This window comes from Garra rufa, chromosome 6 (assembly GCF_049309525.1).
Source record: "Garra rufa chromosome 6, GarRuf1.0, whole genome shotgun sequence".
NCBI classification, from domain to species: domain Eukaryota; kingdom Metazoa; phylum Chordata; class Actinopteri; order Cypriniformes; family Cyprinidae; genus Garra; species Garra rufa.
In genome coordinates, this window is record NC_133366.1 from 6868307 (window position 1) to 6926966 (window position 58660).

At 33.9% G+C, this 58660-nt stretch overlaps 4 protein-coding genes, 1 long non-coding RNA gene and 1 pseudogene across 6 annotated transcripts; 2 read left to right on the forward strand and 4 right to left on the reverse strand.

The window, feature by feature from the left end:
• Positions 1–2860: 2860 nt before the first annotated feature.
• LOC141335989 (microfibril-associated glycoprotein 4-like) lies at positions 2861–4554 on the forward strand. Its single transcript, XM_073841501.1, has 4 exons — positions 2861–3063; positions 3144–3240; positions 4051–4218; positions 4298–4554. Exons 1-4 carry the CDS (start codon positions 2893–2895, stop codon positions 4552–4554), a joined length of 693 nt encoding a protein of 230 aa, XP_073697602.1. The 5' UTR covers positions 2861–2892.
• A 523-nt stretch (positions 4555–5077) lies between these two features.
• Positions 5078–10513, reverse strand: LOC141335992 (uncharacterized). The gene is made up of 3 exons (XR_012355663.1): positions 10374–10513; positions 5774–6047; positions 5078–5670 (listed from the first exon to the last, which is right to left on the reverse strand). It is a non-coding gene; the product is annotated as an uncharacterized lncRNA (long non-coding RNA).
• A 5012-nt stretch (positions 10514–15525) lies between these two features.
• LOC141336801 (techylectin-5B-like) lies at positions 15526–22179 on the forward strand (annotated as a pseudogene).
• A 1520-nt stretch (positions 22180–23699) lies between these two features.
• LOC141335990 (caspase b) lies at positions 23700–25932 on the reverse strand. Its single transcript, XM_073841503.1, has 3 exons — positions 25815–25932; positions 24371–24647; positions 23700–24280 (listed from the first exon to the last, which is right to left on the reverse strand). The coding sequence occupies exons 2-3, from the start codon at positions 24636–24638 to the stop codon at positions 24117–24119; spliced, it is 432 nt and encodes a 143-aa protein (XP_073697604.1). The 5' UTR covers positions 24639–24647; positions 25815–25932; the 3' UTR covers positions 23700–24116.
• A 1456-nt stretch (positions 25933–27388) lies between these two features.
• nxnl1 (nucleoredoxin like 1) lies at positions 27389–32695 on the reverse strand. Of its 2 annotated transcripts, none has more exons than XM_073841500.1 (3): positions 32442–32695; positions 30817–31147; positions 27389–29303 (listed from the first exon to the last, which is right to left on the reverse strand). In XM_073841500.1, exons 2-3 carry the CDS (start codon positions 31140–31142, stop codon positions 28946–28948), a joined length of 684 nt encoding a protein of 227 aa, XP_073697601.1. In that variant the 5' UTR covers positions 31143–31147; positions 32442–32695; the 3' UTR covers positions 27389–28945. The 2 variants fall into 2 exon arrangements, with proteins under 2 accessions (XP_073697601.1, XP_073697600.1); XM_073841499.1 differs by having other exon boundaries at positions 30817–31150; positions 32442–32693.
• Positions 32696–33954: 1259 nt separating this feature from the next.
• colgalt1b (collagen beta(1-O)galactosyltransferase 1b) lies at positions 33955–47791 on the reverse strand. The gene is made up of 11 exons (XM_073841490.1): positions 47686–47791; positions 46280–46397; positions 44803–44937; positions 42576–42780; positions 42377–42496; positions 42214–42290; positions 40064–40170; positions 39757–39889; positions 38069–38196; positions 37786–37992; positions 33955–35055 (listed from the first exon to the last, which is right to left on the reverse strand). Exons 2-11 carry the CDS (start codon positions 46337–46339, stop codon positions 34788–34790), a joined length of 1440 nt encoding a protein of 479 aa, XP_073697591.1. The 5' UTR covers positions 46340–46397; positions 47686–47791; the 3' UTR covers positions 33955–34787.
• Between the last annotated feature and the right edge of the window lie 10869 nt (positions 47792–58660).

The window sequence follows — 58660 nt, forward strand, 5'->3', positions numbered from 1 at the left end:
AGTAACACACCTCGAAATGTCATGTCATGCTTTAGTTCACAGTGGTGGTTACGTAAAATTAAAGTGTATTATTATAACACTTTTGGTAAGGAAAGAAACACTGAATGAAAAGAGTTAATCAGTCATTACATGACAATTATGTCATTACTACATAACCAACAATCTTCTTTTTTTTTTTGCCAAACCAAACATATTTTACAAACACATGGTAAGGCAGCCAAAGAGAAGTTTAAAAAGTCAAAGGTCAAGGTACAAAAGAAAGTTAACAGAACATTATTGCTAGTAAATGACTGTAATTTTACAGCACATTTTTATGCCAAGAAGGACAGTGGGTCAGATGAGCAGATAATGGAATACACTGATTAAAATGATTTTGTGGTAAGTAAATAATACAGAAAAACAAATGTAATTTCTACATTAAATAATTTAGTTTAGACAAATTTAAAATAAAAAGGCTAAATTCAATAAAAACTTATACATATTATTTTACTTGGAATTGTTTGTTATTATTACAAAGATTGTTTAAGTAAATATCAAAGTCATAATCCTGTTGTTCCCATCATGCACTTGGGCATTAATAATTAATTAGGTTAATTTTTGTTTGTGGTTGCTTTTGTTGTTAGGTTAAGTAACTTTCTCTTTTGTAACATTTAGAGTTTATTTTCTACTCACAATGACCCGTTCATACTCAAAAACTTTTCACTGATCGTTACCGTCATTATGTATCATGTGCCAGGTATTGAGGTCTTTGAGTTCATTTACTTAGTAACTACATTGAGTCAACAATATATGTTAGCCACATGCTTTAGTGACTTTTTTTCAGTGCTATGGAGTTTGAGTGAAGTTTGCAAATTGTGGGTAAGCGAATTGTACTTGAGGACTGCAGAATGAACTTTAAACCATTAAGTAGAAATTACTCATTGAACATTACACATTAAGTTTACTTATTTATTTTGCTCATTTTACTTAACTCCATACCTTGCCATACTTGCAAAATAAAATTTACTTTTTTTTTTTTTTTTTTTTTTTTTTCAGTGTACTTTGTTGTCACAATGTGGACAATGACCATCATATGTGATATGCAAAGTATCTGGGCAGATATGCATGCTTTATTTTAATTTGAGTGAACTTCTTTATTTTCAAGAAGTTAGGGAATCTGAATCTTCTACCTCCAGTCCAGTTAATCAATGATGAGGGAAGATGTTTGGTTCTGGTGTCCTCCGGAGTGAGGTTGCATAATCGGGTTATTGATTATGAATGTGTGTGACCTATTTTAGTCACTATGATACAACAACTGAGAAACCTGAATTGTGAAACTGCCTCTGGGGAATGTCCGTAAAGTGGAAATTATAAACAAGCCTCAGAGGAGGGAATGCGGAATCTTTTCACTAATCATGATTTAAAATAATAAAAAAGGATTATGTCTATTCATAAGAAAAAAAAAAATTCTACCATTATCTACTATTATATTTAGCTGAGTTTGTGTGAGAGAGAGAATACAGTGTGCTTAGAACAGAGTGACCTTTTTAAAACTTAAAAAAAAAAAAAACACTCAAATATGGAACAGAAGCTTGTCCCTGAATACAGGCAAATATAGAAAAATCATTTGAAACAGCTTCAATGCGTATATATACATTATATGAGTGTAAAACACCTAAAAAGCTCCAAGACTTAAGATACATTTATTCTAGCCAGAAGGTTTCCATATTTGCAACACTGTTTATGATTCAGCTTGTAATTTATTAGATGTTGTCATGTTTTTGGAAAAACCATCCATCTATATTTACCTTGAAAGCAAGCAAAATATTTTATATTTTGTTATTGGTATAGTCATCGGCGATCTTCCCATGAGTTTAATTTGTCAGATCAAGGCTGAACCCATATTCTGCGTGCTTAGGAAAATTAGATTGGAACATGATATATCTCATTTCATTGTGTATAATTGTCATTAGCTATTGCCGTTGTATTTGCTTTTGTATAGTTAGACTTTTACGGTAAATTACAAGACTTTCAGCTTTATGTGTGAAAATTGCATCCGACAATGCCTTATTGTCTGTTCTGACAAATCAATTTTTTCATCTGCTTTTTTTTTTAAACAATTTTATTCTTCTGCTGATCAGCCATTGTTATGTTTTCATTTTTATCTCATTTATCAGTGTTTGCCATCTGCAATACAAATGCAAAAATGTCGCCATTGTATTTTGAATCACATAGAATTAGAACACAAATTCACATTAAACTACAATCTACACAGAAAACATGAATTTTATGTTTTTGTTAAGTAAACCATTTAAAAAAATCATGGTTATTGGGTGTGTGCTATTGAAAACTAATACAAACTTGATTATCATGAAATCTAACATACATAAACAACAGTCTTATGCTTTAGCTGTAACTATCTCACCAGATTTACTGAACAGGGAAAAAAATATATGAATAATGATTTTGTGTGCGTCACCGCATGTTAAACCTGCATGAATCCAGGCTGATGTATTTTTTCATTTGTACTCTATATGTGGGGCTTTATTATGTACATTTGTACTAAAACACAGAGGAGGAGCTTGGGAATCCAACAGATATATATACAGGAGTTTATCAGTGTTTCATCCACAAACATTCAAGGCACAACACAAATGGTGAGTTGCTGTTTTGTTCTTCGTTCACCTGACAGAACATTCAGACATTTATACTGAAAAATAGACCTTTGAAAATGTTTATATTACTTTTTTAGATAAATCGAATCTGTAATTTAAGAAGAGATTGAGAAGATGGAGGTAAGTTCATTTAAAACTCTACATTTAATAAGTCTACGTTTCTGTGTAACGCTCATCTCTTTCCTTGTGTCTCGTGTAGATGTTGGTCTTTTTGGTGGCTTTACTTCCAGTTGTACAGATGAGCAAATGCACACATGGTGAAGAAATGTCAGTCGACTGTTCTGCCATTTATAAATCAGGACAAACTTTAAGTGGGATTTATACCATTTATCCAACATCGGACATTCCTGTCAGGGCTAACTGTCACATGATCTCATGTGGGAACGATACAGACAACGGAGGATGGACGGTACGAAGGTGACTTTAGATCATTAAACACACATCAGAACATTCATTATGAATCAGATATTCTATATAAACCCATCACAGGTGATTCAGAGGAGAATGGACGGCAGTGTGAGTTTCTATCGGCCGTGGAAAGAGTACAAGAGAGGATTTGGGAATGTGGAGGGTGAATACTGGCTGGGTAAGATCTGACAGCGTGCACTGTAAAAAAAAATCCGTAAAATTTACGGTAAAAAACTGGCAGCTGTGGTTGCCAGAATTTTACCGTAAAAAATACGGTAGCAATGTTTTACATTTTAAGGTTTTCACTTAAATTTACAGGTAAATACCGTAATTTCATACTAAAAACCGTAACTCATATAATGGTAATGTACCAAATTTTTGAAGCACTGAAATCTGTTTTGTATCTTTGTATTACAATGATAACCACCAAAAGCAGGTGGTGATGACAACATCACATGAAGAACCAAAGTCCATCGCACGGTGGTTTTAAATAATAACATATACAGAAGGTGCACAGTGTCATTCACACAAACACTAAACACCATCATGGTAACACACATAATACTGAAATAATGCAAAAAACATTAATTTAACAACATTAGATGTAACATACAACCCTAATGTACAAAACTGCCAAGAAAAAAATTAAGATGACGTTATTTCAACAACAAAAAACATCAAATAAAAAAAATAAATTCAGAGAATTCTGGGAATGTCAATTTACGGTTATTCACAGTAAATTTTACGTTCTTTTTCACTTCCAAAAACGGTATACTACCGTAAAATTAAATGCAATGTCCAACACAGTTTTTCACCGTATATAGAAGGGGAACTTATCGTTAACCATTTCACTGGTTTTTACCGTAGCATTTTTACAGTTTTTTACTGTTAAATTCACTGTCATTTTTTACAGTGTGTGTCCGTTTGTGTGGATGTTCATGTCCGGTGTTTGGTTGAACGTGTTCTTCATGTGTGTGTTTGTAAACAGGGCTGGAAAACCTCTACCAGTTGACACGTAAGAACAAGTACATGCTGAGAGTGGATATGGAGGACTTTGGAGGAAAAAAAGTTTTTGCTCTGTACTCGTCCTTCTCTGTGGATTGTGAAATGGATGGATATCAGCTGCACGTCTCAGGATTCACTGATGGAGGAGCAGGTAGGACACTTTCATTTATATTCATGAAAACACATTTCCACTGAGTTATTGTTCTCAGTGATGCTTCTCTTCTTTGCAGGCGATGCTTTATCTGCTCACAGTGAGCAGAAGTTTACCACCTTTGACAAGGACCAAGATATCTGGGGAAATAACTGTGCCAAACATTATCTCGGAGGATTTTGGTACTACACCTGTCACAATACAAACCCCAACGGTCTGTATTTGTGGGCAGATGATACTCCCCATACCTCTGTTGGTATTGTTTGGTCAACCTGGAGCAGTATGAAATATTACAGTATGAAATCCATAACCATGAAGATCAAACAAGTGATTTAAACCTTTGCAGAAATATCACAAAATTTCTCAGAAGCAAACAAATCAAATCAAATCTAGTCTGTTCTGCTGTGTTGTTAAATCTTTCTACAAGTTGGTTTTTGAGTCGTTTCTGTTCATTTACTAATGAAATTAATCAATTCATACATTTTAAAATAAATCTATTGCAATTAACTCTTTGTATCTGTGCATATTATATATATTTTAAACCATCAGCTTTGTGCAAACCACAAGTTTAATTAACATTTTTAAAATATCCTTGAAATTAAGTTGAATTTCCTTTCCTAGATTTTTTTTTTTTGTGAGGAAAAAAAAACCCTGAATCTGACCAATCAGAGCAGACTGAAAAAAAAAAAAAGCGGGAAAATTACTCACTGCTCTTGACTAAATCACTTTAGTAGTCCTAATAAGGATTTATCAAAATGTAATTCATGTTGTCTTGAAAGAGTAAAGGGTGCTGTATGCAAGTTGTAATAAAGAATGTATATTATATAACCATTGGTATTTCATTGAAAAGAGGACCATGTTCTTGTTTCCTTATAAGAAGTATTTTATTTATTTTTTAGATAAAGACATTTTATGTACCACATCAGTTTCAAATCATTAATATTACCAGTTTAACAGATGTTTTCTCCATGAATATAAAACAAATTTGGACATTTTAGAGAAATGCTTAATTAATTACATTCCAACTAAACCTATTCGATTTTGGTTGACTAGATCTACTGTAGATTTAGTTGACTAAAACTAAGTCTAAAACAATTCAGATGACTAAAATATGACTAAAATTAAATGGCATTTTAGTCCAAAGACTATGACTCAATCTAAATCAAAACTGACAGTGCTGTAAACATAATATGCATAACATAATGTTACTTCAGTACATACTCCAGTTTAATTTAGCTTCACTCCAGCCCTTAAAATCATTCTTATTAGATAGATAGATCCTTGAGTATTAGCTGAAGTTCACTGGGCCGTTAAACACACCACCATGAAGAACAGGGGCCTTTACGGTTCCTCCACTGGCGGAGCTTATGGTCACTGTAACTCCTGCAGTTGAAACAGTTGCAGCAGCTGCACCGGATGAAGCTCCGCCTCCAGCAGAAACATCCTCTGGAACTGATGGAGACATAGAGATAAACTCAAAATGCATAACAGTTCAGATCAAAAATTCATAGATACAGATAAAAAAATAAAAAAAAAAGTGTAAAAAAAAAAAAACCTTTTGAAAGTTCTCCCTGCAGCGTATTAGCCAGATCATTTTGATCCATTTTGTGTAGCACGCTGACTGCAATTCTCCCGGCGTTTGAAAGGTACTGCTGCGCCATGAGATCCACAACATCATGGTCATTAGCTTTTTCCAGCTTTCCAACAGGAATAGACTTATGTTGTGCTCCACCATTTTTCAGGTGCCATTTGAATAACTCAAAATCTGATTTCCGTAGGTTAGAAAGTGCATGAAGAATCGCGAGTTTGGTTGCTTCCATTTCATTTCACTATAAAGAGAAAAAATATAGCATTACAACATGATCAGCCTCATTGCCAGCCAAAAGACTCGGCTGGGTGAGCTATATATCCTGCACAGTGTAAATAGTTTTGGTGGTCTTAGCAGAGAAATCAGCATGTTGTCATTTCATTTATAAACCTTATTTGCAACTGTAAATATAGGGTTGCCACCTTCAGTGTGGCAGAATAAGGGACTCCCATTCACACTGATGATTTTAACACCTCACAACTTTATTCATTCCTAAATAACTCCTCCAGGATCTGTTTGCTTTAAGTAGTCATTCTGTCTGGAACCATTTATCAATTTTTAGATTTTTAATTTTTTAATATTTGTAAAATTTTATTTAAATTAGCTTAATACATAATTGAATAATAATTGAACAAATACACTTTTTGTTAGGATAGGACAATATTTGGAATCTGAGTGTTATTTATTTGTATATGTAAGGTAATATCGCTGCTTTATTTGTTTAGCATAATATCAAGTGTTGAATTACAGTGGAAATCGATTAGCAACGATTAGCAGGCTGACAAGCATTAGCTGTACTGTTATTACCTGTATATGCAGATTTTTATTATTATTATTTCTTTTTCATATTGGCATTTTAATTAAAAGATGACTCAAGATGGCGATTCAACACATGCCTCCCATGAGGAATGCCATGAGAGAAGAACTTTTCTAAGGAAGGAATTTTCTAATTATCTCCTAGTTTTCCATAAACTAGACCATATTATTTCAAGTAACATGGTTTAAGACAGAACTGTATTTTTTTCATATTTTTCTAGAAATGTGTATCTATTTTTTTTCTGAATCTATTATTTCGAACCCATTTAAACCAAAACAAATGCACTGCACCCTATACTTTTGAATGTAAGTGATTGAACTGTACTATTATTGTACATTTTTTTTTAACTGAGAGTACTGAACCAATCTACAGAATCTACAGAATCTACAGAATCAAACTGTTCTGAGTTTAATCTTGAATTTACTGACCTGAGTTTTTTGCATGCAAGTGTTGAACCAAATCTTTTTGAATTGAATTTTACTAAAGTGACTGTTTATCGCATGACATCTATTTAATAAATTTCCTGAGTTATTTATTATAAATACCAAAGAGTATTTTCTTATGTTTTTAATCAAGTATTCTAAGTATGGGTTAGTGTGCATGACAGGTCTTGATTGTAATACTAGAGAAGCCCACCAGATTAAGACATTTATTGTTTTATTTCTGCATATTTGATAATAGTGCATCAGGGTGAATTGCTAATCATTTTCTCATTTCCTTTTTGAACTGATGTGTATTTTTGCCTACTACAAATCAGATTCAAGATTCATAACATGTGTAAAGATGTATAGCAGCTTAATCACTAAACCATCTTGGTGCATGGACCCCGATAAATATCCCTTACGAAAATTAACCATGGTTTTACTATAGTAAAACTGTAGTTTACCATGACCATAGTAACCGTGTTTTTTTTGGTGCGGTTTTTTTGGTTTTAAAAAAACATGGTTCTGATACCATGGTTTTACTACGGTTATATTGTAGTAATACTATAGTAACCCTTGTCAAAAAATCCTATAGGATTCCAATAGGAATTCTCTATGGGATTCAAATCAGAATTTCTATCATATTTTGGAACCGTTCCTAAAGGATTCCATATTAGGAATTGTTTTATAGGATTTTCTTATACAAGACATAATAATCCTGTAGCTTAATTTCTACAGGATTTTAATGGGTTTTATTTCAAAGCATCTTTCAAGAATTTGATAGGATATAAGATTTTGATAGGAATAGTATTAGGATTCTTTTTTTTTTCAGATTCTTTAAATTAAACAGGATCCCATTAAAATCTTGTAGAAATTATCCTACAGAATATTTATGTCTTTTCCCATGAGAAAATCCTATAAGACAATTCCTATTCCAATAACAATCCAGTACAAGTTTCTTATCAGAATCCTTTAGGATTCTTTGATAAGCAACATACAATGAACAACGTCTACATCAGGGTGATGTCAACAGTAAACTGAAAGTACTTTTTCTTAGCAAAACAAGAACAGTGGAAAAGTGCACCTTCAGATATAAGTTTCCATAAAGACATGAATCCAATTAGATGCCATAAAAAATCCTTTAGGACTGATCCTACAGAATATTTGTGTCTTATAAGAATATTCCTATAGAAATGGTTCCAAAATATGATAGAAATTCCAAAAAGAATCCTGTACAAAATTCTTATTGGAATCCTTTAGGACATAAATATTCTGTCGGATGGTTTCTATGGGATTTTATGGGATCAAATTGGATGCCTGTTCATGTCCTTTTTCCCCCTTTTTTGTAATCTAAAGTGCACTTTTCCACTGTTTTATTTTACTAACAAATAGTAGTTGCAGTTCGTCGTTTACATTACCTTGATGCAGCACACAGCTTTAGTGCAAACACACACACACAGAGAGAGAGAGAGAGAGAGAGAGAGAGAGAGAGAGAGAGAGAGAGAGAGAGAGAGAGAAAATGTAACACTTGTCCTTCAATGCAAATACTACACTGGAGCAGTTCTAGACTTGAGTAAGGCCGCGATCACACCGAACTCGTCTTTTAGTTCTAAAGACCCGAGGCGCACAGCACTGCCTTTTTTTGGTGACTTTGAATGACGTTGGGCGTTTTTCCTTTGATTTTGTTGATTTTTTTCAACTTCAGGCGCTCAGAGCGCTCCTGCAAAAATGCTACGTGGCACTGGCAGTGTGAAAAACCATACTATGGGAAAAACGGCCAACATCTTTCGCGTTCTTTTCCATTGTCCAATCGAACTTTTTAGAACTAAAAGACGCGTTCGGTGTGATCGGGGCCTAAGGGAGGTGAATATTACGGAGCCCCTTGCGTCACCTGTAGAAGAAAAATAATTAATCCGTGGGGACGGTTTTGCAATTCGTTCCCTCAGTTTATAAACCGTTCTCACGAATTCTTAAACTGTTCCCTCAGTTTAACAATTCGTGTCCACGGATTAACAAACCGTGCCCACGAATTTCCAATCCGTGCGCTCAGATTTTGTAAACCGTACCCTCGGATTTTGAATCCGTACCCACAAATTCATAATCCGTGCGCACGCCTTCGCAATCCGTTCCCACAGTTTGTAAACTGCTCTCACGGATTTGTGGCCCCGCCCCCAAATTCAACCAGGACACCTGTTTATATGCTGGATGCATTGTTTTGCATTTATTAAACTTTATTTCTCAGTAGGCTATATGAGACTATGCAACACTGACAAAACAGAGTTTTTAGCTTTATTTTATATTAATCACCAATAGATTAGCTGCCAAAACATCATGTGTTTTAACCTATTGGTTATTAATAATAAACGATAAAAAGAAGCCTGTTTTGTAAGTGCGGTCATGGTACCAAAATAAAAGAATAAGTGAAGAGCGCTGTTCAAACGGCTTTGTTTTATATAATATTTTTCAAAATATAAAATTACCTGAATTTAAAAAAAAAAAAACGAGTTTTGGAGAGGAGAAGGTAAAAAGCAATACAAAACAAATAATGTACAGGTGATGTTACCATTCCTTTGCTCTCAAACTAAATGCAATGTAATAATAGGCCTTATTAAATAATAACATTAATAGTGCAGCATGCATCTAACTCTGGGTGAAAAGCTTATCATAATCACAAATCCGTGAGAGCAGTTTACAAACTGTGGGAACGGATTGCAAAAGCGTGCGCACGGATTATGAATTTGTGGGTACGGATTCAAAATCCGAGGGTACGGTTTACAAAATCTGAGCGCACGGATTGGAAATTCGTGGGCACGGTTTGTTAATCCGTGGGCACGAATTGTTAAACTGAGGGAACAGTTTAAGAATTCGTGAGAACGGTTTATAAACTGAGGGAACGAATTGCAAAACCGTCCCCACGGATTAATTATTTTTCTTCTACAGGTGACGTAAGGGGCTCCGTAGAATATAACCAGAAGTTGGAAAGAAAAATAACTCTTTACTGTGACAAATAAATGACATAACCAAAAAAAGAACACATTGTAATCACACATTAGTGGATGGAGTTAGTGTAAATAGCCTCTGCCAACAACGCTATTTGCACTTAAAGTATAAGTTAGTGACGCTACAAAGCCGTAAAGCACAACATTAATTAAAACAGCTACAATAGCAGAATAGTCACTACTCCAATGTTTTATACTATGAAAATTAGTAGCATAAACATATAACGTTATGACTATCATTAATAATATCAGTTATACAGATTCATAGCTTTTGACACATAAGTTAGCTGCTGTGCTAATCAGAATCAAACGAGACTTCAACAACTCACCAAGATCACCCAAAATTGTTGGTTTAGAAGACAGATCAGATAAATGTTACTATTTCATCAATTTTGGCGTCTTTGAAATCAAACAAAGTTAAACACCGTTAGTCACTCGCTGCTTTTCCTCTTCAAATAATGCGCGGGCTTCTTCTTCTTCTTCTTTAGGTTTATTGGCGGTTGGCATCCAACATGGTGCATTACCGCCACCAACTGTTGTGGGTGTGTAGTATCAGTGGGGACTTAGACGTATTGTATGGAAGCAAATTAGTCTCATTAATAATTCACGCAAAAGACACGATGTACACATGCGTGTCCCAATTCACGTGCACGAAAAAAAAAAATATTCACAAAAAACCAGTTCACGTGCAAAAAAAAAAACATAAATTCATAAAATACGTTTCACAAATTGCAAAACACAATTCACAGATTTACAACTGTGTACAACAATTTTGAATGTTTAAAAATCACGAGTGTATCCCGGACTGTGAATGTACGAATAGCCTTTTTTGCGTGTGTATTTTTTAGACTTGCGTGTGTGTTTTTGAGACTTTCCTGGCAGCGAACTCCTCCCACGCGGGTTACTCGTACACTTTAGCCAATCAGATTTGAGCCTGTCGATCGACCAATCATAACCCGCTGTGGGCGTGCCTACCGTACGTTACATCATCAGTGCGAGTCCATAGTTCCAGAATCCAGATAAGATTCAGCTGTTGATCATCTCATTTAAGGTAACTCTAGCCTAGTAATGGTGTATTGTTTTATTTTGCATGCTCAAAAAAACTAAAAGTAAAGTCGGTCGTTTAGACACACTCGTTAACGTGACCAGTGTAAGCCAGCGGCTGCTTTGAAAACAGAAAGTGTTGCCAAAGATGCTGTTTTGTGCTAGCCACAATGTCCTGTTTATTGGCCAAAATGAAGAAAGACTTTTGTTCATTGCCATGTTTTTGTTTAACAACGCTGGGTCTAGCTCCCACTTAGCACTGACCCTGCCTTTATTAATATAGCTTTATGTAATGATGAATAGACCTCACGAGAACTCAGTGTATGAAAAACGGTGTGTTTGTGTTTAACTAAAACACACTAATCATTTTCCTTGCCTTTTTCAGGATTTAACACTTTGGAGCAACATCTGGATGACAGATACATACCTCTTCATTCACATCTTTATCTCTTTTATGTACTTTACCTTTATGCATTTTTTTATGTAATCAACATTCATTTACTTTTTTAAAATATTATATTATTATGATTAACCATGTTTAATTTTATGTTGAGCAGTGATGTAAAAATCTTTGAAATTACAATACACAAGATGATGTTGGTTAGCAGATGTTAGGTTAGCAAAATTGGGTTAAGTTATTGTATTTGCTTCAGTATTACCAGTTGTGGAATTTGCTGGTCAGTCAAACAGACTGATCATAAAAAGGAATGCACCAAAGATTTTTCAGTAAACTTCATTCAAGTTCCGACTTGTATTGAATGTTTTAATTCTGACATAAAACCAGAACATTCACCAATGCACAACAAAGCTTTATGCCTTAACAAATACAAATTCATAGGGTACCATTCTAAAAGAAATGTAGTAATAATGCATGACTTAAATCAGTTGAAACTGTCAATGGATGGGTTGCAGCATGACTGTTTTGAAAGAGTTACAGTTCCAAATGAAACTTCTAGATTCACATCACCTCATAATTTGTGGCAGAGGTTGAATTAGGAGCAGCTACTTGTACATCATAAGCATCACAATTCTGAAATAAATAGTATCTGCAGGCTGCAACGTAAACAAACTTAAATTAAATGTACATGGTTTACAATGTGTATGTTATTACATCGTCATCAGCTGAATGCGTGCCATCGTAGGATAGGATTTGAGACACAAGACAAGTTTTGCTCTTACAGCTCTTTCCTGTTTTCAATAAAAAACAAAACCACAAGAGACTGCTTGAAAAATATCCAGATAGATAATTTTCATTTTCTATTTATTTACATGTCCCATCTGTAAAAACCTTATTTTATGCTTTACATTGAGTTTATAATTTTGATTTCTTTATGCGGTATGGTACAGTATCCACGTGAATGATTCTTTATTAAATAAACATAACAATCGATAAATATTAAAACATAATACACTCTGAGCAGCTGCTGGCTTACACTGGTCACGTTAACAAGTGTCTAAATGACCGCTTTTTAAGTAAGCATGCAGTATAAAACAAAATGAGACGATCAACAGCTGAATCGTATCTGGATTCTGGAACTATGGACTCGCACTGATGATGTAACGTAAGATAGGCACGCCCACAGCGGGTTATGATTGGTCGATCGACAGGCTCAAATCTGATTGGCTAAAGTGTACGAGTGACCCGCGTGGGAGGAGTTCGCTGCCAGGAAAGTCTCAAAAACACACACGCAAGTGTAAAAAATACACACGCAAAAAAGGCTATTCGTACATTCACAGTCCGGGATACACTCGTGATTTTTAAACATTCAAAATTGTTGTACACAGTTGTAAATCTGTGAATTGTGTTTTGCAATTTGTGAAACGTATTTTATGAATTTATATTCTTATTTTTTGCACGTGAATTGGTTTTTGTGAACATATATATATTTTTCGTGCACGTGAATTGGGACACGCATGTGTACATCGTGTCTTTTGCGTGAATTATTAATGAGACTAATTTGCTTCCATAGTATTGTGTTAAATAATAATAATAATAAAAAAAAAAATACTTAAACTTTTAAATTCTCTCATATAATCTAGTTGACTTTAGAAATGTCATAACATGCTTCCATACTGATGGTTTAACTGCAGAAAAGGAAAGCAAATCTTCTACTGCTAGTCCAGCGTATCCTAACGCTTTGATGTTATCTAGCAGGACTTCCCTCTCAGCATTATACGCTGGGCAGTCTATTAAAACATGCATTACGGTTTCTGCTTGATTGCATGATGAACATTGACCATTATTATGTTTCCCTATAATGTTGAGATTATAATTAAGGTTAGTGTGCCCTATTCTCAGCCTTGTGATTATTGTTTCCCCCCTCCTACTCCAGTTACCCTGTCTTTTAGATGGAACTTGTTGCTGAATCTTATGAAGGAACCTCCCCTTTGAGTTTGTATGCCATTGTTTTTGCCATAAATTGTTTACTTTAGCTTTAATTATAGTCTTAATTTCATTTCTACTTAATGGCACATCTAGCTGAATTGAATTCAAACTAAGGGCTTTTTTGGCCAGGGAGTCCACAACTTCATTGCCATCCACTTCTACATGTGCTGGAACCCAAATAAAACACACAGATGTATCCCTATGACTCAGTCTATATAGGCTCTGAAAAATTTCATACACTAAGTCCAGTCTACATGAAGATTGGAGGTTTAAAATACTGACCAATGCTGCCATAGAATCTGAACAGACAACAAACTTATTTGGCTTAAACTCTTCTATCTGTATTAATGCTAATAAAATAGCTAAAAGTTCCACAGAATAAACTGCTAAATGATCTGGAGTTCTTTGTTTAATTGAAATTTCAAACTCTGGGATATAAACTGCTGCTCCTGTCCTTCCTGTATGTGGGTCCTTTGAGCCATCTGTATATATTTGCACCATATCATCATACTTATCCCTTAAATATTGTTGCACCATATTATTCATCCCACCACACTCTCTACTGTATTTTGATATTTTAGAAATCTCAAAGTCTACTGCTGGCATGGGGAAAAACCAAGGGGGGATAGCTGATAACACTACTGTGCATCTATGGGAAATCTTTGTCAGGCCCAACTTCTCAGCTTGATTATCTCCTACCCAACCAAAACTATCAAACTGTTTACGCCCATGTTCCCAACATTTGTTCAACACTACTTTGGTTGGATGTTCCTGCCTATGTCCCTGCAGTGTAGTCCAGTAAGTCATTCTCAACTGTAATCGCCGTAGTGATAAAGGCATTTCACCAACCTCCACCTGCAATGCTGGAACTGGTGATGTTTTAAAAGCCCCACAACATAAACGTAAAGCCTGTGCCTGAATAAGATCAAGTTTCTGCAAATGGGATTTTGCAGTTGACCCATAAGTAATGCACGCATAGTCTAAGGTTGACCTAATTAAAGCAGTATAGATATGCTTAAGAGATTTCATGCTTGCACCCCAGTTGTTTCCTATAAGACATCTCATAATATGAATTGCCTTTTTGCATTTAGTTATGACGTTCTGAATATGTACTCCATAAGTTAGTTTATGATCCATCCACACTCCCAAAAATCTAATACATAAAGCTTGCTTAACTGGCTGTCCATAAAGAGTAATCTGTATCTTAGGGTTTATTCGTTTTTTAGAAAAACAAATTACCTGAGTTTTGTCAACAGAAAACCGGAAACCCCACTTATTACCCCATTCCTCCACAGTATTGACTGCTACCTGTATCTTCTTTTGTAAAAAAGTTCCATTACGTCCTCTTGCCCATAATGCCCCATCATCTGCATATAATGACCTGCCAAGGCTAGTATCAACCTCTGAAAAAACATCATTGATCATAAGGTTAAAAAGGATAGGACTACAGACACTACCTTGAGGGGTTCCATTTTCTATAGAGTAATTACTAGAGTGAGATGCCCCAACCCTTACTTCTATACTCCTGTCTCTCAGAAAATCCATCACCCAATTATACATCCTTCCACCTATGCCCATGGAATCTAATTTGATGAGAAGACCATCTTTCCAAAGCATATCATATGCCTTCTCCACATCAAAACATACTGCAATCACTTGATCCTTATTGGCCTGAGCCTTCCTGATTTCACTTTCTAAGCATACAACTGAGTCCATGGTAGTTCTTCCTTTCCTGAACCCACTTTGATAATTAGTAAACAGGTTTCTGCTTTCAACTACATATGTTAATCTGTCTGTCACCATACGTTCCATAATTTTACACATATTTGACGTTAGGGCAATAGGTCTATAACTAGTTACTTCACATTTATCTTTCCCAGGTTTTCCAATGGGTATAATGACTGAATGTTTCCAAGCCAGTGGTAAGGTCCCTAATTCCCATATCCTATTATAAAGTTCTAATATGATCTTTTGAGCATCAAAGGTTAAGCTCTCAACCATCTTATAACATATTTCATCCTTTCCAGGGGATGTTGCTTTGACCCCAGCCAATGGGCGCGCTTCTTCTTCTTCTTCTTCAAGTTTATTGGCGGTTGGCATCCAACACCGCCACCAACTGTTGTGGGTGTGCATATGTATTGCAGAAGCAGCCGTATCCAGATCATCCAGAGAGATTTGAATCTGTCCAACAAGTGCTGTCTAGAGAGATCCTGTCTGGTCGTTGTTACTGGGAGGCCGAATGGACAGGTCAAGAGGGGACGGTTGGGGTGACGTACAAAAACATAATGAGGAAAACTGATGATCTTTCCATAGTAGAGGCAGAGGGTCAGCTTGGAAATAATAATGTGTCGTGGAACGTTACCTGTGCAACTTTTCCATATGTTTCTCACGCTGAAGAAGACATTAATATAAAGGCTTCATCCTCTTGTTCATTTAAAAGAGTGGGTGTGTACGTGGACACGACGGCTGGTGTTTTGTCCTTCTACAGTGTCTCTGACACACTCACACACTTGTACACCTACATCACGTCTTTTAAAGATCCTCTCTATGCAGCCTTCAGAGTGGACAGTGATTCCAGTATGTCCTTTTGTCAAATATAACCTGAAAGCCTTTTTATCTTACCGTTTATGTTTATCTTGAACTTTTATTGACAGCTTGTTTTACGCCAAGTGACTGGTACATCATTTCAGATTTGATGCATGAAATGCAACGGTTTCACATGTTGTCATAGCAACCAAACCACATGTTCAGAAATTATTAGAATGAAGATTCTATAGATCTGAAAATAAATAACTAAAGCAACTGAACTAAAACAGACTCTTTTATCCAAAGCGACTTACAAATAAAGACAATGGAAGCCATTAGAATCAACAACAGAGCAATAACATGCAAGTGCTATGACTCAGCCTAACGCAGTACAAGGTCTAAAGAAATAAACATAATTAGATTAAATAATTAGGTTAAAAATCATTGTAGTAAACAAACACCATCAGGAAGAAACTATGGCATATTTTAATTAAACGTAATTCATTATAATACATGGGATTATGTCTATTTATAAGAGAAAATTATTTTGCCATCACCTATTATGTATTTAGCTGTGTGTGCGAGAATAATTAGAACAGAGTGAACTATTTAAAACTTTAAAAAATTCATATATAGAAAATGATCTTATCCTTTAAAACAGAAGCCAGAAATTAAGTGCATGAAATGTTGTTGATTATCCTTCAGAAGTTTATATTTGTTAAAGACCTTCGTCTAAAAACACAAAGGTACATATGGATCTTTTGAACAGCTATAAGGTGCATATATGTGAGTTCAAACAAAAACTCCAGAGCTGTCTTCGCAAACATAACATATCTTTGTTACCTAAGTCTACCTGGCTTTGAAACAATCAAGACTTAAGATAAATTAATTCCAACCCTGACAATTTCAACAACAAATGCCTAGTGTGGGTCTGGGAAGAGCAAGAAGCCATGGCTGACTGGCGAACCAAGGAGCACAAACAGTTGGCTGGCATTGTAAAAATACCCTAAAAGCTCCTTCCGATTCAAGAATGAAATGAATATGGGGTTTGAATCCAGAAACAGCAGCTAGTCATTAAATATCGCAACAATCTTTGTTAGCTGCATTTAGGCCTTGATGCAGAAAACTAAGTCAATTAGTTGCAGTGGATGTGTCTGAATTACAATGATGATCTTGTTGCTGTTTTATAAGACTGAAGGGCTTTATTTTGCGATAATCAAATGGATATACATTATCTGGCTTATTACACAGCTGCTTGCCACAAAAGTAAATAATTCGACACAAAACACTGATCTGAGTTAGAGACAGCGTAGTGATACATAGTCATGCCAAAATTTATTGACATCTTCAACATTTCTGACATTATCACAGTATATTTGCTATTATTTATATTATTTAGGAAATATTAAGAAAATATGACAATAACTCAGAGTTGAACTGAGAACAAATTCATCTTGATAATGTCCGATAACTTTGATAGAAAGGTATGTAACAAACATGGTCAGGTCAAAGTGTCAAATCAAAATTGTAGTTCCAAATATGTGACCCTGGACCACAAAACCAGTCTTAAGTCGCTGGGGTATATTTGTAGCAATAGCCAAAAATACATTGCATGGGTCAAAATTATTGATTTTTCTTTTATGCCAAAAATCATTAAGAAATTAAGTAAAGTTCATGTTCCATGAATATTTTTTGTAAAATTCCTACCGTAAACATATCAAAATGTAATTTTTGATTTGTAATATGCATTGCCAAGAACCTAATTTGGACAACTTTAAAGGTGATTTTCTCAGTCTTTTTGATTTTTTTGCATCCTCCGATTTCTGATTTCAAATAGATGTATCTCAGCCAAATATTGTCCTATCCTAACAAACCATACATATGGCTTTCATATGATGTATAAATCTCAGTTTTGTCAAATTTAACCTTATGACTGGTTTTGTGGTCCAGGGTCACATATGTAAATAAAAATAAAGTGTATTATTATAACACTTTTGGTAAGGAAAGAAACACTGAATGAAAAGAGTTAATCAGTCATTACAACATAATTTTTTTTTTTTTTTTTTGCCATACCAAACATTTTTTACAACACATGGTAAGGCAGCCAAAGAAAACGTTTAAAAAGTCAAGGGTCAAGGTCCAAACGAAAGATAACAGAACAGAACATTATTGCCAGTAAATGACTGTTAATTGTCATTTTAGTCAGATGAGCAGATAATGGAATACACTGATATAAATGATTTTGTGGTAAAGTAAATATTACAGAAAATATTATTTATTTGTTATTATTACAAAGATTGTTTAAGTAAATATCAAAGTCATAATCCTGTTGTTCCCATCATGCACTTGGGCATTAATAATTAATAAGGGTTCAATTTTATTTATTTTTTAATTTTTTTTATGATTGCTTTTATTGTTTGGTTAAGTAACTTTCTGTTTTGTAACATTTAGAGTTTATTTTCTACTCACAATGACCCGTTCATACTCAAAAACTTCACTGATCGTTACCATTATTATGTGTCATGTTCCAAGTACTGAGGTCTTTGTGTTCATTTACTTATACATAATTGCTTATGTGAACCACATGCTTTAATTACATTTTTTTTTTTCAGTGCTATAGGGATTGAGTGAAGTTTGCAAACTAAGTTAATTGTACTTGAGGACTGCAGGGTAAACTTGAAACAATTAAACTACTCATTGAACAGAACACATTCAATTTACTTATTTATTTTGCTCATATTACTTAATTCCATACCTTGCCATACTTGCAAAATAAGTAAATTTACTCTTTTTTTCAATATACTCTGTTGTCACAATGTGGACAATGACCATCATATGTGATTCACAAAGTATCTGGGTAGATATGCATGCTTTATTTCAATTTGAGTGAACTTCTTTATTTTCAAGAAGAAATCTGAATCTGAATCTTCTACCTCCAGTCCAGTTAATCAATGATGAGGGAAGATGTTTGGTGCTGGTGTCCTCCGGAGTGAGGTTGCATAATTGGGTCATCGATTATGATCCTCTGTGAACTATTATAGTCACAATGATACAACAACTGAGAAACCTGAATTGTGAAACTGCCTCTGGGGAATGTCCGTAAAGTGGAAATTATAAACAAGCCGCAGAGGAGGGAATGCGGAAAAACAGAAAAACATCTCTATACATCATCCCTTCTGGACATCCTCTGCCTATGTTTTAGGCCTCCCATGACCCCTAAGGTCACCCTATGGCGCCATGAAGCCCTCAATCCTTCGGTCACTCCCTACAACCTCGGAGGCCCCCTTTCAGAGGAGGCTGATCAAAGAATTCCCGGTTGTTTTTCACTATCCCTAGCATGCATTCCAAAATGCATATCACATAAGCATGCAAAATCACCCCTATGAATTTTTTCACCCACAGTCTATTCATAAGAGAAAATTATTATTCTACCATTATCTACTATTATGTATTTAGCTGTGTTTGTGTGAGAGAGAGAATACAGTGTGCTTAGAACAGAGTGACCTTTTTAAAAGCTTGTCCCTAAATACAGGCAAATATAGAAAACTCATTTGAAACCGCTTCAATATGTATGTACAATATATGAATGCAAAACCCATAAAAAGCTCCAAGACTTGAGAGAAATGCATTCTAACCAAAAAAAGTTTCCATATATGCAACACTGTTTATGATTCAGCTTGTAATTCATTAGATGTTGTCATGTTTCTGGATAAATCATCCATCTATATTTACCTTGAAAGCAAGAGAAATAAGATATATTTTGATATGATATATTCATCTGCAATCTTCCCATGCGTTTTGTTGTCAGATCAAGGCTGAACCTGAGGAAAATTAAATTGGAGCATGTGATATTTCATTGTGTGTAAATGTCAATAGCTATTTCTGGAAGTTTGGTTCTTAAATTACAGGACACATGACTTCCAGCTTAATGTGTGTAAATGACCTCCTTACAATGCCCTATTGTCTGTTCTGAGAAATCAGTTCTTTTCATTTCTTTTTCTTTTTTTTAAACAATCATTTAAACCACTGGTCTCAAACTCAATTCCTGAAGGGCCACAGCTCTGCACAGTTTAGCTCCAACCCTATTCAAACACACCTGATCCAGCTAATCAAGGTCTTCAGGATTACTAGAAACTTTCAAGCAGGTTTGAGTTGGAGCTGGTTGGAGATAAACTGTGCAGAGCTGCGGTCCTCCAGGAATTGATTTTGAGACCTCTGATTTTAAACTTCATGAAGTGTAGGGTCATTATCAAAATTTGGCAGCAACCGAAACCTTGATTTAAACAGCCAAGACTCTAACTAGGATCATTCCCACAGTGGCTCATTCAGTAGCACCAAACTCAAACACACTTGTCTGATCTTTCAGTGTTTTCCAAAGACTTGTTCTCAGCTAGATCACGTGGCTGTTTATGTGACTGTTGTTCACCTCCACGTGCTTCTCCTTCATTGTCTCATATGTAAGAATTTCTACTCTTCTGCTGATCAGCCATTGTTATGTTTTCATTTTTATCGAATTTATCAGGTTTTGCCATCTGCAATACAACCTCAAATTACTTGTTTTCATTCATCTGTTTGCATCTGATACTTTTACATCCTGAGTTCATTTTACACCCTTGATTGTGTTGTTCTGTTACATCATTTGATATTGGGTGTGTGCTATTGAAAACTAATACAAACTTGATTGTCATGAAATCTAACATACATAAACAACAGTCTTAAACTTTAGCTGTAACTATCTAACCAGATTTACTGAACAGGGAAAAAAAATATATGAATAATGATTTTGTGAGCGTCACTGCATGTTAAACCTGCATTAATCCAGACTGATGTATTTTTTTTATTTGTACTCTATATGTGGGGCGTTTCATGTACATTTGTACTAAAACAAAGAGGAGGGGCTTGGGAATCTGACAGATATATATATATATATATGCAGGAGTTGATCAGTTTTTCATCCACAAACATTCAAGGCACAACACAAATGGTGAGTTGCTCTTTTATTCTTCGTTCACCTCACAGAACATTCAGACATTTATACTGAAAAATAGACCTTTGAAAATGTTTATATTACTTTTTTAGATTCATCGAATTTTGTGATTTACGAAGAAGAGATTGAGAAGATGGCAGTAAGTTTATCAATAACTCTACATTGAATAAGTCTACGTTTTCAGCATTTCTGTGTAACGCTCATCTCTTTCCTTGTGTCTCGTGTAGATGTTGGTCTTTTTGGTGGCTTTTCTTCCGGTTGTGCTGACCAGCGAATGCAGACATGATGATGAAATGTCAGTCGACTGTTCTGCCATTTATAAATCAGGACAAACTTTAGGTGGGATTTATACCATTTATCCAACATCGGACATTCCTGTCAGGGTTAACTGTCACATGATCTCATGTGGGAGCGATACAGACAACGGAGGATGGACGGTACGAAGGTGACTTTAGATCATTAAACACACATCAGAACATTTATTGTGAATCATATATTCTATATAAACCCATCACAGGTGATTCAGAGGAGAATGGACGGCAGTGTGAGTTTCTATCGGCCGTGGAAAGAGTACAAGAGAGGATTTGGGAATGTGGAGGGCGAACACTGGCTGGGTAAGATCTGACAGCGTGTGTCCGTTTGTGTGGATGTTCATGTCCAGTGTTTGGTTGAACGTGTTCTTCATGTGTGTGTTTGTAAACAGGGCTGGAAAACCTCTACCAGTTGACACGTAAGAACAAGTACATGCTGAGAGTGGATATGGAGGACTTTGGAGGAAACAAAGTTTTCGCTCTGTACTCGTCCTTCTCTGTGGATTGTGAAATGGATGGATATCAGCTGCACGTCTCAGGATTCACTGATGGAGGAGCTGGTAGGACACTTTCATTTATATTCATGAAAACACATTTCCACTGAGTTATTGTCTTCAGCCATGCTGCTCTACTTTGCAGGCGATGCTTTATCTGCTCACAGTGAGCAGAAGTTTACCACCTTTGACAAGGACCAAGATATCTGGGAAAATAATTGTGCCAAACATTATCTCGGAGGATTTTGGTACTCCAACTGTCACCATACAAACCCCAACGGTCTGTATTTGTGGAAAGACGATAGTCCCTATACCTCTGTTGGTATTGTTTGGTCAACCTGGAGCACCATGAAATCCATAACCATGAAGATCAAACAAGCGCTTTAAACCTTTGCAGAAATATCACAAAATGTCTCAGAAGCAAACAACAAATCAAATCAAGTGTCTTTTCCTTCTTCTGTTGTGTTGCTAAATCTTTATATCAGGTGGATTTTTGTCTTCTGTTAATTTACTAATGAAATGAATCAACTTATACATTTTCAAATAAATCCATTGCAATGAATTTGTGTCTGTGCAGATTATATATTTTAAACCATCAGCTTTGAACAAACCACAAGTTTAATCATTTAACATTTTTACAAATTTTCTTGAAATGAAGTCAGCTGTATACAAAGCATTTAAATGTATTGATGCCCGCCATGTATTTCAGTCCAAAAAGTACATTTATCACAACTGTAGAGTGAATAAATGCTCTAGGGTTTTAATTACAATAGTCATACTTTATATTCTCCTAATTATACAATAAACATGACTGCTTCTAGAATGTCTCACGCATCAATTACAGATCAAATGTTTGTCAAAATTAATAATAATAATAAAAAATCTTATTTATACTAGAGAAAACTCTAGCAGTTACTTAAACCTCGTAGTGTAAAGTAATGTGTATCCAAGGACTTTAAATTACTTTAAATGACATTATTGTTGTATTCACAAAGTTGCTTGTAAAGCTGCAGACAGTGCGTCCTTGTTTTCCCACTTCTACAGGAAACCTGTTTTTTCCTGTAGATAAAAAAAATGTCCTTCAACTAGTTTCAGTCTGCGCTACATACATTCTTCCCCAAGGAACGACATATGTACAAGAAGAAGGAAGGGAAAAAATATAAATATAAAAATTTGGATCAACTTGTCAACCAAACATCTTCTTGATGTGTGTGTTTGTGTGGATGTTCGTGTCCAGTGTTTGGCTGAATGTGTATGAACAGGGTTGGAAAATATCTACCAACTAACATGTAAAAAGATGAAGGACATGCTAAGAGTGCATGGAGGACTTCCTTCATTTATACTCATGAAAGCACATGAGAAGCTCCTCTTCTTTGCAGGTGACTCTTTATCTGCTCACAATAAGCAAAAGTTCTCCACTTTTGACAAGGACCAAGATACCAGTGGAAATAACTGCACTCCTAAAAATAAAGGTTCCAAAGGGTGTTTTTGCAGTGATGCCAAAAAAACAAAAACAAAAAACATTATTGTTCCCGAAATAACCTTTGATTGATCATTTAAAAATGTAAAAAGAACCTTGAGTCGAATTATCAATGCAAACAAAAAGCCTTTATTTTGAAGAGTGTGAAAAAAAAAAAAACATTCGCTGGTCTTGTGTTGACAAATTAATTATTTTTGTGAGGAAAAAAAACGAATCTGACCAATCAGAGCAGGCTTTCAGAAAAAAAAATCAACAAAAGAAAGAGGGAAAATCACTCACTGCTCTGGACTGAATCACTTTAGTAGTCCTAATAAGGATTTATCAAAATGTAATTCATGTTGTCTTGAAAGAGTAAAGGATGCTGTATGCAAGTTGTAATAAAGAATGTATATTATATAACCATTGGTATTTCATTGAAAAGAGGACCATGTTCTTGTTTCCTTATAAGAAGTATTTTATTTATTTTTTAGATGAAGACATTTTATGTACCACAGCAGTTTCAAATCATTAATATTACCAGTTTAATGGATGTTTTCTCCAGGAATATATAACGAATTTGGACATTTTAGAGAACTGCTTAATTAATTACATTCGATTTTGGTTGACTAGATCTACTGCAGATTTAGTCGACTAAAACGAAGTCTAAAAAAATTCAGATGACTAAAATATGACTAAAATTAAATGGCATTTTAGTCCAAAGACTATGACTCAATCTAAATCAAAACTGACAGTGCTGTAAACATAATATGCATAACATAATGTTACTTCAGTACATACTCCAGTTTAATTTAGCTTCACTCCAGCCCTTAAAATCATTCTTATTAGATAGATAGATCCTTGAGTATTAGCTGAAGTTCACTGGGCCGTTAAACACACCACCATGAAGAACAGGGGCCTTTACGGTTCCTCCATTGGCGGAGCTTATGGTCACTGTAACTCCTGCAGTTGAAACAGTTGCAGCTGCTGCACCGGATGAAGCTCCGCCTCCAGCAGAAACATCCTCTGGAACTGATGGAGACATAGAGATAAACTCAAAATGCATAACAGTTCAGATCAAAAATTCATAGATACAGATAAAAAAAAAAGTGTAAAAAAAACCTTTTGGAAGTTCTCCCTGCAGCGTATTAGCCAGATCATTTTGATTCATTTTGTGTAGCACGCTGACTGCAATTCTCCCGGCGTTTGAAAGGTCGTACTGCTGCACCATGAGATCCGCAACATTGTGGCGATTAGCGTTCTCCAGCTTTCCAACAGGAATAGACTTATGTTGTGCTCCACCATTTGACAGGTGCCATTTGAATAACTCAAAATCTGATTGCCGTAGGTTAGAAAGTGCATCATGAATCGCGAGTTTGGTTGCTTCCATTTCGTTTCACTATAAAGAGAAAAAAATATAGCATTACAACAATGTCAGTCTCATTGCCAGCCAAAAGACTCGGCTGGGTGAGCGGATATATCCTGCACAGTGTAAATAGTTTTGGTGGTCCTAGCAGGGAAATCAGCTTGTTGTCATTTCATTTATAAACCTTATTTGCAACTGTAAATATTGGGTTGCCATCTTCAGTGTGGCAGAATAAGGGACTCCCATTCACACTGATGATTTTAACACCTCACAACTTTATTTATTCCTAAAGAACTCCTCCAGGATCTGTTTGCTTTAAGTAGTCATTCTGTCTGGAACCATTTATCACTTTTTAGATTTTTAATTTTTAAATATTTGTAATTTTTTTATTTAGATTAGCTGAATACATAATTGAATAATAATTGAACAAATACGCTCTTCATTGATGTATGGTTTGTTAGGATAGGACAATATTTGGAATCTGAGTGTTATTTATTTGTATATGTAAGGTAATATCGCTACTTTATTTGTTTAGCATAATATCAAGTGTTGAATTACAGTGGAAATCGATTAGCACCGATTAGCAGGCTGACAAGCATTAGCTGTACTGTTATTACCTGTATATGCAGATTTTTATTCTTATTTCTTTTTCATATTGGCATTTTAATTAAAAGATGACTCAAGATGGCGATTCAACACATGCCTCCCATGAGGAATGCCATGAGAGAAGAACTTTTCTAAGGAAAAGTTTTCTCATTTCCTTTTAAACTGATGTGTATTTTTGCATACATTAATTCAGATTCCAGGTTCATATTATATGCAAAGATATGCCGCAGCTTAATCACCGAACCATCTGAGCTATTGGTGCATGGACCCCGATGACTATAACTGCCTTTGAGTTTGTTTGTTTTATTTGTAAAAACGAGCCCTAAAGAGTGAGGTAAAATCCTTTGCACATATTTAAACAACTTACACCTGATTTACAGATCAAACAAATATTTGTCAAAACAAAGAACGCGTTTTGTGTGTTGGTTTCAAACGTGTAGCCTAGTGTTAAAGCCAAAAGACTATCTGTCATTTGTAACCAACATCGCTGTGAAAACACACACACTTTGTGTAATTAGACTTAAACGAAATTACTGAGACCTTGTGACAACTAACTTTTATCCAAAAACTTGTTAAATGAAGTAATGTACTTACGAAGTTGAAGGTAAAGCTGCAGTCTTCCCTTCCTGTTTGCCCACTTCGGTCGGTTTCGCTTTTGCACTTTTTTTTTCCTTCCTGTTGATGGAAACATTGCCCTCAGCTCAGTCTATGTAATGCGTTTGTCCAATTTCTTCAATCAAATAAACAACATCTGTCCATGAAGGAAGAAAAATACCTGTTTTTAATAAATCTTTTGGGTGCATTAAGAATATACACTTCTTTTAACTTTTTTTTTACTTAATATATTTGTTACACAGATGTTTATTGTGTCTTGAAAGTTCTGTACAGTGATATTGGTTATATGGTGAGTTTTTTTAATTATTATATATATATATATATATATATATATATATATATATATATATATATATATGCTTTAAACAACAGACACAAACAAATACAACATATATTATAAAGTCAGGGAAACTTAAAACAAATCAAATGAAATAAAATAAAAAGAAATGCATGACCTTCACATTACTCAAAGATTTTGAAGACAGAACATAAACGGACAGTTTTGATTGCTTTTCTATTAGTACTGCGAAGATTAGTACAGAAATAGTTTTCCAATTCTTTATAAAACACTGTAAAACAGGGTTTTTTGTTAGTATATTTGCATTTATGAAAGTGAAACTTATGAATAGATTAATAACGAATGCTTCATTATTCATATTATCATAATCAAAATGTTCAAAAACAACATTTTCAAAATGCAAATTAAAATTAGAGAGTATCTTTTTTTTGATAAACACAGATATGGTGAGTTGTAGAAATAGGTTTAAAAGTTGATGACGTACATTTTTATAATTAAGAGATTTGTAATATTTTTAAAGAGTTAACATGTAACACCTAGGACAAGTGAAACACGTTAGTGAGGACTATGGGAGTTGCCATTTAATTGGCAGTTTTAAAGTTCTTGAGTATTTTGATGGAGTTCTGTAGAGCACATTCCTGTTCACTATAAGCTCATGAGAGCAAACGTGACGTCACAACATGAGATAACTAATTATGATTATGATACTTTTGGACCAACTTAAAAATGTATTTAGTTTTCTTTTGTTTCTGCCTTTCCTTTTCAAATGGGCAAAAACATTTGCATTTATCTGACTCTAGAGCAGGACATCAGCGAATCGGTTCACGTCATGGCACCTTAGGCCGCACCCAATGTCGCTTAAAGGCTGACAGCCGTGTTATTTGCCTTTTGACAAACAGGTTAAACCAGAATCCAACATTTTCCATCAGACCACCGAAATCTTTAAATCAAATGACATTATTGTTCCTCTTTTTTCATTGTGTGAAGTAAATGACACAGATGTATATTAGTGATATGAATGACACTGCTTCCCTGAACAGGATCATTTTGTGTCTGAATTGTTCGAGCAAATATCAATAAGCGTAATAACTACCTGACTGCATTTGCTGGCTTTGTCTCCATATTCACTAGTGCCAGTATCAGCACCTAAAATAAAATATAGTTACACTCTGGTATAAATTATCATCTAAAATCTCTAATGCATCAACTGACAAAAAAAAAAAAAAAAAAAGTGAATAGACTTAAGACTTCTCAAGACTTTTGGCTTTTTGTTTATTGGTAATGCAAATGTTAATAAAAGCATGCATGTAAAAAAAATAACATTTATGGATACATTTTTGTAACACCAGTCATCTAAAGATCCTCATTGTTACACTGTATAATCATACAAGTACACATATGACCTGGAAATATACAAATCATAATTTCTTTGAAAAACTATTTTCTAACTAATTTATTTGAAGTGTCAATCATTTAAGCAGCAACTATAGTTAAGTTTTGTTTTTTGTTTTCTTAATGAGAATGTCTATTTAAAAAGGCCTCACGAGGACTTGCGGCTATTTTAAAAAACTAAAAATCCAGGTATTTATTAGTTCACCACTTTAACAGTTGTTTTTTTTCCCCCATTCTTTGAATATCTACATAGATACACATTTACGTGTGAAACAGTAGCTTTATTAGTTATGCCAAGCTCTAAAATATGTATATTTTTAAAATCATTATCCTTAATACTTGACCAGTAAATCATGAACATCTGGAAATTCATTGGTCAAAAAGAGCAGGAAAACTGAAGAACAATCAGGTCTTATAACTTTTAGAATACTGAAATTCAGTTACTTTAATTATAATCATTTGGGGCCAGTTTTACTAACAGCTTGTGTCAGTGCAAACCATGTATACAAACCATATAATCACCTCACATATTAATTTTTTGGCATGCCAGAAAAACACATTATTTGAACATAATTTGCCAAGCCATGTTATTTTTTATTTGCTTCAGTAAATAAAAGACAACTTGGAATCACAACTGCACTGTAAAAAAAAAAAACTATTTGTTGAATCAACTTAAAATAATTTGCCTTATAATAGTAAATAATGGTTTTAGTCAACTCAAAATGTTAAGTTGTGCTAAGTGACAATTTAGATATTTGAGATGATTCAACTTAAAATTTTATTTATTTATTTTTACACATGTTTTGTTACGTCAGCTCAAGTTGTTTCTAAGTACAACTTAAAATTTCAAGTTGACTAAACTTATTTGAGCTGACTAAACTTCTAATTTTCAGGAAGCGGGGAAACAAATTAGTTTAAGTTTACTCAAGAATTTGTAATTTTTTTTTACAGTGTAGGAATCACACAATATCGGGTCTATCTAAATTTTTAAAAAACCTTTTTGAACAATTTTTTGGCCTCTTTCATTTGCGACTACACTAATTTGCCCTCCGCTTGGTACAGTATATTGCGTTGGTCGATATGTAAATGAGATGTTGCATCTATATTCTTTCATTTGTGCATTGTTAGATAACCTACTGAAATTTCCTCTCCCACTGTTTTGGAATTGTGCTCTTGCGATAATTTGCCCTGTTTAGTAAAACTGGCCTTTAGTTTCTTATTTTTACGTTTCTGCAATAAAAATGTTTGTTTTTCCAGGGAAAAAAACCCTATTGGTCTTCAAATATTGCCTTGGAGTCAAAAAGTTTAAGAACTACTGCTGTAGAACATTTGTCTTTCTGATCAGCGACGGTTACTCAATGCTTACACGTGGCTTTAGTCCATTTTGCTAATAGTTATTAGAGCATCATATGTCCTAACCTCAGCCCCAACCTCCTCCTCCATCATTTCCATCTTCTTCTCCATCCTCGTCATCCTCGTCATCCTCCACACTCACCCCGTCCTTCTTCCTTTTCTTTTTCTTCTTCTTCTTCTTGTCCTCCACTTTATATTTGATGCGTCGGATGGGGTCGGTAATGCTGCGCATTTTGCCCTCGTCAAACTCCTCGTTCATCATGAAGTTTCTGTCGATAAGCTCTGCTCCTTCCTGCCAGTTGCGGTAGCAATCTGGCCCCATTTTACAGATTTCCGCCACAGCGTCGGGCGTGAGAACGGAGCAGTCCGGTCGCAAAACCACTACTCTTGGCAAATCCTGCACCTCGAACATCTCGCTCAGCTCCCTGCCAACAACATATGACAAATATGTCTTAAACTACAGAGCTCCTTCATTCAATATGCTGCATCTAATGGTTACACACAGGTTTAGAAACCCACAAGATCAGTGATTCTTAACCTTCTGGACTCTAACCCAGCCAACAGGGAATCCCTGCTGAAAAAAAAAAAAAAGGCTAAAACCAGCCTAGGATGGTCAGGATGGGAGACCAGCTGAAACCAGCTACTTCAAGCTTAAACCAGCTAAGACAAGTCAACCAGCCTAGGCTAGTTTTAGCTGTTTTTTTCAGCAGCGATGTTCTCAGATGTTCCAGTAATGTTAAAATAATGCTGTTTCCACGTTATCTGGTCTCTTATAATCTGCTCAAAACATTAGAATTAATAAATGGTTCCTAAAACGTGTAGTTTGGAGGGTCATCTAATGCCTTTGAAATGTTATAAATTGTTAAGAACGTTCAACAGTCTCATGTTTGCACAATTATCAAAAGAAATGTTCCCTCAACATTTACATAACCAATAACAAAAAGGTTAAAACGTTAAAAAAAAAAGATTAAAAATATTAACAAGTATGTTAATGTTTGAATTAAAGCTGAGATAAATCATAAGTATTAAATTAAAACATTTAAAGACATTCTTGTTTACCACTAAAGTGACTAGAAACCAAATAAATCTAAACTAAAACTGAAATAAAATGAAAATAAAGCAAAGCTAAATATTAATATTAAAAAATAAAGCACATTTACAAAAGCACGCAATTACTAAAATCTTCACTTAGATTAAAATGAAAACTGAAAGTATAAAAATAATAGCTATGTTATCAAAAACTATAATAACATATAAAACAATATTAAAATATCACTAGATCATAATTAGTCACTGTAAAAAGTTTTCACCAGATTCAACTTAAAAACCTAAGTTCAGCCGCTGCCTTAAGTTTTTAAGTTAAATCAGCTTAAAACTACAAGTCATTTTAACTTATTACAATAAAAATGAGTTGATATAACTTGTGAGTTTAAATTACTTAAGTTGATTTAACTTCAAATCTTAAGGCAGCTGCTAAACTTTTAGTTTTTAAGTTGAAACTGGTGAAAACTTTTTACAGTGAACTTCCTTATTACCCAGTTGTTTGAATTACTATACTAAGTATATAGTATACATATAATACATGCATAACATAATTGTAAAATAAAATGCTCCCATAGTTTTTTTGAGTGGGAATCCTCGTTAAATTTATTTTAAAGCATCCTTTGTCTTATATTAAGCATTTTTAAGTCATCTCCCTGGTGAAAAAAAAAAAACACCAGCTAAAACCAGCCTAAGCTGGTTGGTTGATTTTAGCTGGTCAGCAGGCTGGTTTTAGAGGGGTTTTGGCTACTTTCCAGGCTGGTCTTAGCTGGTCAGCAACTCCCAGCTAAGACCAGCCAACCAGCCTAGGCTGGTTTTAGCAGTTTTTTTCAGCAGGGCTTGCAGAACTGTGCTAAACCACTGTACTAGAAGTTGTCAAACAAACATTGTACATACTGTCTGTAGGGGTCCTCGTAGGCAAGGAACAGGCAGCGTTTAGGCAACTCCTTTAGGAACTTATCATGCTGCTCCTCAGACGAGTCCAGCGAGATGTAAAGCAGGACCAGCTGAGCCGATCGCTCCACGTAGAACTCATCTGTGAGCTTCTTGAAGAAGTCTTTGAGCGTTGGCGCAAACTCCTGGCACTTCTCGCATTCACCAGAGCCGAAGAACAGCATGAGGATGCGGTTCTGGAGCCGCAGGACGATCTCACGCTCCGTGTCCAGCTCGTCTTTGTCTTTATTGTTCTTCACCAGAACCTTCCCCAGGAACAGGTCCACCATGACAGCTTCTGGAGAGAAAACATGTGCTAATCAGTGCTTGATAATATTCTCAGAGTTGCATTTGCATCTTGTTTTCTCCTCCAACTTCACAATTGTCCTACATCGCTGTTTTATCTTTTCTTTGTAAAAGGGTGTCTGACGTTCTTTGCACATTGACTTTGTAAATTATGGATCGGTATTCTGCAGCAATATTTTTTTCTTACTTTTTTTTTTTCTAGAAAATAACCAATCGTTTTACTTCAATCTGTTGAGCACCATTGAAATCCACTGTATGGAGAAAAATCATGAAATGTTTTCCTCAAAAAAAATGTTTTATTTGTGACTGTAGAAAGACATAAACATCAAATAAACTCTCAGGTAATTTGTATTTCGGAAGTAGAGTAATCCTTTAAGGCTCCACAAGCTACCTGGAGAAAGATTATCTTGGATCCAAACAATGAGATTGAAGATGTGGGTCAGAAATGTCCTGCCCTATAAACACTCACAAAGTTTGATACTTACAAGAAGGATTGAACCAAACCTCAATCAAAAGAGATCTGAAAACATGACACACTGATACTTTAAAAAGATCAGATCAAATTGTATTATCATTTTTGCGCAAAACTAGGCTTACACAATTTATTTTACTGTAAATGTAAGAATACATTTTACCAAGCTACACAAGTTCTTTGGAAATTATTATGTTATTGGACTCAACAATTTCAACAAAAATACATCCCTAAAATTCTGGCAACGGAACAAATATTCTTCCAGTAACGTTAATAGAACATTTGTTCAATGTTTAACATTAGCAGAAATCATTTTCTACACATCATTCATGTAAGGTTTTTCGGAAACAGCTGGATGTTCATCTAAAAAAAAAAAAAAAAAAAATTAAATATTACAATTTGTTTCAGAATGCTCAGAGAACAATTAAAAGTAACATTCTCATAACATCTGCTAAATGAAAAATGGAATGTTCCCTTAACATTTTGAAACATTAGAATGTTCAGATATCATTTAAATGTAACGTTCTTTAAAATTTAGAATGTTCTCTTAACAGTTAAAAACAGACGTTTGGAGCATTCAGAAGTAATATTTTCACATTTTAGAACATATTTTTGTTAGTTGGGTATGAACATGAGGTTTCATTTGAAATGGTTAACCTGGACAAGACAGACAGATTTACAGCAATTCCTCAATCAGAGGAGATCATAAAAACTGAAGTCCAGGAAAGAATTAGACTGACTCATTGCACAAACATGTGTAGAGCCACAAGTATAACCGGCCAAAAGCTGATTTATCAAGGTATTCTCAAACCTTCAGTGAGGGTGTCCTGCTGTCCTCAGAGTCTCTGCCGATCGGAACCGAACCGATCATGAGTTCGAATCAACCACGCGCCCCGCTCCTGGAGATTACAGGGTTAAACCAACACCAGACAGTCTCACATCCTTCTGTCAGTGTTTATTTACTCTCCAGTCAGAGATTTGAGGACAGGGCGAACAGACCACCTAATCTACACCATTCCACAGTCATAATCCTATTGAGAGAGAAAGAGAGAGAGAGGGGGTGAGTGAAAGTGAGAGACGGGGAAAGAAAGAGATTAGTAGCATCAAGAGTTTTGAGCAGATGTTAATCTGACAGATATTAATATTACCTAAATTATCATAAGCAAAGCATGCAAATACATGCCTGAGATCCAAGTACTGCTTTTTGTGTCTGTTTAATCATGAAAATGAGTCGTTTTGTACTCTGGAAGGATTATGCCATGTTTGCCAGAGATCCCATAAGCCTTCTTGGCTGAAAATACACCAAGGCCGTAATCCAATAGACAGAGAGAGAGAGAGAGAGGGAGGGAGGGAGAGGGTGAGAGGGAAGGAGATTCCAAGATGTAGATGAGTTAGACATGGCATTGCATTTTGGTTGAAAATGAAAACTGGGTTGACGTCATATTTGTGACCCTGGACCACAAAACCAGTCTTAAGTCGCTGGGGTATATTTGTAGCAATAGCCAAAAATACATTGCATGGGTCAAAATTATTGATTTTTCTTTTATGTCAAAAATCATTAGGAAATTAAGTAAAGATCATGTTGCATTAAGATTTTTTGTAAAATTCCTACTGTAAACCTATCAAAATGTAATTTTTGATTAGTAATATGCATTGTTAAGAACTTAATTTGGACAACTTTAAAGGTGATTTTCTCAGTATTTTGATTTTTTTTCACCCTTAGATTCCAGATTTTCAAATAGATGTATCTCGACCAAATATCGTCCTATCCTAACAAACTATACATCAATAGAAAGCTTATTTATTGAGCTTTCATATGATGTATACATCTCAGTTTTGAGATCAATTTAAGCTTATGACTGGTTTTGTGGTCCAGGGTCACATTTGATGTCAATTTGGCATTAACGATGATATTGAATTTCGGTCACCCAACATCACAACCGAAACTGAAAAACACCACAACCAAAATAAGCCTTGTCTGAATCAGGAGAAAAATATGCATCAATCAAGCACCTTTACAAGCCAAAACAGCTCTAAACAATCATGTGGCTGGATTTGGATGAGACAACAGGAGATGGACTTTTCACTAGAGGAAGCATTATTACGTATCGGATTTTAGCAAGCAAGTTAAACCGTTTTAAGATTTTGTTTCTTACAGCTGCAACTTTTGGCTTGAAGATGTTTTAAGATGTTAACTGATGAACTAGAGTGGTGCGGATAACTTGTGATGTTTTTAATCAGCTGTCTGGACTCTCATTCTGACGGCACCCATTCGCTGCATTAATGTAATCACAGCAGAAGCCTCCTGAAAATCAGACTTGATCTAGATTTTACGAAACATTCTTTATTCTTTGGTATAAAAGGAACATTCAGGATGAAAGAAACAACGGATTGATACATAAAAATAAAATAAAAAAATTCACATCCCATTTTACTAAATTTTATAACATGATTACCCATTTCTCGAGTTAGCGCATTAAGCATCAAGTAAACGTTAGTTTGCCACACAAGCTTTCCTTTGCTAGCTTTAAAATGGATTTGTTTTCTACAATAGATCGGCTTCTATTCTCCCATACAAATCTCTTAAGGCAACTGAAGAAACAGACAAAATAAAAACAAAAGGTCAAACACTTCTGTGCGGTTCACATCACGGGTAACAGATCCGTCGGCTCTGACATCGAGGACTACGGTCAAGTTGAACAAGCAATAAATTAGTCATCTGCAAGCACACTATCAGATAAAAACATGCCGATCTGATTCTGACCTTAAACAGCCTTACGTACAAAATTAAAATCAACGCTCAAAGTGAAATAATAAAGGAATGACAATGCGCAAAGGATCGGCCAGGACTCCTGACAAGCGTTAAACTAGACCCATCAGATCAGGTTAAAACTATCAAAAACCAAACCATCCAAGGAGGTCGTTAGTAATGTCAAATCATCTCGATTGTCCTTGAGATTCTCATTTAAACACTTAAAATCAAGATACTGCAGATAACTAGCGTTATATTTACAGTTCCTGCACCCAGTCAAGCATTTCAGGAATTCAGGTGTGAATCTGATCACTGATGGTTGTGAACCATGCTGTTAGTTCCTCCTCAGCCCTAGGCCATATGATTGTGAAGGTTTCTCTGGTTATGTTCGAGTGTTTCCGGCTCCTAGAGCTCGTCGCGGGCCGTGCTGTCCAGCGGCGACTGCAGGACGTCTGAGTTTTGCGCCTCGCTGCTCAGCTCCTCCTGCTCACGGCTCTTGCGCGATCGCGCTCGGTCCCAGTCGGTGCGGACGGTCTCGTTGTCCCAGACGGTGGAGGTCTCCGTGTCGCTGATGTAGCCCGGATCGCCCGTGTAGTGCGTGGGGTAAACCAGCAGCGGCTCGGCCGAAAACGCAAGCAGATCCCGCCTCTTGAAGTGAGACATGTATTCCTCGCTGCACAGACAGAGACGGAAACGACTTTAGTAATGCTGATCTATGAGATGAACGGTAATATAGAACAACACAACCAATGATAGCCAGCCAAATACATGGTGACAAATTATACATATCTACAGTTGAGGTCAAAAGTTCTTCTTCTTCCTCTTTCAGAATCTGCAAAATGAAAATTATTTTACCCCCCAAAAAATGCATGTTTTTAATTTTTTTTATTTAGTACTGGCCTGAATAAGATATTTCACAGAAAAGCTGTTTGCATATAGTCCATAAGAGAAATAATTGTTGAATTATAAAAATGAGCCTGTTCAAAAGTTTACACCCCCTTTGATTTTTAATACTGTGTTGTTGTTTTTTTGTTTAGTGATTGTTGTGATAGAGTCTCTTGTTTGTCCTGAACAGTTAAACTGCCTGCATTCTTCAGAAAAATCCTTCAGGTTCCACAAATTCTTTGTTTTTCCAGCATTTTTGTGTATTTGAACCCTTTCCGACAATGACTGTATGATTTTGAGATCCATCTTTTCACGCTGAGGACAACTGAGGGACTCATATGCAACTATTACAGAAGGTTCAAACACTCACCGATGCTCCAGAAGACACAATGCATTAAACTTTTTGAATTTAAAGATCAGGGTAAATTTAACTTATTTTGTAATAAATAGCCTATGAAGTACTAAATGGCGAAGAAAAAAAAAAATCCAATCTGATCAAAAGTTTTCACCCTCAGCTCTTAAAGGTCCACTGAAGTGCCTTGAAACACGCAGCGTTATTCTATGTGGTGACGTACTTTTAACTGAAACAAAAACATATCGCCCAGCCCCGCCCACTAATTTTGAATAGCCAATAGCGTTCCAAATATCTGCTCGGGCCAGAGCCATTGAGCTCGGTAAAGCCGCATTTGTAAGCTTATGACAGCCACAGACTAATAAATTACCCCACAGATTCAATATGGAACTCTTGCTAAAACGAAATAGTGATCATAATCATGCTGAGGCTGTGTAGTTTAATACATGCCGACCGCACATATGAGCGCATATGATCTGCTCCGGGTAAATGCGTCTCTGTGTAGGGGGCGGGACATTACGGACTCTAGAGAGCATTTGATTGGACAGAACGTTTGATGAGAAACTGAAGTGCACGGTGATATCATCCAAATCCTTGATTCATATTGGCGGAAGTGACGAGACTGTAAGTTTTGAATGCCCATATCTTGTAAACGCGAATTTTGTCTTTGTTTTGCAGCACACTAGCTTATAGATAACCTTAAGGCTAATATATTCATACTAAAAGCCAAAAAACTTTAATTTTGATTTCAGGGGGACTTTAATGCATGGTTTTTCCTTCTGGAGCATCAGTGAGTGTTTGAACCTTCTGTAATAGTTGCATATGAGTCCCTCAAATTGTCCTCAGCGTGAAAAGATGGATCTCAAAATCATACAATCATCAAAATCAATCATTGTTGGAAAGGTTTCAAACTCATATGCAACTATTACTAAACAAAAGAAAAAGAAAAAAAGAAATTCATTCAGGTAACAACACAGTATTACGAATTAAGGGGATGCAAACTTTTGAACAGGGTCATTTTTATAAATTCAATTATTTTCTCTTGTGGACTATTTGTAAATGTCTTGTATGTGAAATATCTTATTCAGGTCAGTACTAAATAAACAATAACATACATTTTTGTATGTTCTCTCTTATAAAAGAATTAACATTTTGCAGATTTTGAAAACTTTTGACCTTAACTGTACATATCTATCATATAAACATATTCAATTAAATAATTGTTTCTTCCTTAAACAATTAATATTATTAATATGAATGAATGAATTATTATTATTATTGTTACCATTTATACTCTTCATTGGTATTATTATCCTCATCATTATAATAAAAAAACTAAATATTTTTTAACTAAATATATTATTATCTATAATAATCTTTTGTTAAATTATAATTACTATGATCATCATCATCATCATCATCATCATCACCAAAAAAAAAATGTCAACCAAATATGTATTATTTTTATTATTTATAATCCCATTACAATCACATTTTATTTCTGTTATTATCATTAACTTATTAAGAATTATAAAAACTACGCTTTAGGTTTGTGATGTGATTTTTGGGATTTAAGTAGATTTCTTTGAAGGGTCATATGGGAATTTTTTAATCATTATTCTTTGCTTATTTGCTCAACAGCAGAAAATAAAATATGTTGGTATCTGATCAGAAGGATAAAACAATTGATCAAATGAATACACTACAAAAATGCTTTTCTTACTTAGATTTTTTGTCTTGTTTCCAGCCAAAATATCAAAAAATAAAAAATAAAAAATCAATAAGGATTTTCTAGACGAGTAAAAATGGTCTTGTTTTTAGAAAAAACAAGTCAAAACAAAGTGTGTTTTTTCCTGAAACAAGCAAAATAATCTGCCAGAGGGGTAAGAAAAAAAATAAAATCTCTTGTTTTCTGTTTGAAATATTTCCTACCTCATTGGCAATTAATTTTGACTTTTTAATTTTTTTTTGAAAACAAGAAAATAATGTTTACTTGTCTAGAAAATCCTTCTTGATTTAAGAATATTTAGATATATAGGCTGGAAACAAGACAAAAAAAAATCTAAGTGAGAAAAGCATTTTTGCAGTGTGAACAAACAATATATGGAAGTATAGACAGAGCACTAGGAATAATGATCCGGCTATATGGGGAGATCAGTTTCTCACATGGGGTGTTTGTTGTACATGACAGGCAGAAACTCGTCCACTGGCAGCAGCTTTTTGAGCGGTTCGGCCCGCAGCAGCTTCTGAGCGCCGCGTAGGGAGATGGCGTATCCCAGCGTCCAGTACGAATAATCCGCCTCCACCAGGTTGTGGATCCTGGGCACGGATTTCTCCGGTCGGTCCACCTGCATCCTCTTCCGGCCGATATAACTGAGAGACAGACACAAACAGCTGGTTTCAGCTGTCCAGCAGAGGGCACTATTCACATACAGACTCCTTCACTCACATCAAGTCCCAGTCCAGCTGCTGAGATTCGATCTCATCCATCAGATTCTGCAGGCGACGCTTAAAGAAAATCTCAAAGCGCAGATCGTCCTCGATCACCAGAGACGACTTCAGCCCCCGATCCACAATCTATACGTCAATAATCAATAATCAATAATAATACGTCACGACTTCATTCATCTAACACACAGACACACACAGAACAGTCATGCACTCATACACAAAAAACTAAGACATTTTCATCATTTAGATTCCATACAAATGTTACAATCAGAGGCGGACAGCAGTGAAGTATTTTTACTCTGCTTTAAAAGTACTTTTCAAGTGTCTGTACTTCAGAGTCTTCGTTATTTCATTTTAAAGTGTAACTTTTTACTGCACTAGGTTTCGTATTAAAAATCATTTAATACTTAATTATATTAAAAATCTAGCACCTTCTTACTTTTACTTAAGAAAAAGTAATTTAAAGATTTACTTGAGTAAAAGAAAATAAATGTTTAATGTTCTTAAGTGTTCAAGGTAAAAAAACATAAAAATGTAGTGATGTAAATTTTCCAAATAAAAACACTCTTGATAAAGTACAGATACTTTTGAAATTTACTTAAGCAAAAATACTTCACTACTGTCCACCTCTGAATACATTATAAAAGAAAAAATAAACCCATTATAAATAGTAGGTACTGTAAAAATAAATAAATAAATAAAATAAAATTATATATATATTCTTCTAAAAGTAGTCACATAACAGGGTAAACACATCGTCACAATGTAGGATATTATAAAAATGATTATCGTATAGTATATTTTAAAACATTTTCTATAAAACACTTTTTTGTATTTTTTTTAATTAAAAAAATACTAAAATATTTTCTTGTAAAGTCTCACATATTGAGTAAACAGATTTCCATAAGTTAACATTATAAAATAGTTTTTTTTTTCATTATTTTATTAGACTGCAAAAACATGCTTTTCTTGCTTAGATTTTTTTGTCTCGTTTCCAGCCAAAATATATACAATTTCTTAGTAAAAAAAAAAAAAGTAAAAATTGTCTTGTTTTCAGAATAAAAGTGTAAATTAAGTGCGTTTTTGCTTTTTGCTTCAAACTAACAAAATTATCTGCCAATGGCTCAAGAAAAATAATCTTGAATTCTGTTTGAAATTCTTTTGCTTGTTTTAAGCAAAAAACTCACTTCATTTTGACTTGTTTTTTCTGAAAACAAGACAGTATTTACTTGTCTACAAAACCCTCCTTGATTTAAGAATTTTGAGATATTTTCGCTGGAAACAAGACACACAAAAAAAAAAATCTAAGAAAAGCAGTGTTTAATAATTTTAAATATATTTTTTAAAAATGCTACTTTGCAGTATTGATAATATAATTAAGTGAACAAATTGGCATAACATTTAAATGTACTCAAAAATGTGTACTCTTTTATTTAAAAAAAAAAAAAAGTAAAATATATTTGACATTTTCTAAAAATAAATAAGGTTCTTTTTTTAAATGGATTAACTTGAATCCAATTCAGCTTCAAGCACTTTCCTGTTTTGTATGTTTTGTATTCTTTTATCAGAGGACAAAAGCATTTGTTTTGAGTTTTTCTCCTTTAACATTAGTGAAAACAGTTTATTTAGCTAAAGAAGTGTTATCATCATGACACCCGCTGCTCTCTCTCTCTCTCTCTCTCTCACCTCTGTCCAGATGTTGTAGTGCGACAGGAAGCAGCCCAGCTCTCCTTTAGTGAGCGGTCGTCCGTGATACGGGTCGCTGTATCCGGGCAGCATCTGGATCCCCAGCGCCTCGACCTGACTGACGTTCATCGCCCTGAAACACACACACACACACACACACACACACACACACACACACACACACACACACACACACACGCTCATGTCAGATGGTCTGTATGCAGAATTACGGTCATAATCAGAGCCAGGATTATGGGAAGCTCATATTTGTGTGTGAATGTGATGAGTTTGTGTGTTTGAGACATACTTGCCATCTACAGCTGTGATGATCTTGCAGGCGATCTCTTGTTCGTACAGAGTCCTCAGCATGCGCTCTCTGCGGTCCGAACGCCTCAGCAGGTTTATCATAAACACCTTAACATACAGAACATACGACTGATGAATATGTACAATCATAATATATTATACAACTTTATGATATAATATCAAAGTCAATATGTAATATATAAACCTGATAAACATATGACCCTGGACCACAAAACCAGTCATACGGGTCAATTGTTTTTAAAATTGAGATTTATACATCACGTGAAAAAAGCTAAATAAGCTTTCCATTGATGTACGGTTTGTTAGGTTTGTACACGATTTGGTTGAGATCTGGAATCTGAGGGTGCAAGAAAAAAAAAAAAAAAATTCGAAATATTGAGAAAATCACCTTTAAAGTCGTCCAAATGAAGTTCTTAGTGATGCATATTACTAATCAAAAACTGTGTTTTGATATATTTATGGTAGAAAATGTACAAAATATCTTCATGGAACATGATCTCTACTTAATATCCAAATGATTTTTGGCATAAAAGAAAAATTGATAATTTTGACCCATACAATGTATTTTTGGCTATTGCTACAAATAAACCCCTGCTACCTAAGACTGGTTTTATGGTTCAGGGTCACATCTAATATACAAGACTGATGAATGTATGAAAAAATAAAATAATAATATAATAAATAAATAATATCAAAGTAAATAATATATACACTACCGTTCAAAAGTTTGGGGTCAGTAAGACTTGTAATAGTCTTTAAAGAAGTCTCTTCTGCTCATCAAGGCTGCATTTATTTGATTAAAAATACAGAAAAAAACAGTAATATTGCAAAATGTTTTTACAATATTAAATAATGTTTTTTATTTTAACATACTTTAAAATAGATTTTATTCCTGTGATGAAAAGCTGAATTTTTATCAGCTGTTACTGCAGTCTTAAGTGTCACATGATCCTTCAGAAATCATTCTAATATGCTGATTTATTATTAGAATTATTAATGTTGGATAATATCAACAGTTGTGCTGACAAATATTTTTTGGAACGTGTGATTTTTTTTCCCAGGACTATCAAGTTTAAAAAGTACAGTGTTTATTCAAAATATAATTTTTTTATAACGATGAAAATTATTTATTATTTATAAAAAAATATTTATTATTAACTTTTAATAAACGTTTAATTATTAACTTAAAACATCCTTAGTGAATAAAAGTATTAATTTCTTTTAAAAAAAAAATGTACTGACCCCAAACCTTTTGAACGGTAGTGTATATAATATAGAAATAACATGATTTTAATAAAAAATTTATTTAAAATAAAAACAATTGTATTGTAGTACAGCTTACAATGATCTAAAATAAAGTAATACGACAATAATATAACACAATTAAATACTACACTGTTTTATGCCATTTCAAAAACGTAATGTATGAAATTAAAGAAATAAAATAATATAACAATATAAAATAAAATATTAATATATAGCAAAAAATACAAAAAAATATATATATAAAATGATTACAATTCTATTGAAAAATAAAACAAAGTAATATATAAATAAAATATAATATTTGAAAACCCAGAAATTATTCAGACACCATAGCTTTAGTTTTGTTTTGTTTGGTTTTTTTACTAGTGGATGCAGGACACAATAGTTCATTTATGCAAGTGAGGATAGCAAAATAAAGTAAACTGACATATTATACCCAAAAATTGCAGTGGACTAGCAGTAAAACTGATAAAAATCAGGACAATGAAAAATCATTGTTTTGTTTTTTTCATTGCTAAGGCGACCTTTTTACACCACAGACTGGTAGTTGCTCAACAAAGTAATGATAATTGTTTAAATATTGTCATAATAACAGTTGTCAGAATTGTTGGTTAATTACATACCTAACATTATCAAGATCAATTTGTTCTGTCAGTTCAACTCAGAGATCGTCATATTTTATTACCATTTTCTAAACTGCAGCGAATAGACTGATAATGTGAGAAAGGTGTCTGAATAAATTTTGGCTTGACTTTAAATTGCTATATTACGCTATTTTATATTATACCATTTCATAAAATAATGTAGTACACAATTATATTACAATATAAAACACAATGAAGTAAAATAGTGTGACATCCTCACCTCATCGAAGCCCATTTTATCCATCCGTTTTGGAGGAAGAGAGAGATAAACAGACGGCTCTGATGGAGGATTGCGCACTGGAGACAAAACACACAGAACAATCAAGGACATTTCCTCACGCTCTTGAACATGTCAAGTCATGTCGACTCGTCCTGTGTCTCACCCGTGACTTCCAGCAGCGAGTGCAGAAAACTGTCCGCCTCGTCCTGCAAGGTATTATGGGCGCGCAGGGGCACGGGGAAATACCCATAAGTCTCTCTGTTGCAGATGTACATCTGAACCTCTGTGGAAAACCATGGTAAAATTCAAGCAAACGCACCGCACGTGAAAATCAAATATAATCCGCGCAATTTGAGACGCACCTGCCATCCGAGCGGAAAAGGCGAAGATGATAATGTCGTCGAAGGCCCAGCTGTAGTCGGGATGAGGCGGGTAGAAGGCCAGCTCACGGGACGCCTGTTTCCTCAGGTCCAGCAGGAAGGTGGAGTGAACCATGGGGACGGCGAAGCAGCCCTTACGCTCCTGTCTGCGGATGGGCATGTAGGCCGGCGTACGCTTATAATAACCCTGAAAACACACACTCACTCAGGGTTAACCAGGGGAACGATCCTTAGATCCTCACATGCACATTTTATTTATTTATTTTTTTTATGTGCGTGTTCGCATTTATGTTTTTTTTGTTTTGTTTTTTTAATTAAGGCAAGACACTTATTTACCCAGTTGATTGATTGCATTTAAAAAATTACAAGTTTTCTAAAATGTTAGGTTTAAATAAGGAAGTGAGTTATTATTTTAATGAAAAATGCACTAATTTGCATACATTTCTAGTACAAAAATATAAACACTGGATGAAGTCAGATGAAGTTTAAAATTAGATATAAACTATTCCTCTGCAAAAACCTTCAGGATATAGACAGGCATACAAATGTGAAGTTTGGTGTGTGTAAGTGCTACTGAAGTAGAGATTTATGGCTCAGTGGAGGAGAAAAAAACTCATTTTGAGAAAACGGCCTTTAAAAATATGCATTGTAATAAAAATCTAGGGTCAAATAAAGTTTATTTATAGTTATTCTTAAAAGCTTTAGTTTACTGTCATTATAAAATAACTTCATTATTGTTTATTTAATACTAACAAATATGTTCTTAGTAAAAACTAACCAAAATTAAAAATAATTCGCTTATACTTCCCGCACACGAGACTTGGTGTTGTTTCCGAACTAAAAGAAATATATCGGTATCGGCTATTGGCCAAATAGAGAATATAGAGAAAATCATCGGCATGTCGGCAAAAATCCAATATTATGCATTTCAAAAAAAAGAAAAAGAAAAACACACACACACTAAATTTAACCATAACTACAACAATAACAGCACAGATGATCATTATTGATGAAATCAATCAGATTTTTTTTTTTGATAAACCCTGGAGAACAATAAATATAATGATACAAAAAAACAGGACTTAAGACAAGATGACGCCGTTGTCATTAATATAAATGTAATATTGTTGACAAAAAAGGCAAAACTAAAATATTTATAATTATAAAGGTTAATCATAATATATATATATATATATTATATATATATATATATATATATATATATATATATATTGTGAACAAAAAGTAGGGGAAAATAATACATTTTCTGTATATGTGACCCTGGACCACAAAACCAGTCATAAGGTTAAATTTTATAAAACTGAGATATATACATCATATGAAAGCTCAATAAATAAGTTTTCTATTGATGTATGGTTTGTTAGGATAGGACTAAATTTGGCCGAGATACATCTATTTGAAAATCTGGAATCTAAGGGTGCAAAAAATCAAAATACTGAGAAAATCACCTTTAAAGTTGTCCAAATTAAGTTCTTAGCAATGCATATTACTAATCAAAAATTACATTTTGATAGGTTTACAGTAGGAATTTTACAAAAAAATCTTCATGGAACATGATCTTTACTTAATTTCCTAATGATTTTTGACATAAAAGAAAAATCAGTCATTTTGACCCATACAATGTATTTTTGGCTATTGCTACAAATATACCCCAGCGACTTAAGACTGGTTTTGTGCTCCAGGGTCACATATAATAAACATATCTGGTTGCCAGATGTCAAGAGCTTTAATCCCCCAATTATAGCTTTTCTTTTAAAAGGCCACATTTTCTGTCCTTTGTTTTATATGTTTTTATATTCCCCCAATCTGGCAACCCTCACTTTGTTTCACTTAATATTCCAGATATGCCAACCATTCACACAAACACTCTGCTCTCAAAAAAAAAAAAAAAAAAAAAAGTTCTGATGGCCTGTGAACACCACATAACATGTAAACTCACTGGAGTTTAGCAATCTTCATGACCTTATTCTGCTCAAATGAAAGTGTAATAAAGGCACTGTGTGTTCCTTCACATGGCGTTTGAGCTGTTTGCTGCAATTCAGTTTGTGAGCAAACCTTCGCAGTGACAAACTGTAACAAACCCAACCATTTGTTGCTTAATGTGTAAGTGCAATAATTCAGAAACGTAAAAAGACATTTATCTAATGACAACTCTTATAATTTTGTGTAAAACAGTCATGATTGTCACCTGAGAGGTCATGCCGCACCAGAAGTTTGAATACGCCGCTCTGGACTCCAGCATCGGTGCCGCGATCGTCTTGTTCTCCTGCATCAGCTTCCATAACACGTCCTGGTTAGTCAGCAGATTATCACAGTCCACCATCTGCAAACAGAGACGCATGGCCATCAGTATGTCATGTTTATTTGTAGAGTAGCAAAGGGGTGGAAAATTGCCAGGAAATTTTCCAAAAATCCCAGGAAGATTGCAAAAAGTCCTGGAAAGTTTCATAAATGTTTCCGAAATGTACTGCAAGTTTTTCCACATTTTTGCAACCTTATTTATTTATTAGGTGCAACTCCACATATCTTGAGATTATTATTATTAAAAATAATAATAAAAAAAAAAAAATTAATTAGAATTAAAAAGTAAAAAAAAAAAAAAAAAAATTATATATATATACACATATTCAAAATAGAAATATTTGTAACAATACACACTTCCATTCAAAGCTAAGGGTCGGTCATTTTTTTCTTATTTTGTTTAAATGTAATTAATACTTTTAAGCAAGGATCTTAAATTGATAAAAAGTGATAGTAAAGACTTGCATTGTTTGAAAACATTTCTATTTTGAATAAAAGCTGTTCTTTTTAACCCTTTATTTATCAAAGAATTCTGAAAACTAGTGTCATGGTAAGGTTTAAAATCTTTATGTCATTTCATAATTACTTATGTTGTCTTTAAAATACAGTTAAAGCACAGCTGTATGTACTGACAAACATTAATGGTAAACCTAAATACATTTTAAAGTCAATTCTTTTGGAACTTGTATATCATGTATTTTAATATATTTGTAATTACACATTTGCAGTTTGCAATTAGGTACATTTAAAATGTAAAATGTATAAAATTTGTATTATTTTGAAATTAGATTTTAGCTCCTGAATCAATCGAACTGTAAAAAAAAAAAAGACTTTTCAAAAGTTAACGCTTTTAGTAAACTATTATTGGAGAACACTTTACAAGAAAATCGACACTATTTTTTCAGTGGAGTTTGAATCAAACGATGACTAAAAAAAAACGACTTTAATTTATGTCCATTTCCAAAGATCAAACTCAATGTGGTTCTCCAGAAAAGCTGTTTAAGTTTTATACATGTCAGTGGTTTTGATTCCTCACCAGCGGCTCCACAGACAGCATGTTTAATCCTATGATGGTACACATTATAAAACACATGCAAAGCAGTTAAACTAGAGCGGAGCCGAATGCTGGACAGCAAATCGAAGAACAGAGCAGCAGAAATAAACACACAGAAATAACCGACATACTAAACATTACTGCTAACTTTAGACAACCAAGTGCTCCTTCAGGGTCAGTTCAGGTCACACTGCACATTACTGTCACATTATCTGCACGCACAGTCAACATTACAGCCGTGGATAATGGTAGCTGACTTCAGTCATGGGTTAAGAGACTGCTCTCAGACATAAACTGAACTTTGACGTACCAGAAAGTAGTCGGCCCACATCTCACGGGCCATATCCAGAGCCGCCTGACGGAGCTTCATCACGTGCTCGTATCGCAGATATGTCCAGTGTTTCGGCCCGCTCTCGTCCTCATAGACGCTGACAAATGAATGAGCCACAAACATTTCAGACACACATAGAGGGAAAACTTCACACCTTCACTGTGCTGGACTGATTTGTTGTACTATTTATTCATTCAAGTATATGTTAAAATGAAATTGATACATAAAATGACTTAAATGCACTAAAATGTGAATGTTTATAATTTCTATATTTAAAAAATTCATTTTTTATTTAAAAAAAAATCATTTTTATGGAAAAGTAAGGTGGTAAAATAGCATGTGGTGCAACTCTCTAGTAATATAATAAAATACAAAACACTGAAACACTGAAAATTTCAGCTATTTTCCAAGACAACATTTGTCACTTTCGTTAAGTTTACCTTGATTTAATAAAATACCTAAAACTGAAATAAAAATAAATAAATAAAATAAAGACATCAAAGATGTCCATTTACAAAAGTAATTTTATGTCCATAAAATTAAATGACAGTAAAGTGTGTATTTTTAGGGTTTCAAATAAGTTTCTGGAGAATAAAATATCACAATTTAGTTGAAATAATGTTACATTGTCAAAATTTATGTAAAAATTCAAACATGTTCACATTAAAATATATAAAAGAATAAGGGAGCATATTCATTTTTATTGTGTTTTAAATGTAAAAAAAAAAAAAAAAAAACAGACAAAAATGCAAAACCTTGGATAGTGGCAAATTTTAAAAATGTAGAATTACAACTAATAAGTATTAGGGGTGAAAGTAATTGGCCTTTTGATACGTCATACATTGATTTTACTTGACAAGATTGCTACATAGAATGACATTTTTAAGGGGTGTGTGATATTAATTTTTTTGCTCAGAAAAACAAAAACATAAATTCAATTAAATTAAACTGAAAACTTTTTTTTTTTTTTTTTTGGAAAAACAACAATATCAAGCAGTGTTTTTATGCTTAAACTCTTTTTCGTCTTTGACCAAAAACTACTGAAAATTAAAAAAAAAAAAAACTAAATTCCATTACTAAAAATTAAATCTAATTCAAAACATCAACAACAAAACTATAATAGTATCTCACACTGAAAAAAACAGACACATACATACTTTTTACCTTGAATTTTTTTATGTTTAATAAAAATGTTCAAATAACAAATATCAATGTTTTAGATCAATGTAAAATTGATAGTTAACAAAGTTAAAACAAAATACGTTTTCCAACATCAGAAGAGAAAGAGAGCAGACACTGAGCAGATCACAGAAAATGTGCAAATTAGTTTGAGTTTACACATGAGTTCAGTTTCTGGTTCATATGTAGTTTAAGGTCAGCCTCACCTGGGCTCCTCCTGAGGTCTCCACTCCACATAATGATAGAAGTTCTGGACGTTTATCAGCCATTCGCGCAGGATCGCTGTGGTGTTGTCTGAATTATGATCTGTGGCCACCCTGAGGACAGAGAGATCATATGAAACAGTTCAGCATCTGAAATAAACATGTAAAAGACGGCCTCTTCTCCAAACATCAATGTCAGAATAGAAAGCAAATGACTATAATTACAGCTTTTTAATTTTCCTTTCTTTCCTGAATGTTGAGTTTGCTCTCATGTGCAGCTCTGTAAAATCACCCCATATTTAACTGCAATACATGACCTTTGGAAAACCAAGCTTGTCTTTAGCGTTTGGCTGCAGAACGAACACATGAGAACAAGAGACCTTTACAGACAGAAAGACAGCTGGTACAGACTACAGTACGCTTTTCAAAATGTGTTTCTTAAGAAGTCAAACTCACTCACACAGTTGCCAGTGTTGGAAAAGGCTTTTAAATGAATGCATTATTTTATATTAAAAAAAGTAACTGTTACTTTTATGGAAAGTAATCCATTGTTACTTAAGCATTACTTTTTGTCACCTGGGCTGGGTTAAAAAAAACTAAAAACTAAAATTTAAAAGTAATGTTTTACAGTACTGCATTACTTTCTATAAAAGTAACAGTTACTTTTTTAAATAAAGTAATCCACTGTTACCTTTGCATTACTTTTTGTCACGTTGGCTAAGTAAAAAACAACAAAAAAGAACTAAAAGTTAAAAGTAATGCATTACAGTACTGCATTACTTTATAAAAAGTAACTGTTACTTTTATGGAAAGTAATCCATCGTTACTTTTGCATTACTTTTTGTCATCTGGGCTGGGTTAAAAAAATCAAATTTAAAAGTAATGCATTACAGTACTGCATTACTTTATAAAAAAATAACTGTTACTTTTATGGAAAGTAATCCATTTTTACCTTTGCATTACTTTTGTCACATTGGCTAGGTAAAAAAAAGAACTACAATTTAAAAGTAATACATTACAGTACTGCATTACTTTATAAAAAATAACTGTTACTTTTATGGAAAGTAATCCATTGTTACTTTTGCATTACTTTTTGTCACATTGGCTAGGAAAAAAAAGAACTAAAATTTAAAAGTATGCATTACAGTACTGCATTACTTTATTAAAAAGGTAACTGTTACTTTCATTAAAAGTAATCCATTGTTCCTGTGTTAAAAAAGAACTAAAATTTAAAAAGTAATGCATTACTTTTACTAGTCACTTGAAAAAGTAATCTGATTACGTAACTCACGTTGCGTGTGAAATGTTAACCCCAACAAAGACAGCTGCTGTACAAATGTGTGTTCAGGTGAGTTCAGCAGATCGTGCGGAAATCAAGGTAATTTATCACTGAGATCATATATGCCATCTACTGAAGATCAGGGTCTTGCTGTGAACAGATGGTTTCCAGGTGCACAATCTCATATCAAACACACCCAGACTCACAGAAGCTTATGAATGTTCCTCAGGCAAATTCCATTCCTCTTTTTTTCCAGTCTCTTGATCAGATCAGCGTCCATCTCAATCAGGATTGTGTTTGAAGATGTACAAGTCTGAATGCTTTCATTACTTTCACTAAACTTGCGAAGACAAAAATTACTAGTACTAGAGTTCACAATTAGGTTTAGAAATGTGAATAAACACTGCTATGCTTTAGAAACAAATAATTGATTTGGTTGATTATATTATATTATAGAAACTGGTCAATAAGATCAGAAGTTAATTTATTTATTTATTTTTTACATTAATGCTTTTATTAAGCAAGGACACATTAAATTGACAGTAAAGGCATTTATGATGCTCCAAAAATATCTGCTTCAATTAAACACTGGTTTTTTTACAACTTTCTATTCATCAAAAAATCTTAAATTAAAAATGTTGCAGTTTCCACACTAACTTTCACTAATATGATAGCTGAAATTCAGCTTTGCTTTTTCGTAATAAATTACATTTCAAAATATATATTTAAATTGCAATATATTATCTTCTATATATAAACTGTAACACCATTGTAATAATTTTTCACAGTATTATTGTTACTTTTTTTTTTTTATCCAATACACATTTTCCCAGACTCAAATTTCCAAACCTCTCAGTAGATTTCGAGACCATATTTAACATAAATGGTTCATAGAATGGTTCTTTGTGGAACCAAAAATGATTATTCTATGGCATCGCTGTGAAGAACCTTTTAAAGCACCATTATTTTTAAGAGCGTAGGAACCATAATGCAGCCTTGAATATTATATATCAAATTAATCTTATCAACCCCTAAACTTTGAACGGTAGTGTATTATAATTACAGATCATTATACATATATAGATAATTATGGTGACAAAATGGTGATTAAACATCTCGGAGTGTAAAATCCCATCTGTATGTGGCTGTCTGATTCATAGAGAATCATCAAAAGAAAGTGCTCTTTCGATAATTAAAGCCATTAAGACACGGGAGGAAAAAAGGCGCCAAACCACAAGCCAAACCGCGGCGCTCCAATTAAGAGAGCCAATCACACGGCCACGGCACGGCGACGCCCACCCAACAAACGTTCAATATAACGGTAAAAATAAGTTCACACTGTAAAAAGTTAAGCATAAGTTTAGCAGCTGCCTTAAGTGTTTAACTCAACTTAAGTCATTCAAACTCACAAGTTATATCAACTAATTTTTATTGTATTAAGTTAAAATGACTTTAAGCTGTTTTAAGCTGATTTAACTTAAAATCTTTAGGCAGCTGCTGAACTTAGGTTTTTAAGTTGAATCTGGTGAAAACCTTTCACAGTTCATGAGCAGATGAGAAACCCACTGGAGATGTCTGACACAAGCTGTCGGTGTGTCTTTGCTCTTGTGTGAACCTCAGTGATCTGCCGCTGTGATGCTATGGTTATGTAGAGAGCCTACTTGTTAGCGGTCAGCGCCTCTCATAATTGATTTAAGTGCAGTTTGAGTATATTCCTGTAATACTGTAATAACGCTTTAGATTATATAGAATTTGATGCGCATGTGCTGACGCTCAGATCTGCCAAGATGTTCCTCTGTTCATCAAAGACTTGCATAAATACAGCACAGTTTCAGTTTGCTAAAGCGCTGGCGAGCACTGAACCCGCCCAATGGCTTCTAGGAGTCTCGGACCGCATGTGGTTTAGTTCTGGTCTGTTTGTGGCAGCGGCATAAACCCTGGCGGTTCGGTTTCAGTTGTTAACTACACTATGCTTCAGCTCTGGATGCTGCTGCGACTCTGAACTGAATGAAGGAGGATGATACGATGTCAAAAATGTTTTACATGCTGCAGCTACAGGCCAGATGCTATTTTAAGGTCGCCCAACAATTAAACATACATATATGTGACCCTGGACCACAAAACCAGTCTTAAGTCGCTGGGGTATGTTTGTAGCAATAGCCAAAAATACATTGTATGGGTCAAAATTATTGATTTTTTTTTATGCCAAAAATCATTAGGAAATGAAGTAAAGATCATGTTCCATGAAGATTTTTTGTAAAATTCCTACTGTAAACATATCAAAATGTAATTTTTGATTAGTAATATGCATTGTTAAGAACTTAATTTGGACAACTTTAAAGGTGATTTTCTCAGTATTTTGATTTTTTTGCATCCTCAGATTCCAGATTTTCAAATAGATGTATCTCGGCCAAATATTGTCCTATCCTAACAAACCATACATCAATAGAAAGCTTATTCAGCTTTCATATGATGTATACATCTAAGTTTTGTAAAATTTAACCTTATGACTGGTTTTGTGGTCCAGGGTCACATATAATGAAGGATTCCCCCATAATTTCATTCATTTATCGTCATATACTCATTTAAGGCCTGTTCACAACAAAAACGATAACTGTATTAGCATCCACATCAATGGACAATATAATTTGCTGCAGTTTGATCCTTCTCCCACTTTAAATGTTTGAGCTCTTGAAAGCTGCATCCAGTTTTTCTTATCTTTTCTCCAAAGTATGTACTATCATTAAAGAAGGTTGTTTTTCAAAATAATAAATAATTAACTGATGAGATGTAGCTGCCTCTTTGGATGGTGAAGTCCAGCTGTTTTCATTAATACTGCATATTTGGACATACTTTTAGTGTGCTCACAGTCATTTACTAAATGGTACCAGAGTTGGGTAACTTACTTTAAACAAATGATTAATTACTGGCTACTAGTTACATCTTTAGTGTGATTAGATTACACTTACTCCCTCTCGCTAAAAAGTTTTGCATGAATTACTTTCAAAATCCTATTTCAACATTACGTTGAACAATACAAGAATAGACATTAAACTGCTCCTTTAATTCTTTCAAAATAAATAAAATGTGCATACTTCTCAAGCTGACTAAAGTATTTAAAGGACAAGGTAAAACATAGGGTGAATTCAGATAAAGTGGGCCGTTTAAGCTTGATTGTGCTGTGCCCAAAGGGTTAGTTAAAGGGATATTATTTCTCTAAATGATTAAATAGTTTTGGCTGATGCAATATCACATGGTGGGTGTGGCTACACCTCAAATGAGGAGAATATAAAGCTTTAAAAAAAATTGTATATATATATATACACACACACACACACACACACACACACACACACATATATATATATATATATATATATAAACAGTTAAAATGGTTAAAAGTGTTTACATATGGTTGCATTTTTAAGGTTCCTCATTATTTTTTAGCTTATTTTTTGTTGCTTGTGTTATTGTCACGTCTTTAATGTATTGTAGAGTTTTAGAGGTTTTTTTTTGTTTGTTTTTTTTTACCAATATTCTGATTTCTGAATATTCTGATTTTCAGATTTCATCAAATGAAATGTCAACACAACATGTTCTTTAAATGTTTGGAATTTCACACATAAATTGAGATGTGAATGTACACATATGTATTTAACTAGTAGGTTATATATTGCTGGATTTGTTTAACTTGTCCGTTTTATCATACGTGTTAATAAATCACGTGCTTTTAATTAAGATGCAGAATAATTATTGATAAATAACGGATTGGCCCACTTTACCAGAAAATAAATTGGTCTGGGGTATGTTTATTGGTATATATCTTGCAAATAACACTATATTAACTGTATTTACATTAAAAAAAAATTATAGCTTGACTCTAAAGTTAACAAAAGTAATAAAAGTAAAGAAAACATCTAGGTATCTAAAATACATGTTTTATAAAAAAAAGTGGCCCACTTTACTTAAATTCACGCTACATTTTAAGAATAGACATTCAATTTACATCAGAGCTTAATTGTAATTAATTATATTGATATATAATTAAATGAATTAAAACAGTCCATAAATGCATTGTTTTCACTTCAAACAGTAGCATGTCTCTTTTATCATGTAAAACCAAACTACTTTTTGTATCTTTGACTTGGTCTGATATTTTATCATCAAATGCATTTTCACGACCCAGCCAGCACATGACCGACCTTCAACGTTGAAATTTGGTTGAAATAAGGTCAGTTGTTGTTTCAACAGTGAAACAACGTTGATGTGACGTTGAATGCTAAATGGTTGAAGATTAGTCAACACATGACCGAAATTCAACGTTGAAATTTGGTTGAAATAAGGTCGGTTGTTTTTTTAACGGTAAATCAACTTTAAAAAACTTTAAATGCTAAACGGTTATATATACCTTCAAAAGCAAGTGTTTAAATTATAATATTATTAATACAAATAATTAACAAGGTTAACTTATAAATCAACATATTTTTTTATAAGATCATGTCTTCAGCATACAAAGAAATGTATAAAAGTGTATATGTTACTTAAAATATAATTATTATCACCAACAATAAAGCCAAATACATTTTGTATTCACCACATGCTGAAACAATTCCTATTGGTTGTTTTGCCTTACTGCTTTGATCATGATTGGTTCATCTGGCTGTCATTCAGGAAACTGACAGGTGAAACTGCGCGCAGTGCGCGGGCCTTCGTAATTTAAAAAAGTTTGACCGTTACTGCATTTCCTTGTGAGGCTGTGAGCTGCATAGACTGTGCGAGAGCTGCTGCTCACCGAAATTACTCGGTTGATCCCGAATTATCTTACATTTTCCTGTTATATTTTTATTTTGAGCGTATTTGAATTGTGAAATCCCAACGGAGAACAAAAACCGGAAAACAAAGGAAATAGACGTGAGCTGCGAGTCTCTGAAAACATACAGCACAGGCTAAATCAGGTAAGACAATAAGTATTTATTATTACCTTTCAAAAATAGTACAAGAGTTAACAAATTGGTAAAGGACATGTAACCTGCAGAAGTTAAATACTTGAGTGTGTGTTTGTGCTGCTTTATGATTACAGACGGCAAAAGTTAGATGCTAATCGCATTTAGCGCGCTAGCAATATTAGCTCTTCTGGTCGTAGATATATCTGCTGTTGTGTGTTGCTGGTATCTGTTAATGTCTGTCTTTTAGACATTAACATTTTTCGATATAAATGCCATGCATTACTGCTGGTCTGTTTACATTTTAATCCTATAATAACAATACCAAAGATTACATACTTTGTGTCTTTTCTGTATATCATATAACGGCAAATGTCTTTATAATTTAAATGAATTAAGATTGTTTAAAGGAATGGTATAAAACTAAAAACGGCTTTTAAAAAAAATTTCAGTAAACCATTTATTCTTTCCCCTTGTAGAGTCATTAAGGGTCCAGTTTATTGGCAGTTTGGTAAGTAATTGTTCATCTTTGCACTGTCATTTCTGGTGGAGATTCATTGATCTTTTGTTATAGGTTTATTTAATTTAATATAAATGTACTCAATATGATTTTACTTGTTTCACTATATACACTGTTTAGTTAGAATTGTGATTTAAGCCATGTTGTTTTAAACTTTAATCTGAATACATCAAAATGTGTTTAATGAAGTGTTGTGCACTTAGTTTCCAACTCCACTGTTATTGGACTGTAAAGTAAAAATATTGTACAAGATCTGTTTTGTATCAAGTGTTTTCAGTTAACTTAAGATATTCAATGGTATCAAGGTTGGTATTTTATGAAACTTTATTTTTGGTGTTTTTTGTTTATGCAGGACAGTACAGAAAGCACAAAAGTGAGAGAGAGACGAGGGGACAGCATCAGAAAGGACACAGAGCTGGGACTCTTTCAGGGATCACCCGAAGCACAACCATGCTATATGCACAAGGCTGTTGTTTTTAGCATAATTTGAAGAAACATTTTGGCTTAAAATAATAAATACATTTCATTTAAGGTATTTCCTGCGTAAAGAATTTTAATGTGACTGCTTTTATATCCCTTCACCACTGACATGGTGTCTGTTGCAGGTTCCATTCTCAAAGGCTTTTACCCATTTCCACTGCACAAATGTAAACCTGTTACACATCTGTAAACCTGTTTTCACAACTAGTTAACCACCAAAATAAGAGATCAAGTGGTTTTAGTCAAAAAAGGTTTCTCTTGCAAGTGAAGTGCAAAATATGCATGCTTTTGTACAAAAACTTTGAGTCTTTAACCTTCTGGGGTCTAGGGATTTAAACATATCCTGACATTTGTCTTATTTTTATTTTTATTTTCAGTATCTGAAAAAAATACACTACGAGTCAAAAGTTTTTGAACAGTACGTTGTTTTTTTTTTATATTTTTTATTAAATAAATTCCTTCTGCTTAATAATATTAGTATTATTTAAAAGAATATTTAATATCATTTGAAGTATTTTAAAATGTAATTTTTCCCTGTGATCAAAGCTAAATTCTCAGCATCATTACTCCAGTGTCACATGATCTCATAGAAATCATTCTAATATGCTGTTCAAAAAACATTATTATCAATAAGCAGTAGATTGTCTTTTTTTCTTCTCAGGATTCTTTAATGAAAAGTAAGCTCCAAAGATGAACATATACTTGAAATGGAAAGCATTTGTAAACAAAAAAACATCCTTTTCAAAACTTTTATTTAGCAAGGATGCTTTACATTGCTCAAAATTGAGGATAAAGACATAATATAACAATAGATTTCTATATCAGATCAATCGTTTAATTTTCAGTTCATCAAAGAAAACTAAAAGAATTATTGAATAAAAATATTAGAATGATTTCTGAAGGTTAATGTGACTGGATCATGAGTAATGATAAAAATTCTGTTTTGACATCACATGATTAAATTACATTTTCAAATATGTTCAAATAAAAAAAAAAACATTTTAAATAGTACAAATATATTTTATTCATTTTTTCTGTACTTTGAATTGGTGAGCAGAAGAGACTTTAAAAATGTAAATTTTACTGTGAGAAAACTTCTGACTGGTTATGTATAATGTCTAAAGTCTGATTACTTTGTATTCATCACAACGTGGGCTACAATAATATGTGAGCATAATTAATGTATTTGTATTGTTTTTGTAAAATGATTTTGACAGGTTTTTATTTTGATTTATACAGTGTATGTTTCCAAAATAAAACTTGTTTTATAATATTGATCATGTGTTAGTTTATTGAAGTTGACAGTCAACCCATGCTTCTAATCATTTGATTTTTAACTAATATGTATGTACAGTGTTGATCTAAATGCAAACTGGTTCTAATTGAACGTACAGTTGTGTATTCACCGTTGTTGAAAAGAATGTAAGACGTTGAAACAAAGTCGCGATTTCAACGGTGAATCAACGTCATAATATCAACGTTGAAATTTTTTGCAAATCCGAAAGGTTTTTCACCGTTGATTCAACGTCGACAGATATGGAAGGCATTTTCTGCCAATTTTAAATAAATCAATTTAATTCTAAAAATGAAAATGAAAACCAGATTAACAATTTCATTATAAAAAGCTATACGCAAAATATGTGCCAAAATTGAAAACGAAATGAAATGATTTTCTTTTCATTTTTATTTTCACTGTGACAATGCATTTTCCCTGACAGATTGAAAAATAAAGTGCAGTTGGTGATTTGACATTTCATTTTCACTGCAATCTCGAGTCAAAGCTGCCAGTCTTAAAATGAAAAGGTAAATGTGAAAAAGAAAATGCAAATCCAGGTTTTACAAAGCTTTTTATTAATGCTCATGCAATAATACTGACACAATTAAAATCGAAATGTAAAATTCATTTTTCGTTTTATTGTCTCTTTTATTTCAGTTTTCATTTTCAAAGTCAACTTGTATGCAAATCCCAGGGGGCGGGGCTTATTGTTAGAGCGACGTACAGAGGCCAATTCTCACCACAGTTAGGTAAAAAATATGATTCTGTATGTCAAAATAATGAGAAACGCTCTCATATTAATGACGTAATAGCTCATAATAAGGACTGACTTCTCTCCTATCAGTGGATAGGAGAATTACAGAATTACTTCTTCGCATGTGCCAAGCAGCGGAGCAGAAGGGAGCGGCACGCTAGCGACACCCGCTGGACAAAGCCGTGTAAATTACACAGCACGTTCTTCAAAACTCTGTAATCATAAATAGCATTAATGATACGCTATCTGTATATGAGACGGGCTTCCATAATATAGTCTTTTATTAATTTGTACCAAATTATTTTTGTTTGTCTGCAGCAACACTTTAATGCAGAATCGTGATCCAAAACATAAATAGCCTAAGTTAGAGGATTATAAATAAATGAATGCACGTCAAATTTGTGTTTGTTTGTAGTAAAACCTTCGTTAATTTTCGTAAGAAACATTAATGCAACTAAATACAGTATTTCTTCAGTAATAGTACTTTGTCCAGCGGGTGTCGCTAGCGTGCCGCTCCCTTCTGCTCCGCTGCTTGGCACATGCGAAGAAGTAATTCAGTTTCTCACTGATAGGAGAGAAGTCAGTCCTTATTATGAGCTATTAAGTCATTAATATGAGAGCGTTTCTCATTATTTTGACATACAGAATCATATTTTTTACCTAACTGTGGTGAGAATTGGCCTCTGTACGTCGCTCTAACAATAAGCCCCGCCCCCTGGGATTTGCATACAAGTTGACTTTGAAAATGAAAACGAAAATGAAAACTGTGAAATAAAAGAGACAATAAAACGAAAAATGAATTTTACATTTCGATTTTAATTGTGTCAGTATTATTGCATGAGCATTAATAAAAAGCTTTGTAAAACCTGGATTTGCATTTTCTTTTTCACATTTACCTTTTCATTTTAAGATTGGCAGCTTTGACTCGAGATTGCAGTGAAAATGAAATGTCAAATCACCAACTGCACTTTATTTTTCAATTTGTCAGGGAAAATGCATTGTCACAGTGAAAATAAAAATGAAAAGAAAATAATTTCATTTCGTTTTCAATTTTGGCACATATTTTGCGTATAGCTTTTTATAATGAAATTGTTAATCTGGTTTTCATTTTCATTTTTAGAATTAAATTGATTTATTTAAAATTGGCAGAAAATGCCTTCCATAGACAGATGACCATAACCCGAAAGGTAAGAGGGTGAAACAAAGTCGCGTTTTCAACGGTGAATCAACGTTGCTATTTCCACGTTGAAAAGACGTCAGAATATCAACGTTGAAATTTTTTGCAAATCCGAAAGGTTTTTCACCGTTGATCCAACCATGGTACCTGACGTTGTTTCAACGGTGAATCAACGTTGAAATGCCGGCTGGGGAAGAATCGTTTTTTGGTTGTATCTTTAATTTTTTTGAGGAGATGTTCACTGTAAATACTAAATAATAAATGATTTGGTGAATGTAAAAAAAGCAAGATCTAAATGATTAGAAATTAATATGTAGTTCTCTACATATTTAGTTTATTGCAGATGCCATCCCTAGTTTTATGACGCACATTTTGAGGCTATAAAGTCTCTCGGAAGGTGTTTCATTAATCTAGCTGTCGCCTCAGGGCGCGTTTTCAGCTCACCGAGTCTCATTCATGCAGATAACTCATTCATGTGTTGTTTTCTCACAAATTCCATCAGTGCGCGCAACGCTCATTCGTGAACGCGGCTACAAAGACACGTCGGCT

Excerpts from the sequence above, each read along its gene's own strand:
- LOC141335990 (XM_073841503.1), bottom strand. The coding sequence starts at position 24,638 with ATGGAAGCAACCAAACTCGCGATTCATGATGCACTTTCTAACCTACGG. Across the intron at positions 24,281-24,370 it reads GCAGGGAGAACTTCCAAAAG|TTCCAGAGGATGTTTCTGCT; the intron begins GTTTTTTTTACA and ends TGTCTCCATCAG.
- nxnl1 (XM_073841500.1), bottom strand. The coding sequence starts at position 31,142 with ATGGTGGACCTGTTCCTGGGGAAGGTTCTGGTGAAGAACAATAAAGAC. Across the intron at positions 29,304-30,816 it reads TACGAGGACCCCTACAGACA|GGAGCTGAGCGAGATGTTCG; the intron begins GTATGTACAATG and ends TGTTGTTGGCAG.
- colgalt1b (XM_073841490.1), bottom strand. The coding sequence starts at position 46,339 with ATGAAGCTCCGTCAGGCGGCTCTGGATATGGCCCGTGAGATGTGGGCC. Across the intron at positions 39,890-40,063 it reads ATCACAGCTGTAGATGGCAA|GGCGATGAACGTCAGTCAGG; the intron begins GTATGTCTCAAA and ends TGTGTGTTTCAG. Across the intron at positions 35,056-37,785 it reads ATGTACAACAAACACCCCAT|CGAGGAATACATGTCTCACT; the intron begins GTGAGAAACTGA and ends CTGTCTGTGCAG.
- LOC141335989 (XM_073841501.1), top strand. The coding sequence starts at position 2,893 with ATGAGCAAATGCACACATGGTGAAGAAATGTCAGTCGACTGTTCTGCC. Across the intron at positions 3,241-4,050 it reads GGAGGGTGAATACTGGCTGG|GGCTGGAAAACCTCTACCAG; the intron begins GTAAGATCTGAC and ends GTTTGTAAACAG. Across the intron at positions 4,219-4,297 it reads ATTCACTGATGGAGGAGCAG|GCGATGCTTTATCTGCTCAC; the intron begins GTAGGACACTTT and ends TCTTCTTTGCAG.